This window comes from Phaenicophaeus curvirostris, chromosome 3 (genome assembly GCF_032191515.1).
Source record: "Phaenicophaeus curvirostris isolate KB17595 chromosome 3, BPBGC_Pcur_1.0, whole genome shotgun sequence".
Lineage (NCBI taxonomy): Eukaryota > Metazoa > Chordata > Aves > Cuculiformes > Cuculidae > Phaenicophaeus > Phaenicophaeus curvirostris.
Window position 1 is genome coordinate 53,311,681 of NC_091394.1, and position 72,089 is coordinate 53,383,769.

The 72,089-nt window shown below is 38.3% G+C and overlaps 1 protein-coding gene across 2 annotated transcripts; it reads right to left on the minus strand.

Moving 5' to 3' along the window:
• Positions 1-7,540: 7,540 nt before the first annotated feature.
• DSC1 (desmocollin 1) lies at positions 7,541-31,758 on the minus strand. Of its 2 annotated transcripts, XM_069854020.1 has the most exons (17): positions 31,717-31,758; positions 29,267-29,351; positions 26,503-26,705; positions 25,878-26,003; positions 24,453-24,608; positions 23,392-23,536; positions 22,186-22,352; positions 20,828-20,962; positions 19,462-19,647; positions 18,070-18,329; positions 17,730-17,872; positions 15,786-16,001; positions 13,934-14,170; positions 11,895-12,016; positions 10,388-10,621; positions 9,668-9,713; positions 9,445-9,582 (listed from the first exon to the last, which is right to left on the minus strand). In XM_069854020.1, exons 1-16 carry the CDS (start codon positions 31,753-31,755, stop codon positions 9,678-9,680), a joined length of 2,490 nt encoding a protein of 829 aa, XP_069710121.1. In that variant the 5' UTR covers positions 31,756-31,758; the 3' UTR covers positions 9,445-9,582; positions 9,668-9,677. The 2 variants fall into 2 exon arrangements, with proteins under 2 accessions (XP_069710120.1, XP_069710121.1); XM_069854019.1 differs by lacking the exon at positions 9,668-9,713 and having other exon boundaries at positions 7,541-9,582.
• Between the last annotated feature and the right edge of the window lie 40,331 nt (positions 31,759-72,089).

The window sequence follows — 72,089 nt, forward strand, 5'->3', positions numbered from 1 at the left end:
GGAGATGGTAGAATCAAACGGTATTCAGGAATAAGTCCCAGTTTTTCTGTAACTGTATCACATTTCTGAAAATTTATACAGCTGAATTTCTGGCAGGCATGTATTGAATCACCAGCAGGACTCTGCTCTTCCCTGCAAAGCAATTTCCAGAAACACAATGCAAAGCAGAGCAGGCCTAGCACACTTTCCTGGGCTTGGCACCTCCTGCAATTCTGTCCCGTGGCTAAGCAACAAGGGCTGCCTCATCAGGGCACAGAGCTGAAAACAGTGTAGAGATATACACCCTTGCAACAGGAAAGGATGCAAGAAATGAGGCAGATATTGCTGCCAGGAATTCATCCCCGCCAACAGCTCATATGTTGGTAAGAGTTTCAGTTGTCCTGTCCTCTCATATGCTTCTTAATTGAATGGGTGAATACTATAAAAGGACTGCTGAGAGTAAGTGGGGTTCTTAGAAAGAAATGTGTATTATTCCAAAAGCAGTATCTCAGAGAGATCTCATATCATGCATTATACCTTATTCTGATACATCAAAATGCAGTACCATAAAAGGGTTTCAAAGCAAACATCTAACAGAAATCAAAATAGATTTTGATAAAATGAAATAATCCTAATAAGAATTATTAGGGAGATATGCTTTCGTCAGTCAGTTTTCACACTTGACTTCATTCAAAGTTCAGCGAGCCTTACAGTGAACAAAGAGGACACACTATTTCTAACAATTTGATGTCATCATTTTTCTAGTAAGAGTGAGCTAGACTTTCTTTTTTCCTGATAATCACATTACAGACCAGTGTGATCCATGCCATGCTGTCACCAGTACACAAACAAATGACACAGCTTTCCTAGGAAACAATCTCATTATCTAAAACATGGTTAGTTAGAGAAAAATTTTGGGGTTTATTGTCCTGAATCTATAATGCACACTAGACTTAATATTCTGTTGAACATTTTTTTTCTCACATACAATTTCTGTGAGACAGATGAAGGCTAATAAAGCTAACACCACAGAGGTTATGGTTGCCTGTAGTCCTACCTCACATAATGGTGTGATATTTTGATTTTCATTTTGATATTTTTATTTCCCTCAAAATTTTTAAGTGTAAACAATGATATGTTTCAGAAATGCTGTTTAATCTCTTGCCTTTAGTGTTGTTACTTATGTAGCGACTGCTCGAGCTGTGCACAAAACAAACTCCAAGTTATAAGTTGATCTTAAAGCCGTGTGTTGTAGTTGCAAGGAAAAAGTGCCAGCTGCTTTTGTGTTTTTTAGAGCACATGGGGAGCATGAAACCTCATCATCTGCTCTTTGATCTGTTCAAATTACAGCCTCCTTAAAGTGGGAGGAAGGAGATGGGTCTTTATAGGCTGATTTGATCTGTTTAAACATTTATGTGATAAGCCTGTGGTGGTTTGGTTGTAGTTATGAGATGGCTTAATTATAGGTTGATCCAGCAAAGCTACCTGTATTTAAAGAGTTGCATAATGCTTCCTTGTTTGCCTAAGACTACTTTTAGTCACTCATGATGATTTCAACAGATTAAGAGAGTTTGCGTTGAAAATCTAAGTTGCTGAAGATCAGGTGGAGCCTGATTTTTTTCTCAATAGTGTACTTCTCTTTAGCTCAAAAATATAACGCTTTCTTAGAAGGTGAAAAAAAATAGAATAAAACCCACACACCCCTACAGACAACCTATCTGTGCAAAAGTTTGGATGTCTCTAGCTTTCTAGCTTTTTATAATAAATAAATGCTTGACTCTTTCCCAGATATTACTCTACTGTCAGATATATGTGTATCGGTATTCTTGGGAAAAACACAGTTATGCTTGTCACACTTGATTGAATCACGTGTCTGATTTGCACTTTGTAGATAACTCAGTGTCTGTTGGCTCATACGTAAAGGATGACCTTCATGAATCATGTTTCTTGTAAGAATCTACAAGGCTGACCAAGGCTTTCCTTTCAGTTGTCACTGTAACCATGGGCCTTGCAGCTGAAATTAGATACACAGGTGAGATTCATTTGACCAAATAGAGGCCTTTCTCTTCATATTAAATGAACCATGATCTAAAACTCTATTGTGTAAATCTCTTCTAACTATATATTCACTGCAGGATGAACATCTCATCTGAATATGTCTGCTTTTTTAGATGCTTATGCTAAATTATTTGCTTTCTCCTCGCACACCCTGTACTGACTTTTTGGAAGGTAGGAGATGATACCAGTATTTATGCAAAGACATGCCCTGGAGCCAGGGTTGAGAACAAAGAAAGCAAAGGGGAACAAAGAACTAGGGTAAGAAAGGGATCTGGAGGCTGGAGCTAAAGAGGTCAAGTCCCAAAGTAGTATGCGGAGGCTGGGCTCAGAGAACCAAACAAATTGCTTTGGGAGTTGCTAGAGCATAAACAATGCCGGTTCTCCAGACTCCTCCTACAAACCAGATGAAACTAGTATTTTGGGGCTGCAGATTTCTCCAGGGGTCTTGCTCATGGAAAGCAATGCATACAGAGTTTTCAATGTGCTCCAGCCAAAACAAGACTCTAGAGGTTTGAAATCTGTGCAAAACCATATATCACTTCTGTAGACCTCCTTGCTAAGGTTTGCTGATCATCAGTATTATCTGGGCAACTTATAGTCTAGTAAACCTCAAACATAACTTTTTTTTTAACATCATAGACTTATCTGAAAACATTAGATGTTTGAATGAATATTCATATTGTTCCACTTGAAGTGGATATTTACCGAAGGGTAATATTCAATGAATGTTTGGGTGGAAGTCAAGAACACCTCAAGGGAAAACCCACATTGTCCTCTAAGAAAGGTAGATCTACTAATGTCATAAGGCCAAAACATAAACCATAAGAAACAATGACAGATTTCACAGTAGTCTGTTCACAGTATAAGTAACTCTACTAGACATGTTGGTGCCCTTCTCTCTTAAGGTATGTTTCTGTTCCACTAGCACAGTCCTTTTAATCTAAAAAGCTTGCCTTAGGTGCATTCAGAAGGCACTGAGTGTGATTAAAAGAGTAAGAATAGTGCCTTGTTAATAGCCTTCTGATAGCAGAATTATTTGCCCCCTTGCCCTCCCCCCGTGAAAATGTTTAAAACCAGGAAAAAAGCAAGATCAATGGGAGACTTCAAATACCATTTTCATCTTGGTGCTCAAGTATAGCTTCAACTTGACAATGAGGTGACTCAACTCATTTACAAGCCTTTTTTTCTCTCCCCTCCCACCAGTTTCTTCCCAGCTCAGTTGCCCCAGCACTCAGCACCGTGGATTTAACAACCCTCCGCCTCATGGATATGGCCAGCACACAAATGCTGAGCTCAGCCTTCTGACACATGCTGCTCAGTGATGCAGCACAGAGAGCCAGGGTACACAGACCACATTCTGAGCTAAGGTGGAACCGGGTGTGTTGTCAAGGGTAGCATCTGGGTTGGTTTATCCTCGGCCATACAGAAACACCAAGAAGAAGCAGTGAGTGACAGCACTGGGTGGCACACCCATCTACAAACTTGACCTGGTGTTTAGAGAAATTTGCTGGATAAGGATTAAAGAACAGACTGATATGAGTGACAAGGTAGTCAGTGAGTGTTATGGGCCTCCTGAGCAGGAAAAATAAGTGGATGAGGCCTTGTATGGACAGCTGGAAGCAGCCTCCCATTCACACAGCCTGGTCTTCATGGGGCACTTTGACCACCCTGAGTATCTCCTGGAGGGCCAACAGAGAAGAGCATAAGAAATTCAGGAGGTTCCTGGAGAGCATCAGTGACAACTTTCTGACACAAGTGATAGAGAAGCAAGGAAGGTGCTCTGCTAGACCTCATACTCACCAATGAGGAGAGACTTATCAGGGATGTGAACAACAAAGGCAGCCTTGGCTGTAGTGGCCATGAGATGCTAATGTTCAGGATCGTGACAGGACGGAGCAGGGTAAAAAGCAAAGTTGCAATGCTGGACTTCAGGAGAGTAGACTTACACCTCTTCAAATATCTGCTTTGTGGAGTCCTGTGGAATGAGGACCTGAAGGGAAGTGGGTCCCAGAAAAGTGGCTAATATTCAAAGATCACCTCCTTTTAAGCTCAAGAGATCTCCATCCCTAAGAATATGAAGTCAGGCAAAAATGCCAGGAGGCCTATATGGATGAAAAAAGAGCTCCTGGAAAAAAAAAAAAAACAAATACAGAAACAATACAAGAGGTAGAAGTAAGGATAGGTAACATGGAAGGAATACAGAAACACTATCCAAGCATCCAGGGATGCAGTTAAGAAAGGTAAAGCTGAAACAGAAACTAATTTGGCCAGGGATGTTAAAGACAAGAAGCGTTTCTGTAAGTACATAGGTAAGAAAAAGACAACTAGGGAAAATGTGGGCCCATTGCTCAGCGAGACAGGTACCTAGTTATACAGGACATGGAAAAGGCTGCAGTACTGAATGCTACCTTTGCCTTTTTTCTTTACTAGCAAGAGCAGCTTTCAGGAATCCCAGTTCCCAGAGACCAGGGGAAAGGCTGGAGTAAGGAAAATATAACCCCTGTGGAAAATAATCAGGGAATACTTCAGTAAACAAGACATATTTAAGTCCATGGGACCTGATGGGATGCACCACAAGTGCTGAGGGAGCTGGCAGATGTCATTGCAAGGCCACTCTCAACAATCTTCAGTCAATCATGGCAACTGGGAGAAATGTCCAAGGACTAGAGAAAAACAAATGTCACTCCTATGTTTAAGAAGGGCAAGCACAAAGACCCAGGGAACTACAAGCCAGTCAGCCTCATCTTGATCCCTGGGAAGATGATGGATCATCTGATCCTGGAAACCATTTTTCAGGTACATGAACAACAAGAAAATCATCAAGAGTAGTCAGTATGACTTCACCAAAGGAAAGTCACGCTTGACGAGCTTAATCAACTTCTACAAATAAATAACTAGTAGGTGAGGAGAGAGCAGTTGTCTACCTGGGCTTCAGTAAAGCCTTTGACACTATATCCCCTAAAAGCCTTATGGACAAACTGTCAACGTACAAGTTGGATGAGCAAACACTAAAGTGGATTGAAAACTGACTGAAAGGCCGGGCCCAGAGGGTGCTAATCAGCAGCACAAAATGTGGTTGGAAGCCAGCAATAGTAGCATATGCCAGGGATCAATATTGGTTACAGTCCTGTTTAATATCTTCATTAATGATCTGGATGATGGGGCAAAGTTTACCCTCAGAAAGTTTGCTGATGACAGAAATGGGTTAAGTAGCCAATATGCCAGAATGCTGTACTGCCATCCAGAGGGTCCGCAACAAGCTGGAGAATGGACCAAAAGGAACCTCACAAAGTTCAACAAAGGGAAATAAACTCCTGCACCTGGGGAAGAACAGCCCCATTCAACAATAGGGTCAGTGGGCCACCCACTTGGAAAGCAACTTGGCAGACAAGGACCTGGGGGTTCTAGTGAACACCAGGCTGAACATGAGCAATCAGTGTGCCCTTGCTGCAAAGAGGGGAGCGGTATCCTGGGCTGCGTTAGGAGTGCTGCCAGCAGGTTGATGAAGACAATCCATTCCTTCTTCTCAGCACTGGTGAGGCCACACCTGGATTATTGTGTCCAGTTCTGGGTTCCTCAGTATGAGACACATGGATGTAGTAGAAAGTCCAATAAAGGGCCACAAGAATTATGAAGAGACAGGAGCATGTTTTCTGTGAGGAAACACTGAGGCACTTGGGACTGTTTCGCCTGAAGAAGACTCAGGGGGTATCTTGTTAATGTATACAAATATCTGAAGGGAGGATGACAAGAGGACAGAGCCAGGCTCTTTTCAGTGATGCCCAGTGGTGGGACAAAAGGCAATGGGTGCAAACTGAAACCCAGGAGGCACCATTGGGAACATGTTTTTACTGTGAAGATGACTGAGCACTGGAACATGTTGTACCATCTCCCTTCTTAAGAGATACTCAAAAGCCATCTGGTCCTGGACAACCAGCTGTAGATAGCCCGGATTGAGCAGGGAGGTTGGACAGGATGACCTCCAGAGGTCCCTTCCAACCTCACCCATATCCTGTGAATCTATCTCTTCCCTTGAAGTCAGACAACAGATGTGGTATTACACTGGTCCCTTAATCATAGTATCACAAGGGTTGTATGACTGAATACTAATATCCTGCAGCTTTATGACTGCCAAACATGAAAGCTTGGTTTATCTGCTGCCATTGGTTTTCCTGAGGTTTTGAAAATAGTTGCTGTGTATTTTTTGCAATTTACCAGAGAGAGGGTAGAGCAGCGCTTTGTACTTTTAAGACCTTCAATTCATCAAATACTCCGTGATCATTGTAGAAGCATTAAGGAAGCCCCACAGACAAAATGCCAGCTTGTGCCATAAAACTTCAGCTAGAACTCACCAATGTTCATGCTCCAAGGGCAAATGCTATTAGTCTAACAGCAGTATAACATCACAAAAACATTTCTATTAAAATTTAAAAATCCAAACCCCATAAGCGATAGGCCTGCTCATCCTCACAAACTAGTTAATGTACAAGAAATGAATTGGTTTTGTAGAAGTTCCTTTTATTTTGAAAAAAAATTTATTACTCACTGTTGTACAAAATATGCCTAAAATGTGATGTCTTTGCAAATTATCTACTTGAAGATTTTTAAGCTGATTCAACAGTAACAACAAGTGAATTATACATTTTGAAGTATTTCCTTTGTAAGCTTTACAGAGATGTTACTTGGTACTTAGTATTTGTAAACCTTAGTATTTTACACAAAGTTTTCATTCACATGATTAGAAGACAATTAAAATAATGTTTTACAGTTCATGTTTTAAAGCATCTCAATTACTTTTCTACCCTTGGTTTTACAGAAATAGCTGGTTTAGTTAAGAAATTTGATTTTTAAGAGACAAGAGTAGAAGTGATTACAAATCTGTCCTTCTAAAAATAGACAAAAATACAAGTAACTAATCATCAATGTTTATTGAAATGTACAAGAAAAAAATAAAACATTAAGGTAAATTGGACTAGAAAACATTATTTTGATTTCAATAAGTTTTTAACTCCAGAGTGGAAAGTTGGCAGCCATCCACCTAAAACAGCCAAATCCAATTCAATTAAAGTTCTAAAAGAATAGATCAAATTTGTATGAAGAATACTACTATTATAGTTTATGAGGAAAGAGACCATATTTCCAGAGGTCTCTCTGCACTACCCCCAAATAATTTTCAAAAAGAGTGCATTCTCTTGTTTATTCTCGATCCCTCTGAATGATAGGATTTTTACATAATTTACAAAACTAAACATTTAAGGGCAGGGGGTAGGGGACATTAACATTACCCTAAGAAGTGTAGGGCCAAGAGCTGAGGATAAAAATAGAAGACACAAAGAAGTAAGGAAATCACTAGGGGACAGATCTTCACCGTGCTTAGTCAGCAAAGCTCCACTTGCATCATCAGAGCTATCCTGACTTATATCAGCCACATCTGCCTACCCATGAAAAGCAAAAGCCATTTATGCTAGTGATAAAGAAGAATAAAGAAGAATAGCAATCAGAATAGTAGGGTCAGCATGCATTTTTTAAATAAAGTAAGGTAGTAACACCTTATTGTCATCTAGTATCTTGCTGCTGGTCACCGTTGCTCTTACCACTGGCAGTATATCTAGTTCAGGATTAACCTGTCATCGCTTTCCAATGATAGACCAATGTTAAATGTATTTTAGTCTATGAAGTTACTAACCATAACTAGTTCTTACCAGAAATACTCTGAAGCCCATTTACAGTGGGGAAAATGGAAGGTCTTAGAAGTACCGTTTTATACCTTGGTAAGATTTTATACTATTATGAGTTTTCACTGACCATAATCTGTGTGGAATGAACTGCAACCACTGGAAGTGAGCAGCAGATGTGCGCTGAAACTTAGAGCAGTGTTACTGTTTGTTTTAATTCCTTTTCCAGGTCTTTATCTACAGTAAATTTAAAAAAAATACTTCTGTATGGCTTATGTCTACAGAGCAAATCCTAAAAGCAGAACTACAGCAACAGAAACAAGTAATTGCACAAGTTTCTCAGAGGCAGGAAGATATTCTTCTAAGGCATGAGAGAAATCTTGGAGTGCAGAGGACAGATTACTTAACCAGGAGTGCAAATATTAAAAATATACAAAACCTGTGAAGCAAAGGCTGAATTCAAGAAATACCTTAGAGCAGCATTCAGGTTTCACTACTGTCATCTGCCAAAGGTATTTTAGACTTTTGTAAATATATATAGTGTATATGTATGCTTAATCCAGTAAAATAACAAATGAGATTCAGAGGATTCCTGCCAGAGATCTGTGTAAAAGCTTACCTCTATAACCACATAATACACTCAAACCAGACAGATTGTCACAGTGTAATTCTACATCTCAAATAGAACTGTCTTTAAAGCACATTGTTAATGCAGTGTATCCTCAATTGATTTGAGCTGTATTTTCTGCCAAGTTCTACTTACAGAAAGAAAAAGTTTAACAAGGTCTGTAACAATGCAAGTAAAGGTAGTGGTAGCTACATTGGACAAAACTCTTGGCAATGTTCATTACTTCTGCAATGATACTATGTTAGAACTCACAAGAAACTGAGGTACAAATTTAGGTCAAGTAAACATGAGATTTGTCTTGCATTCACTTGAAGTACAATAGTTACCTCTATTTCCCGATTATTTTTTTTAATCTTTTATTTCCTTAAAAGAAAAATATATACTCGCATACAATGCTGATATTCTATGGGGTGATGTAATAAATCCCTCAGGATAGCAAGTTTGATGGGTGGTAACCCATTAGGAGAAAAATATATTTTTAATATTATTTTACATATATACAATATATATATTTAATTTTCAATCAAAATATAAAGTTTTCTCATGTATTCATCAGTATTTTTAATGTGAAAAGCGTTTTGTATCTCAGTTTGCATAACTTAAAAATTAACAAGGTATTTGATATCTACCAGTAATATTCTTGGTTTATCTCTACAGAATTAAAAGAAATTAAAGAAACAGTGAGTTAAAGAGCTTTCCTTCTCCAAAGCCAAATACAATAAAATTTTGAAGCTGAATAATTAATTAAAAAGACAACACCAAGTTTTGCATTTTAAGTAATCACAAAGAATAAGAAATATAATCTAAGTAGAAACTAGCATTACTATATTAAAATAAAGAAAAAATATTTTTAATCTCTTATTTGTGATGTATTTTGTCTAGTAGAGAAAAAAAAATTGTGAATTTAAAGTAAGAGTTCCTTACACTCTCACCCGTCTACAATAATTTTCATAAACCTCTCCCCAACTCATTTCCAAAATACCTAATGTCACAGAAGTATGACAGCCACTTATTTACAGTTTTTCGGCACAGTGAAAGGCACATTTATCTTTTTATGCATGTTTCTGCTAATGTCCTAAACTTGGGTTCCAGCTGATCTAAGAAGTCAAGTGCTTCTTCCTCATGCTGATCACTGCAGCAGCCTACAGAGCCAGCCAAGGATCCTCTTCCTTCATAATTATATGAAAGGAGATAATCTTCAGAATGCTTCTGTTCTTCATCCTGTCTGCATAGGTGCACCTTCTGCATAGGAAGAAAAACACACCTTATTATTTTCTTAAATTGTTATCCTAAACATATTGCATAAAAATAATTTCTTTTGATTTACCTTTCATTGATTAATTTTTAATCAGAGTGTGTCCTCTAATGGATTCCTACATACAAAAAATGCACATGATTGGTCTATATCATTAAGACTACAAAATAAAAGTATTAAATAAAGAAATCATTTCTACTAATCATGTATGTAACAATAAAAGAGGAAGAACCTGTTTAAAAAACCTGTCAAGCAACTAAAATCCACTTGAAATTAAATGACTGATTTACACACAACTAGTTAGGCAAGTAGTGAGTTTTTGATCTCCAAAGCGCAGAATAACTACATTTCTAAAGCTTTGCCTTCATTCCTGCACCACTGCTAAGATAAGTATCAGGTTTAAATTAGTACAAAGCAAGCAGTTAGAATAAAAGCAAACAGACGTTATCAGAAAAAAAAAAATCACAAAAGCTTGAGTTATGTGATTATCCTAAATGAGAAAATATTCCAAATTAAAAATAGCATACTGCCTATAGCTTAAGCTAAAAAAAGAAAGCAATTTACACTTATGACTAAAATATGTAAAGGTTGACTTTTTGACAGGGCAATATTCCAAAGAGGAGCCAGGGATGAGAGGAAAAATGCAACAAAACAAAAAACAGGAAGCCACCTTTCTAGCACAAATATCTATCTTCCTTGAAGTCTGCATATATTGATCATAACCTTCACTCCAAAAAAAAAAAAAGAAAAAAAAAACTAAACCAAAAAACAAATCAGTTTCAGAATACTTACTTCACCTAAACGAGGGTGTGTGAAATTATGCCATTCTGAGTAGGAGTATCTACATGTATCCATCATAGTCTGTCCTCCTTCTTTGACTGATCCCAGAGACTGATGTCCGCCTCCCTTGACTGATTCCAAGGTATGCCCCCTTCCTTTTACCATTTCAAATGTTTGATGGTCTCCTGTTTTTATTCCATATCCTCCTTGATCATTTGTATTTTGTAGAGGAATTATATTGTGATCCTAAAAAAGATGCAGCAGTGGGGATGCCTTTACTTTTTTTTTTTTTTTCATTTTAATTCAAAGATGAAACAGCAATCAGGAACTGTCATTACTGAAAACTAAGAAGTCTCCAGCTTTGCACTGTGAAATTTTGAACAAAAAAGCTATCCTTATTACTTAGTGTCCCAAGATCAATAAGTGATCTTTGGAAATGGTGCTATGACTAGGTGACTGGGGAGGGGAAACCTGCCTGTAAATATGATATGAAATCCAGAAGTTGAATCTTTATACTAATTAAAGCTGTACTATACTCCATATGCTGGTTTCTTAAATTATCATGTGAAAAAACAAAATCAAGTTTTCAAATTCAACAACCTGTAGTCCATTAAACGCATCATGCAGTCACATGTGTAAATTTAATTCTGTTGATTCACACATTAAGTCTGTCTGTCTAAGGAAAAACTACTATGGGGTCACAAATTAAAAACTACATTATCGGTTTATAACACCACTACATCATGCTTCATAGGCAATGAGAAATTTGATATTTTTCACCATTAGAATTGCTTGGTTTTCAAGGTGAAGTAAACTTAATGTTTTTTAAAGTCATCTCCTTTACTTGAGAAGGGAAAAGTCTAGGGGCTGGGGACAGAGGAGAAGGGAAAGAGTCTGAAAAACTAAGTCCTTATGTATGAACACAGTCCTGGACTGGACTACATTCATGGTAGACTGAATCTTTAAAAAAATTAGCTGCCAAGACTAAGAATCTATTTCATGAACGCAGACAGATCAATTATATATTTTTCCACAAGTTTAAAAATAAACTGTATTTGGGGTCATTTTTGAGGGCAAGGGTAGAAATTGCACCTGTGACAATGACTCATCTGCTGAATTTAAAAAAACTTCTCCAAGAAAAAGCAATAAATGTTTTCCATAAACACATCTTCAACCCAGGAAAAATATTAACTTTCCATCTAGTCTCATTGCTGAAAATGACTGAAGTGATTATAACATTTACCTGAAATACCCAACCAAACAGGTGAAGTCTGGAAGAATTATAAGCAGTCAGGCTAACAAACTCAGGGTATGTTTAAATATGTATGGTACTACCAACTCTGCCCCAAGTAAGAATTTTCAAATTATTGTTAAAGAGCAAAGTACATCTAATGATCCCTGCATTTACTGCTTATTTCCTTTACAATATCACTTACCTGCAGGTGGTCCTGTTACCCACAGAATTTTAGTTTGACATCTTAATTCCATGTTTCTACATTGAAGTGAATAGAAAACTTACCATCACTTCTTCTCCTGGAGCTTCTGTATTTGAAATAATTAAGTTGTGATTGGCACAATCATCAGTCACTTGTCTGTGCATTACTCCAGAGCCACAGCAGCCACAAATTGTGATCAGTATTACTATGGAAAGGAAATAAGTGAGGAAGATTCTATTAACTTTACTTCATACTGGTATCTACTTCTATATGACAGTGAGTTTGTTGTACTAGCCTTTTTAAACACCTTAACATCAAGTATGGTTTTAAAAAAAAACATAAAATCAAAAATGCTTGTACTCAAAACTGTACATATTTTTTTTGTTCTTTTCCCAAACAGAACTGTCACTACACTGTTGAATTATTTGTTTTCTAAATGCATCTTGGTTTCTCAGAAAGAAATGCAAGCATCCCTTATTAAAATGCCGTGATGGCAAAACTTCACCATAATAAAAAATTTAAGACCAAATCCAGGTGAAAATCTCTTCTTATACCTGCAAGATCGTACACAAGTTATTTTTCATGCATGAACACGTAGATGTCAAATTATGTCATAAGGAACTAACATGCAAGCTAAAGGTCCCAATACCAGAAACTTCTGCTTCACAGAAAAAGTCACCAGAACCCTGGAGGACTTAAAGTATTATGTGACAGAACAATCTTCCTTAACTCTTTGTATTCAGCCTATTCCTCCTATAATAATACTTTGAGTTATCATGGCGACTCAGCCAGCAACTTTATATAAAAGGATCATGAGCAACTAATATCTCTTCTAAACATTTAATTCAGAGAACCACTCTTTCCTTCTCAAGTTCATAGCTTTAAAACAAAGCCCATGAGAAATGGAGCAGTTCTGCCCACTACCCACTGAGCAAACTGATTTCTGAACACAAACTTCTGTGAAAATTGGCCAAGAGCCACTATCAAGCTCATCTAGCTTCTGCAGCTATCAGCTGTATCTGTATCACTGGTTCCAGCTGGTCACCTCCTGATGCTGACAGATGGGAAGAAGACATCCATGACAGTATTCAGTAGAGGATGCACAAGGAAAAACCTAGCCACTATAAAATAATGGGTCTAACTGGGAGAGATGTAGTCAAGAGGTAGTGACAAAGAGCTAGCTGATTTTTCACACAGTCCCCCTACTGAGCATACCCATATCTGGAAGTTCCATCTCCAGGCTATGTCATAAATGTGGGTACCTGTTCTGTTTAGATAAAACGTGGATCTATCTAACCTTCAAAACATGTGTAGGTCTCAGTGTTCTATCCACCTGAGTAAGAACAGGCAGCTGAGACTGAACAGGGGCATGATAAGTTGATCATCGCCACAAAAAAATGGGGTGGGTGGGTGAGTGGGTATGCGTGTGTGTGAGAAGAAAGAAAGAAAAAAACCAGACTCTGAAGTACTTGTTACTGTAGCACGTCTGGTGATATTTAAAGATGTCATCAGTCAGAGCTAAGAACGTGTTAGTTTTGGGGGAACTCCAGTAACATGATGCGTTCAAGGGTTTGGTCTGTTGTGGAATTATTCAAGCTGTTCTTCAACATAATGCTGGCTCTTGTAAAATTCCTTGTGAAATCGACATCCACTGTCTCTGATACTCCACATTTTAATCCATGACACAAGAAAGGCCATAAAAAAAAACTCTAGAAAATAGATTTCAGCACAAAAACGTGCATTCCAAGAACAGCACTGAACTCAAAACCAAACTTTGCTATACTTGCCACAAGACAAGATCTGATAAGCACTACAAATCCCATCACCTTTCAGCTCAGCACTGAATGCAGTTTTTTTGGCCTTGAACACACATAACATCTTACATAAAAAGTACTTAAAAGAATAAGCAAAAATCCATACACAGGAACTACAGGACAAGATGAGAGCAAGAAGCCCATAATACTGATACAAATAGAGCACCTGCATTAAGTTAGTGATGAGGGCTATACAACTGCCTAAATAAAAAATGAAATGTTTGAATCAAGTTCGAATCAGATTCTCTCTATTAATTTTAAAATTAAGTGTTTTGCACTTAATGTTAAAGAAAAACAAGTGTACTTACGCAGCAATAATAATGATCCTAAGATCATTGCAAGGATGGCCCATACACCAAGAGTAACATTTGCCCCAGCATATTCACGGGTCCTGCCATCGCATTCAGTTGGAGTAACGCAATCACAGTAGTTAACTGTTACGTACTGCTCTCCTACCTTTCCCCCATTATCAGTAACACTTACAGGAATAGTGTATATTCCAAATGGAATATCATCACCCTTGGGTGAAAGATACACAGAATTATCTGAAAAAAAAAAAAAGAGACAAAATCAGATCTAGTGTTAACTCTATATGAAATTCTGTTCTCGCAAATGCAACCATAATCACAATCTTTCCTTCTGTTACAGCTACATTGCTACCAGATCTGCATCAGCTAGTTTAAAGCCAGTTTAAATGTGTTAACACAAAGTTACATCTCGGAAGGATTTATACTTTCAATACAGTTTTAATTTTAGAAATGAAAAAGCAAACCTTATACATACTTCTAAGAATATGATTTAAAACTCTGAAGTTGTTACCATTTATATAGTGCCATTTACCATTTGGGCTTACTAGTAAAGACCAACTGAGATGGTACTTATTAAAAGGACTTACTGTAGTGTGATTGGAATAACTAATCATAAACTTAATTCATATCTTTCATTCTTCAGCTCTATTGTTATATTCAGTGGGAACAGCTTTATCCAATGGGAAGTAAAATCCATTTAGGCTGCTACCCTGCTAGTGGCAATGATTATTGGCCAAGAGTTTTAGGAGACAAAAGAAATATATGCAGGACAGACACTGACGTACATAATGTTTGCTTTATGATTAAGTATATGAAGATACATGTACCTTCTTAAACATTTTTTCAATTTGCCTAATATAAACCTTAAAACTCTCAGACATTTTTGCTCTCGAACTTTGCCATCTTTTGCCTTACATCAGCGTATATTTGAAAGGACACTTCAAAATCAGTTTCTTTTCATGACAACAGTAGCAAATGCATGCGCTACTATTCTTGCCATCATCTACCACCCACCAGCAAACCACAATCAGCTATAACTTTTTGTATTAACAAATCTCATGAAACAGTCATTCCTTTTGTAATAAATTGTTTATCTGCTTCTATCAAAACTGTAAAAATTAACATAACTATATTAAGAGATATAATACTGTTTTCTTTCATCCAGCTCAGATTTAACAAATATGTGCTGGCTGACAGTGATACTACAAAAAAAAAACCAAAAAAAACCCCCAAAACTCAAAAAAAACCCCAAACAAAACCAAAAAAAAACCAGTCTCTAATCAACTTTATCTAAAGTTTCAGTTTTCCAGTCCTCCACCATAACAGCAGCCTAAGAAAGGTTGTATTTTATTCTGGAGCATTAGCCATTTCATTCTTAAATTCCTTATGAATTAGGTATGTATATTTCCTTTTCCAAAGGTGTTGATGCAATGTATTACATTAGTTTTTGTACTCCCACCTAATCTTTTTACATCATAACTTCAGATATCACCAAGGGTGCTGGGGACATAATCTGGCTTATGCTTTAAGAGGCAGAACGTAATATCCTTTTCCTTGCCTTTGTGATGCTAGTTTCTTGACTTCTGCTAACTGCTTCAAACTCAGGACAGTGAAGATAACGTGTACTTTAGCTATTCCTCTTTATTCCTGGCAGACTCTTGATCTCATGTACAGCAAACGAAACTAGGGAACCACTACAGATCATCAAGGCTACCTTATTAGCCCTACTATTACTCCAATTCTCAACTTACAATCATCCAATCTATCCTTACAGTCTACACAAGACAGAGATAGTAAAGCTTCCTCTAGCAACCTACAGCTAAGTGAGGAGGAGAAGGAAGTTGTAACATACCATTGTGTTGAGTTATCTTCCATGAGGAAGCCAAACGACGGTCAGTTATGCGATATACAAAGGGTGTGCTGTAAGGAGATTCATCATCATCCTGTGCAGTAAGGCAGATTGGTTTTCTGTCTCTGCACATTATATAATCGGTTGTAGTGATTCGTGGGTAATTCTTGTTCCCAGGTCGGATAACAACTTGAATTGTTCCAGTGCCTGTTTTGCCATCTATGAGATAAAAAAACCAAACAAACAAACCCCCCCTAGTTTAAACATTTACTTCTAACATTCATTTATTTCTAGCCCAAACTTTCACAATGAAATATCACCAACTATAATTCCCAAGTTTAGAAGTAAGGTGTAAAGCAAATGCTGATTTAGCCAAAAAGAGAGAGGTAGTTTTTAAAGTTCTTTTTGGCTGCTTCTCATTGCTTGGTGGGTTGTAGAACAGATCAACAGCTCCCCAAGCTCCATATTCTGCATGTATAGACAATATATTTTGCTGATCATGTGTATCTGTGTGGAACAGATACTGCTCTAACAGGGGGATGAGAGGAGAAAGAGTCCATAAATCAGGGGTAAAGAACACTAAGCCAAACAGCATCAAAAGCAGAAAGGGAATGTCTTCAAACTTTACTTCTGCAAGGAGAAAATAAATTACACTTTTCCTACCCTCACTTCACCTGAGAACAAAACCACTTTCAGAAACAGTGGGCTTCCTTCTGTATCCTTCCCTTTGAGTGACCATGCAGTAGCAGGATTCAACAGTGACACACATTATGTCAAAATCTGCATGCAAGACGTGAACAAGCTTTCCCTTCCAATTACATTTTTTCCAATACAGGAAAGTCAATGCTTGTACATGCATTCCAGTAAAATTACATTGTTTGCTTTTTAAAACTTTCTCTAGAGATAACTGATTGTAGATGCATGTATCACGTTTACTTTAAATGCAACAGAAATTCTAAGCAATGTAAATTCATGTTATTTACATTTAATTTTAATATGTAAACTTCAGTCAGAGTTAGAATTTTTAGCTGTAAAGCAGCTTCCAAAGGTCTGCTCTTTACTCCCACTGATGTTTAAAAATATAAGGGCTCAAAATAAATCCTGCAATTCGATTTATAAAGGTAGTCCATTTTTCCTTTTTAATTTAAGACACATTGTAGAATTAAAAATGTGACTTACAAGCCAAAATACTTTTCTTTGATATTCCATTTCCTACATTTAGCATTTGGGAAGCAAAAGGTGTATTTTAACCTCCTTGGCTATGTGATGTTGAGGCAAAACTGTCTTTTTCTATAATAAATGCACATACCCAAATTAATCAGAAAGAACAGATGGTCACTGACATTAAATAAGAAACAAAAATTTGTTTTAGAATGAAAATCTGTGAGTATAAGACCCTTCCTCTACAATAAGAGTAATTTGTAAGAGCTTGTCTCTCAAGCAATACATAGTGTAAACAGTGTTACAGAACCTAAATGACTAAGATTTTGGCAATATATATCAGTGAAAACAGCTACTCTTAGACGTCCCTCTAAATTAATAATTTTCTAAAATGTCAACAGAGGAGAAAACGGTAAGAGTTGCAAGGTCAACTTCTTCCAAGAAGTTCTCAATCTCTGCTTTCCCTGTTGTCAACTACATCGCTGCTGGGTGCTACCACTTAAAAAAAATAGTAGGAAAAAAAAAGAACAAAATCCACAGGAAAATCTCTCAATCTAAAATTAACAAAAGATTTTGAATGGGAGCAGACAACTTTTGAAAACACTGAGAATTTGCTCCAAATTCTTAAATGCTTTCCTCACTACATAGTATTCCTTAAGCATTTGATAGAGCTATCGCAAAGACAAGATAATGAACTAGGTGGGTCTCTGCTCTAAGCCACTATGGTTGTTGCCACAGTAAATTTGCCACAGTAAATAAAGAATATTAACAACATTTAGTACTCACTTCTGTCTATTGCAAGGACTGTGATATTGCATTGACCTCGTCTCATTTCTCCTATATCTCGGTCCAAGACTTTAACAGTTCTGACTTCACCTGATTTTTCATCTATGCTGATCCAATTGCATTGGCCAGGTGGTATTCGGTAGCTGTCAAGAAGAAAATTTGTTTAGTTAAAGACTTCAAATATGCATACACATGTATATACACACAGATATATGTATTCATATGCACGCACTTGTGTGCACATGCACATATATAGAGAGTATCAAGAACCATTTTCCCCTTCCTATACACTGCCCATGCTGTACTCCAAATAAACCAGTAGACAACATTTTTTTCATACCATATGCCTTCACTATTTCCAGTTTCTGGATCTTCTGCTAGGTATCTCCCAATACTCGTCCCAATATCCTCACATTCTTTAACTTCTAGGAGTAAGTGACAGGGTTTAAACACCGGTCCCTCATCCATATCCAGGACATTTACTGTAACAGAGCTGGTGCTCTGGGAAACTTGTTGTGAATGTGGTGCCAGCATGTAGGGTGCATCATTGTTGACTGCAATCACGAGGATCCTTTGCTTGGCGCTTTCATAGTCCAATCCCTGTAACAAAGGTAGGGTGGTGTTGGTTTTGGTTTTGGTTTTTTTTTTTCACTTAATCCAATACAAAACTCGCTATTGTTTTCACTGCCCAATTATTAAACAGATAAAACTGTACCACATTTATTTACAAAGAAGCCAGCTATCCTTCTGGAACATCCAGATTGAGACACAGTAAAGGGCCATGGTTTTAAGAAAAAAAAATGTTAAGTTCTAACTTGGTCAAAGAATATAACCTAACAAACTACCCCTAATAAGGTAAGCAGCACCACTGTAACATTATAGATGAATACTATTAATAGCTAGTTATCAACAGAACTGAGATAAGAATTAAATGTAGTGGGGGATTTTCTGCTCTCATATCTAGCTGACCATTAGTTTAGGTCACATACACTTCCTTTCCAGCAAAAGTCAATCATGCTTCTTGCTAGCCTAATAAGACTTTGCCAATTTCAAACACGTCTGAACTTGTGGGGTTGATCAGTAAGTATATATCATTTATTCTTCAGACACCCTCTCCAAGGTCAATTGTATGCCTTTAATAGAGCTGTTCATATCCTAAAGTTATAATACTCTCTGTTCTACTACAACATTACATTAAGTGTAAGAAATTTCTACTAAGGCTGTATACTAGGGACACAGCTTTAGAAAAAGCTCTAATATTCTGCAAAATAAAATCTGGAGAGCTTTATGCTGAGTTATTACGTTTCATCAACTCCCAAAGAAAACAAGACTGGAAGAGGGGCTCATCCCTCTTCTCCATTGCCACACTGGCATTTCTGTTAAAAAAACCCAGCAGTTACACCCCTAACTCTAAACTCCTCCAACTGTGGAACCAGGCAAAAACACGAAGCATTTCCTGAAGGACAAAACAAAGAGAATTCTTTGAATTCTGTGCACACAAAAGTGAGGAGTAGTCTGGAAGCTGAGTCTTGTAGGCCACATACCATACACAAGCATCATTTGAAGTGCTTTATGCAATATGCTCTAGAAGAGAGTACAGATTAGGAAGAAAGCATGATTTTCCTGATAGTTACACATATTATTTGAATAAAAATGAGTTCTATATTATTGGCTTCAAAAGCAACACCCGAAGACATACAAACTTTCCTCTTGCAGTTCCATTTTTACTTACCTTAACAACACATAGTATTCCTTCATTTGTGTTTTTGTCTGTCGTAATTTCAAAGGACCGATCATCATTTCCTTTTATAATTTCATACACTGCTACTGAGCCAGGTGAACCAGGTTCATCAAGATCCAAAACAGAGAGTCTCAGTATTTCTACATTCACTCTGTTTTCCTCCACTTGTGTTTCATACTTTGAGTATCCAAAAAAAAAAAAAAATCAATTTAAACCTGAGAATATTGTTCCATGATTCTGACTTAAGAACAGTTTAAGATTACTTAAAGCCAAGGGGTCAATTTACTAAGCTGCTGTAATGTTTTATTATACTAGTATATTTCTCCCTTACACCCTGAATGAAACAGCAAACCCTTCCTGACAGCACAGTTGAAATCTCAGCTCCTTTGTACACTCAAACTATCACTGACATACTTAAGTCTGGACTTCTCCTGGAAGGACAGGTAAATTAGCAGTTCCTCTCAGTTACATTAGCTATAGATGCAAATTCGCATATAACATGATAAACCAGAGGATCAGAAAAGACATTGGGGTAGGTAAAAGAAATACACATAAACAAACCACAAGAACTTGATGAAAAGCCAAGAAGGGTGAAATACATCTCTATTTGGACGGTAAAGGATTTTTTTTTTTTTTTATCTTTTTAAAGAGCTGGGTTATTCTGTACAAGCTCAAGAAGCATAGGTAGGAGTGATTCTTAATTAACGTTACTGATGATATTCGACAGTAGCAAATGGAAAGAATAAGGTATGTGTATTCCTCGTAGATAATGAATTATTTTTCATAGACTTCATATCACAAAATCTCCTGTGGCATTTAAGCTGTATGCATGGTTATTGAGACATACACTCTGTCATGAATAATTCAGATGGCTGCAATAAGCAAGGACTTCAGGCTGAGTGAACAAGAAGTGGTTTAAATAATCCTTCTATAGAAGAAAAAAAAAAAAAGAAGGAAAAGCATAGAAAAATCTCAGTGAAACCCTTGCATCTACTTCACTGATGCTAACGTTTACAGATGGTTAAATGGTAACAAAGTCATGACAATGCTTATGAGTTATTCCATCCTCTCCCTGAAAATGGTTAAACTATGGGATTTCTAAGACCATGCATTGCAGCAGAAATCAATGAGTTATGTCAGCTTTTTCCAAAGGGACATAAGGCAAATGACTCAAAACAACTGATGTACCAATAAGCCTAGTTAACAAAGAGCACAACAACCAACAGGGCATTCCCAACTGTCTACATTGGCATTAGACTTCATATTTGAGGGATTGCTCATGAGGAAATTAGAAAGGGGGTAAAACCAGTCTGTTTTTCTTTACCTTTTTGCAGATATTTCATTTATGAAGACTTACATGTTTCTGTTTAAAGGACGGCGCATTGTCATTTGTATCTTCTAATCGAATCATAACTGTTCCTGTTGTGCACAAACCATAAGGCTGACCATCCATATCTCTCACTTCAACTAGCAAAGTGTAACTGGGAGACATCTGAAGAGATGAATAAAGCATACTGATGTTTGACATACTCATTATTTTAATCACAGTTACACATAAGAGTAGAACTTTGTATCTTACTCCCACTCCTCAAATCTGCTCTAAAGTCAGTGCTTCCCTGCCAAATGAGGCAATCAGCTTTAGGGCTTTTTCCCTATAATTCCAAAAGGAAAACAAGTAAAATATTTTTTAGTGGCTCAGCAGCACTGAGTTGAGCATCTGTTAGTAGTGTATATGCTGAACACAAAACGAAGAAGTTTGAAAATCAAGACAGTAACTCCAGTTCTGAATGCCTGGAAGTACCATTAGGTCTCTCAGGTGGTCCACTTCATTATTTTTTTCTTTAAAAAAGAGGCAGTGGACTCATTTTTCAAGCTTTCCTTCCCTCTGTAGTCAGCTGTGATTGTTTCCTTAGTAGTCATGGTGATGTTCACAGATGTTGCATTTCTCTCTGGCTAAAATGTTGAGCAGTGTACCTTCAAGCGCATAACTGTGAATGTTAAGGTTGATTTTCAGCCAGGCAGCATCATATGTATGCCAGAATATGACTCTTTTTATGCCAAAAAAGATGTGCCCATAGCAGTGTTTTTTTCTAAAATGACTGCCTTATGCTAGAAATAGTATTTTGAAACACACACACCTGTCAGTTTTTCTAGCATAAACAATCTCTCTCATTTCACATTTTATCCAAAATGTCCCTCTGAATAAAATAAAACTTCCTGTATCTTATTAACTGGAAAGCTGACTGATAAGAATGTTTGTGCTTTAATTTTAGGAAATGTTATGTTACTGATTAAGCCCCAGATATGGGAAACATTTCTGTTGTGTAGAGGATGACTGACTACTTCCAGAAATGCTGCTTCATCTTCTCTGTACAGAAGCAAGAAGCACCCCAAATGGAACATGATTAGAAGGAAATAAGGTTCACGGGACTCATCAACAGAGAAAAAGTAAAAAATCATAGGATTTTCAATCCACAGGTTGAATAAGAAAGTAGCAGGAGATCCCCTGCCAAGATCAGCTAGAACATGTCAGATCTACACAGAAACTTTTTCGGCCAATTGCAATTCCCTGGAAAGCTACAGAGAGCATCTTAGAGGGAAAGAAAAACAAATGTTAAGAAATTAGTTATCAGGCAATCCTGGCCCAGCAATTCACAGTTAAGAAGCTATCTGTATGCTCTAAATGACAGTTAAAGATGTTTCAGAAAAGATCACCTCTCTATCCAGCTGTGGTGATAATACAGAAATGTCACCTAAGTAAGGATGTATAGAAAATGATCGGACTGATTCTGGAATTTGTGACACAATGCTGTATTTCAATGCAGTATGCAGAGTATAAGGCTCATCTCTGTCTTCTGCAGTCACTTTTCCAACAAATAGACCTGTGAACACAAACCAGTAATTTTTAGTTTCAGAAAAACCTGTAAATAATCAAAATTTATTTGAACAGCTATTCTGTTTTAGATACATGACAACAGCTGTTAGGTCATTCAGCTCTAAATTAATACAATATTGAAAACAAAGTAAATGGTAGTGTACAATAACGTGTGAAATTGTCCGGTTTAATCCTCTAGCTATATTTCCCCCTTCCTTGACAAAGTTGTAATTACTGCATCTGTCACAAAGAGTAATAAAAGAAATACTATAACTTGAGACTTCAATTAGTCATTTTGACATTGACTTCTAATTGAGTACCCCAAACACATCTGAAAAGGATCTGTCAGGGAATATGGGGAGGAGGTTTGGTGCCTTCCAACACAGTTCAGACCGCAGCACTAATATCCTTAGCCTAGGAGACAAGTGAGGAACAGCAAACCATGGCTTTTGCATTCCTTATTCTCTGGGGTCCACCTTTCTCCCTGCTCTTGTCCTCTGTTACACAGACACATGAAGTGAATAATGGGGAAGTCCCTGCCTTTAACAGGTATGTGCAGAAACAAGACTTTTCCACCCACCATTCCCAGGAAAACCCCAATCTCAATTTAACAGCTCAGACAAACACTGTAAGCTTAATCAAAGGCATTTCACACCTTAGAACAAAACTGATGCAGTTGTTTAGGAAACTAATATGTTAAAAATTGCTGTTCTGTCAATCAAAACATTTTCATGAAACGAGTGATTTCAGATAAAATTAAAAGAATAACGTTCTGAAGTTCTTACAACTTTTTAGGAACACCGAATCATCTGAGTTTTTAAAAACTTATTTTTTACATAATACTCATCACTACAATTGAGCTGGTGTTTCAAAATTTCTAATGATTAAAAAATCTTGAGCCGCTCTTTGCAAATTCAGCCTGTGCTGTAAAAAAAGCATTCCTTAGGAAATCCCACTGAAATTAACAAAAAGGCAAGATTATACCTAGCCATACTGGTATGTAACTGAGCTGAGTAGTGGTAACAGTATTTTAAAACAACTCTTACCAGGTTTAGAATTTTCAGGGACAGAAAACTGAAAAACCTCCTGTGTAAAATATGGGGCGTTATCATTATCATCCTCTATCCTGATTGTATGTACAAGTGGTACCTCTGGAGAATAACCATCTGGAGTGGTTGCAAAGCAAATGATCTGTAAGACATAAACTCAGTAATTTCCTTCATGCTTAAGCAACACGAAGTATTACTACAGTTTTAGTTCAATGGAGGAGTCAATAAAATTAAGCAAAGCATAACCTTCCCAAAATCAGGCTCTTCAGCCACATGGAAGGGGAAGTGATTAGTATCTTATGATGACAGCAACACAAAACCTTTAAATGCTTTCCAACTTTTCCCCTCTCGATTGCCCACACTACGAGTGTTTGAATCACTTTTTTTTCCCCAAAAACTCTGTCAAACACTTTTTCCAATACTTGTGAATGTATTTTTTCCAAGTGTCTATGAGGCCTTACCAAACATTTAGATGTAAATATTGCTATAAAACAAAATCAGGAACAACAGCAAAACCATTTGCCCGTTACAACATAATCTAAAGAAATGCAGTAATAGCTACTGCAAATTACCAAACTATTTAGAAGCTGTTTGTTGCTACTAACTGCTTTCTTGCACTTCTTAGCCAGTAGAGAGAGCAGTGTACCTTGTTAACAAAATACCAAAGCTGAACAGCTTGAAGAAGAGGCACCAAAAATATGAGTTTCTCATGATTTTCTTTTTAAGCAGACCTTTTCAACCTTCCCTGAAAAAACTGCGATAAATTCAAATTCTTGTTAGTGATGCTAATCCAATAGCTCACTATATTTATGCTGTAATTAGAGCCTAAGCAGTGAAAAGCAAAACTGCTCTCAAGATCTAGATGATCAGCTATTTCGTTGTCATTGATTTCACCTCTACAACACCAAAAATATTACTCAAAATACATGGGAAATTCCAGATCTTGTTTGCTCCCAGTTTTCCCTTGGATCCAGCTTTCAAACACATACATCACAAGAAAAAACTAAAAAAAAAAAAAAATAATAATTATATTACGTTTACACAATTTGGGCCTGTACCTGAAAGCTTGGATATTGTTCACGGTCTACTGCACGAGTAGCAAATATGTTTCCAGTTTCTCTTTCTATGTAAAACAAACCCTTTGGATCTTGATCAATTCCCGGTCCACTTGCAGAATAATAAATGGTGTAGTTCTGGGCTGTGTCTGACTGGACCTATAAGGAAGATGTTTTTAAGCCCAAGTAAAAACAGAAGCATCATTCTAACGTATGTCCTTCCTTTCCAGAGTCATATTTAGCACAAGTAGAAACTCTTAAAAAAACCCAAACCCAAACTTTATTTACTTCTACTGCTTTAGCAGCTTAGACTTCACAGAATACATGATCAGGTTGTCACGTAACTGCCTTCCTTTATAATGTGCATTCATGAGAAGGGGTAGTTAATTCAAACTCGGAAACGCTTAGGACTATCATACAGTTAAAGAAATAACTGTGTATAAAAAAAATTATGAAATCTTATCTCTCTAGAATACTGAACATGGAAGGCACACTCAGTTACAGATGGCTTATTATTTCTGTCCATTTTCAAGGGACTTGGGGTTTAGTGAACTCACTGAGAATGTTGTTTTTGAAACTAGAGAAGAAAAAGCAAAGTAGAAGAGGGGGGATTCAAGAACAAAGGCAAAAAAAAAAAGACAGAAAGTATAGAGAGAAGGGCGACCACCTAGAGTGTAGTCCATAGATAGGCCAATTGAAATAGCCTCTTTTCATCTCATTGCAAGCACCAAGGAAGAAACATCAGCAGTTACCTATTTATAAACAACCTCCTCCCCAAATACCTTCCTTACCTACAGAATGCCAGAAATCACGAAGACAAGACTAGTAGAAGAATGATTGCTCTGCACAGACTCTGTTATTATACTTGTCTCTACACATCTGCTACCTGCCACTCTGTAATCTAATAAAGACTAGATGGATCTATGATAACTTTAGTTCTTGCTTTTCTTTTTCACACCCACTTATTTTCTTACAGTAAGTGTTTTTCTTAATAATATAGGCCATACTAAAGTCTCCAATGTTACAGGTATACACCTTAAGCTCCAGAAAGGATGTAGACATGCAGGTGAGATTTCCTCCACTCTGTATCTACAAAACCTTCTTCTAGGTAATGTTCTGTGGGGCGTTGTTAGTTGTTGGGTTTGTTTTTTTTCAATTACACACTTCACTGATTTCCAGGCCAAAGAGCTCTCTGATAGTATACTTCTTTTTAAGAACTTGTGAACAATTCCAGTTCACTTCAACTATGATTAGAAGTTATTTCAGCTGCAAGATCACAAGATACACAATGAACAGGACAAAACAAGACAAAAGAATAATAGCAGGAATGGCATCAGTAGGGGACAAAAAAGATCTCACTCATCCTTTCACCATAAGTCACATACAAAACCAGCTTTTGTCATAAAATTAGGACTTTATAAAATATACCTGCTGAATTTGTAGTGGAAAAGGTCCCAGTGAGTTCTCTATCATAACAGACGGAATAGGGCCCCATCTTCTTTTGGTTCGCTTTAGAACCGTATCTCTAGCATGCCTGGACTTCTGTGTCTGGGTCTAGAAGATAAAAAGACAAGCAAGAATAGATCCATATATTCTTAACTCTGTATATTTTTGCTTAACTGCTGTTCTACATTTCCGTATTTTTTCTCTCTGCTCCAGTTTTTCCACTGACCGTTTGTTTTTCCAAGGTCTTCATTTCTGATGATATGTGTGATATGATAGTATTCCACGAGGTTTTTCATTTATTAGGATTTTCATTATTAGGATTGTTATCCTTCCCACAAATAAAATCTGCTTTGATTCCTCAAACATGGCTTTTAACACTCTTGACATTCTTGTTTAAGCTCCCTGCTAGCATCTCCAATTTCAGAAAGGAGGTCTGCTGACTCAACCTACACATTAAGCAACCACTGCTAAATAAAATACATTTTACACCACAGTGCTTGGCCTGATTATTTGAATTCCAAAAGTCAACCACAGTTATGCAGCATGAGGCTGTACTCCATAAAACAGTATTTCATATAAATATAGTATCTTGAAATTAGAAACCCACCTTTTTTCCTTCTTCTACTAAACTGACTTGTATTTTCTTTTCTACGTGTTCTTTAATGTCTTTAAGTAATATTGTAAAAGTCTTTTTCTCAGCAGACAAAGAAACAGCAGATGTTGTGTATACTGAGCCATCCTCTAGAACGTTGAAGTTCCCATCGCTGGAACTGATGAACTCAGCAGATGGGAGGCACTCTTTCAAATCAACTGTAAGAAAAAACATTCAGACAATAACTCAAAACACAAAGAGAAAAAACAAAACAAAACAACACAACATTCCCCAAGTAAAAACTATCTTTACTGACTCATGGTGTCTTCTGAAATCTGGCCATAGAGTATTTAAACAGCACACACACAGATTCTAGAACCCATTTCTGCACTCAGATTTGACCAAATTTACATGAATTTCCACTTTTGCATTCATGTTTCCTAAAGTACATGGGTGCTTCATGGATATCTTTCAACAAGACTCTATTGCAGTGGTAAAATTATTGAAGCATCAGAGATGAACTATCTTTAAATGCAAAGAACACAGCAGACATACTTATTACTGGACCAGCAGCTATTACATTTGCGTCAACCTCCATGACCCACAAAATCAGTGAAGGCGATTAATTAATGCAAATGCTCAATGGAGATGTTATGTCTTAGAAGATTTGCCCTCAGGAGCAAAGTACTGACTAGTACTATGTGATTTAATAGTCTTGGGAGGCCAAAGGCCTTCAAATTAGGAGGCAGACAGATGGGAGACACAAAGACTAACTCCAGAACAAATGACTGGCAATTTTTTAGTATGTATACAATAAAATCTCATGCAGTTTCTTGGAAGTATCAGCACACTTCTCAGGTATTTTCTACTGCATTTGCTATCGCTAAAATAAATTTTAATGCACTTCAGATTTGGTTCATCAGTAATTAATTCAGCACTACAAGTGGAAAAAAAAGTAATATCAGGATAATCATAATGAACTGCAGTAGGACCACAGCACTACATACGAATGATCCTGCACCCTGAAAAAGATGAAAGCCAGAGATCTAAACTGTAGACAAGTACCAGAGGAGTCAGCGTCATGTGCTCAAAATCAAAACTTTCCAGTGATCTTTCAATGATATTGTAGTGGATGGGGCCTTGCTCTATGAAAGCTGACTGTAAAATTTCCAGAGCAGAGTAAATTCAGAATATCATGTACGCAGGTGATACGTTCAATAAATAAAATTTCATTTCAATTTCAAAAATGGAAGCACATTTTAAATATGACATGCTTTCTTTCTTTCTTTAAGTCCTCCTTTTAACTATTCAATGTAACATTTCCTAGATTATACATAGCACTGCAGCAGTGAGTCCTCTCCTCTATTAATCTGTACAATGAAAATTTAGCATTGAAGAGAACATCACTGCCTAACTAGAAGGTGTCTCACGCTGCCGTATATAATTGCACTGTATTCCTGAATGTATCCGATTGGAGATTTTGTTTCTGATGGTTATGGTAGTCAACATCACACTCAGTTTGCCATAGGTTTTTGGAATCCTTTTTTTTTAACAGCTTCTCATATACATTGCCTAAGTCAGAAATATAAAAATTACAAAAAAAACCATGAAAACCCTGACTCACTATATTGTCAAGGTATGGTCCTTGTATCAATGGAAAATATATTATGCTTTCTCAATAAATCTTGAATCAAGGGCATTCAAGCTACAATTTTTTTTCCCAAAAACATTTAGCAAAACCACTAATTTCAATGTTATGCTATTTCTTTCACAGCACTAAAATATCATGAAGTTTTGGTTTTATATAAATCAAATTTATTTACACATAAAAATGCTGAAGTCTCTGAGAGCGTGTTAAACACTCAAACAGCAACCTTTGATTTTAAAATTTAACAGCAATAACTTTAATCTTATAAAGCTAAATTTTGTGAGCACTCGTACTGTGATGAGGCACCAATTCACTTTATTTGTTCCTTCTGTAGGAATATGGATGAGGACTGCAGATTTGGAGCATACTCTTCTGTTGTCCTACGACTCATATAGGGCACCTCAAAACCAGGTAGAGGCAGCAGAGAATCCTGTAGCAGCTCCTACGCAACACTTCTTTTAAAAGCTGCCTTTCAAAGATTGGCCTTAAAAAAGAGAAGCAGGGTGTATTCTGGCTTCCCTCATTCCTCTCAGTCACCTGTACACTGCCTTTAACCAAGGCAGACCATCCAATCAGACAGGAGAGCCCTTCCAACCAAATGTGCATGCAGGACACCTGTGCAACACATTCCCTTGCACACCCTGGATGCCCCAGCACTGCTGAGAAGTCTCAGCCACATTTCACAGAGCAGCAGCTTCTGCGTGCCTGATTGTGTGGGGTTTGCCTTCTTTTTTGTCTTTTCCATTATCCAAATGACCTAGTGACTTCTTCATACAATCCTGTGGGTTATGGGTGCACTTCAGAATATTAATATTTAAACACTAAGCCCTAGAATCCAAATTTTGAAAACACGGAACTCTGCCTTTCTCATTTTAAAATAAACACTGAAAGCTGACAATAGTTGTTTACGCAAAAGTCAAATGGACGCACGGAGCCAGCATTCAAATCCATAACAAACACAGGGCGTATCCTTCATAAAAAATGCTGATCCAGTTGTTTAACTCGCTGTCCAGTCATCCATTCATTCCATTAAAAGAAATAAAATTTTAAAAAGTCTCCTTCACTGTTAATAGCATCTCCAGCAAAGGTGCAAAGTTGTATCATGAAGTTAGGCATCTCACAGTTTCTCACCTCTGCCAACTAAGGTCTCAGCCTCTAGCTCAGAAGGAACATGAAAAATAACTTTCTTGCAAGCTTCACAGCACAAACTCAGTACCTAGAAAACAAATGAAGAAATCAGAAAACAAAACAAAAACCAACAACTATATGGTATTTTGAATAATAACTACAGTAAACGAAGCTGCCTTTGGTTTGTTTGTTTTTTAAGACAAGCCAAAAAAATGGCACAGAAAACACTACTTGGCTAAAGAGACGGGAAAAATCCAGCATAGCACACAGAGTTTCAAACTGGAAACAAGATCTAACCACTGCTCCTGGATCTGTCCATATGGCTTGTGAGTTTTTTTCCTAAAATCATGACAGCACTTATTTCAACACCAAGATTTCAACTACACTTTTACTTTAATAGTGGAAAGATAAAACATAGCTTCATCGTGCGCTCCCTCCAATAGCATTCTTGGCCAATTTAGATCCAAGGTCTCTATGCATTTAATATGGTTCAACTTGTCAAAACTCCATTTAATAGAACTGTAGCGATGCACAAACACTAAAGGGACAAGTGTCATATTAAAACCACATGACGACATTTGCACTTAAATATCACTTTGCATCTTCTAAGTACATTCTCAACAAACTAATTAAATCTAGCTTCAGCAATTAGCTATGACATAAATAAAACGTGTATCGCAGCAGTCCACTCCCATGTAACCAGTTACAAAATAGGGTCCTCCTCAAAATTCAAATGATTAGAAGATAGCCAGAACTTTTTCATAAAACAAATCACATGGAGGTACAATGATTTTCCTTGGCAGAGCAATGCAGTCCTAACCTTAGATTATATACATATATTTGTGCCTGATATGTATTGTGTTTATATATCTTGTGCAGTTTTATATCCTGATGTTTTAATTGTAAACCAAAAATCACACAGCCAATTAAACAGAGAAGTAGAGAAATGTAAATAAATGTATTCACCCTTTTAAGTACATTTATTCTTTCAGGATGAAAGTTTAGTGAAAAGGAAAGTCATCTCTATTTTGCACATACCTTTAGCATTAAAAGTATAAAGAGGTAAAACAACTAATGGAAATTCTGAAAATTACTTTTGATTCTTATTAAGCGAACATTTAAATGAACGCATTTTAAAAACTTTAAGACATTAGGAACCTTTAGAAAAAATATGATCTGCCACAAAGAAAAGTTGAAATGTGGAATCCAATCATTGCACTAAAGCAATTTAAATGCTGTGTCTGCATGATAAAAGCTCTTCATACTCTTCCTTATATACGTACACGTAGATATAAATACACGTGTATCTAAAACAAGGTAACATCTCTGTTTACCAATCAGTAGGCATTTTACTTATTAACAGACAGTTATTAGTATTAAATTTTAAGTTACAAAAATCACACAATCTGGCTACGTCGTTTCAAGATATTTTAAGAATCAATGACATCTAATTTGCAAATAGGAACAGCGAGCTAGCCTGCTCTCAGCACAAAGAGCTACTGTAAAATTAAACAAATGAAAATGGTAGTTGTTTGTGGATAAAAGTAAAAATAAGTTGTGATGTCCTTTCACTTAATACAAAGAAGACATTTCAGCATTTTTTCGGGTTTGGGTGTTGGCTTTTTTGCACTTGACAGGGAAATTTCTTTTACTGTTTTAAATTAGATTAATAAGATGTATGAGTAAACTTGTTTCGGTTTCTTTGGGTTTTGTCATGAACATCCTGGCAAAGGCAGGGGCACACTGTGTCTGGAATAGTAACATTTTCATTAAAATGTACATATCTAATGAATCTAAAATTAATAAATTCAGTGCTTCACCACTATCAAGTTTTTTTTCTTTCAGGCTCATATGGTCATCCGCCCTCCTTTCATGAATACAAATAATACTAGGGAAGAAAGGGGGTAAGAAATAAAAGACAAACCACTTTCACCTATCCACCAAAAGAAAAAAAAAAAGGAAAAAAATGAGAGAATTCCCCTGCTGCCCCAGACAATCGCCTTTCGAAACACCTACAAATACAGCAAAGTGAAGGCAAAGGAAACCACCGAAATCGTTCCACGCACAAATAACTCCTGCAGAGGATCCCAGCCCGCTCCGCACCGCAGGCACAAACCTTCCCACGGAAAAGGGACGCGCGTCGCGGGGCGAGTTAAACGAAACGAACCCGGCGGGGCTCCTCGCCCCAGCGGGGAACCCCCCACCGGCCCCGGAGCCCCGAGCCGTCACCTCTTCCCCTTCACTCCCCGAGACGCGCGTCCCTCGCCAGGACCCCGCGCCGACGGGGAAGCTTATTGGGAATAAGACGCCAATAAATCCTTCCAAAGTCGTTTCGTGGGGTTTTTTGCTGTTTGTTTTTTTTTTTTTCCTTTCTCCCAGCTGCGCGACCCCCTGGGCGCGGGCAGGTGAGGGCGCAGGCTGCGCCGCCGCCCCCCGCGCCGCCGAGGACTCACCAGGACGCCGAGGAGCAGGCGGGGGGCGGCGGGGGCCATGGTGCGCGGCGCTGCGAGGGGACAACGAAGCCGCCGCCGCCGCGCCGAGCGAGGAAGAGGAGGAGGAGGAGAAGGAGGAGGAGGAAGAGGCGCGACTCCGCGGCGGGACGTCTCGCTCTGTCCCCTCCCGTCTGACAGAGCCGCCGGCCGGTGGGGAGGGTGGGACCGCGCGCAGCGGCGGCGACTTTAATTATCTCTTTCTTTTTTTTTTTTTTCCCCTTTTTTATTCCCTCCCTCCCTTCCCCCCACGCCTTTTGGGTGATGCCCATCCCGGGCGCGGCGCTGGGACAGCCCCGCCCGCCACCTTCGCCCGCCCCGCCCCGCCGGCTGCGGAGAGAGGAGGCGCGGCCGGGCGCGGGGATCCCGGGCGCGGGTTGAGGACCCACCGCGGATCGGGCTCCTACCTTGGCTCGGCTCCCCCCTCCCAGCCCCGACCTGGGAGCCCGCCTGCCGTCCTGTCGTCTTTTCGCAGTTCGGGGGGGGTGGTTCTATCCTGCTTCGGGGCTTTCTACAAAGGCATATGGCGATAGGGCTAAAGGGGAATGGCAGCGCACTGGGGAAAGAAGAGTTAGGCCGGGCGTAAGGGGGAGATTCTTCACCGTGAGGGTGGTGAGGCGCTGGCACAGGTTGCCCAGGGAAGCTATGGATGCCCCATCCCTGGAGGTGTTCAAGGCCAGGCTGGATGGGGCTTGCGGTAACCTGATCCACTGGGAGGTGTCTCTGCCCATGGCAAGGGGGGTGGAATTGGATGATCTTTAAGGTCCCATCCAACTCAAACCATTCCATGATTCTATTCTATGAGAACTTACAGCAACTTTCCAGTACCTGAAAGGGGGTACAAGAAAGCTGAGGAGGGACTGTTCACAAAGGCTTGTAGTGATAACACGAAGGGGAATGGGTAAAAACTGGAGAGGGGCAGATTTGATCAGATATTGGGAAGAATTTCTTCACCATGAGAGTGATGAGGCACTGGCACAGGTTGCCCAGGGAAGTTGTGGATGCTCCATCCCTGGAGGTGTTCAAGGCCAGGTTGAGTGGGGCCTTGGGCAGCCTGATCTAGATCCATGGCAGGGGCATTGGAACTAGATGATCTTTAAAGTCCCTTCCAACCCAAACTATTCTATGATTCTATGATTCAGGTTCATGTGCTCACCTTGTGTCACCTCAGCCTTCCAGGATTCAGAATGCCCTCAGATAAATAAAAGCAGAATAATAAACCCAGAAATGTTGGTTGCATTGGCAGGAGGTGGGCAGGAAACACCCTGCAGTTGAAGACCTTTACCACCTGAGCAGGGTGTAGATGAGGAGATTGTTTTCACTCTGTCTCACGAACAATTTCTGTCAATGTATAACTTTTTTTTATCTGCAGATCGTAAAGCAAAAAATAGGAGGTCGAGTGGATCAGTAGATGTGTTTCAAGATTTGTTTACATTCAAATGCACCATATGGCTTAGTAGTGGACAGGTACGATGGGAATTGATTATTTCAGAAGTCTTTTATAACCAAACGATTCTGTGAATCTAAGAAGGAAAAATTCTAAGAAGTTCTTATGCAACCTTCACACCTTATGGTATCTCACTATTTTGAGCTAATAAGGGGCTCAAAGACCTGGTTGCATCTGGCAACGTAAGACATTCATTTACTCCTTGAGGTCACCAGTATTGTGGGTGGCAAGAAGAGGGGGTGTAACTATTAAACGTTTGCAGTGGAATGCTTGCACGTTTTCATGGGCATGAGAAATGGCGTGGCTGAAGCCACAGACATGTCCCGTTCTAGATGTATGAGCAGTCCATAGGGCACACATTTAGGCAGTGTGTGCCCTATGGATTGCCGACAAGTGCATCCTGGATGCGGTGTGCTGGGAAGATGAGGTGAACTGCAAGAGTTCCTTGGGCAAAGGGCACTGGAATAGCCTATGATAAGTTACACAGCAGTGTACAGCAATACCCCATGGAATGCTGGTGTTGCAGCCTGGCTCTGATGATGGTCGCACTGCAAACATACAACTTTACACAAGGCTCCATCATACAGTCAGTGGGAGCAGAGGAAAAATGGCTGCAATGTTCATGTTTTTCTGTCAAATAGTAAGGCCCAATTTGTTGTAAGAAGCAAGCTTATATCCCTGGCCTTCAGTTAACTTCACCTGGTGTGTCCCATGTAGGTGCAGGGTGAGAGCCCACAGCCCCCCACAGTCCCCTGCAGCTGTACCTAGCTCATCACCTTTCCACAGGTTTTACAGATGAATGAAAAAGCATGGGGCCTCACTTCTAAACATTTTAATTCATTACAATCTGCTCAAGTAATTGTGCACATAGAAAGGGAATCAATTTGTCTGGACCTGCAACCATTTTCGAATATAATAACCAGAGATACTAACCTTATGGTCAGAACTTCATTTTTTCAGCTTTTTAATTCTTTGTTTAATGTCAGTGTGGGAGAAACCCACACCTGTCAGTATAGGTGCCAGGAATCGTTTTACCCAGCCTGTCTATTCCAAAGCCCTAATTAGCAATCTTTAAACTCTGGCCTAGCTTCGTACCACTCGTGTTTTCCTCCTCCTCTGTGCTATTCAGTACTTGCAATAACACACTGGACCCCACCACTGAATGGGAAGCTGCGTCTGTGATTGCGAGAAGACTGCAGGACTTCAGGGCAAGACTGAGCAAATGCTGTCGGGAGAGATATAGGTGGCAATAGCAACTGGATGGGCTCATGGTACCTTCAGCCGAAGACTGTTGGAAGTGTCAAAGCTGGCAGCCTTGTTCTTACATTTTCTGGGTATCAGCTTATGGCCACAGCTGGAGAAAGCACACTGAACTGGATAGATCGTTGGGTCTGACACAACATGGTTGGCCGTTCAATGTGGTTCTGTGCTTCCATGAGCTTCTCCCAGAAAATGTGGAGCCTTCCTTAGTATCAGTAACATCAAAGTTGCTCTGCTGTTCAAAAAGCCAGTTGGAAATTCCACTTGAGTGAGTAAATGCCTTTTTGTCACAGCACTTTTTAGAGTCATTCATGACTTCCTCATCACCAGGAAGCATTTGTGAGGCAGAGAGGTATTTTAAAATGGGCTGGCCTGCCCATCAGAAGAGTTATATTGTGTAACTGCAGTAAATCCCTGCCCTATTTGCTATGTATCTGAATTTATGGACTTACTTCAAGGCTGTTGTTCGAATGTGAGGAATCTCTCATAGCTGGAGCTCTGAACTAACCTTCTTCCTTTGCATCATGGGTGTGCACAGATATGCTTATGTTTAAAGTTCCCGTGTGTGCATTCTTGGGACTAGAGTCAAGAAACAAGAATGTGAGGGGAAAAGTAATCATTCGTTTCATGCATCTTTGGCCACAGAGACCTTACAAGTGTCCACAACAGTGTCATGTTATTGCAGAATGAGTCCTCCAACAGTGTTAAGTCAAACTTCAGTAGCGTTATGCATCACAGACTTGGAAAAAAAAATTTAAGAAAGTTACTTGTAATTTGGTTAGCTTGGAGCCCACATAGTGTATGGGATTATTAAAGTGTAGGCTCAGTGAGCACATGCACACGTATGAAATACTGGAGAAGAATTATTGTGACTTTTGTAGAGGGGAAACTATATAGAATCACAGAATCATAGAATGGTTTGGGTTGGAAGGGACCTTAAAGATCATCTAGTTCCAACACGCCCTGCTACGGGCAGTGACACTTTCCAGTAGACCAGGCTGCTCAAGTCCGTGTCCAAGCTGGCCTTGAACACTTCCAGGGAAGGGCCAACCTGTTCCAGTGCCTCACCACCCTCATCATGAAGAATTTCTTCCTAATGTCTAGTATAAATCTTCCCCCTTCCAATTTAAAGCCATTCCATCTCATCAGTACATGCCCTTGTAAAAAGTAACCCCCCATTTTTCTTATAGACTCCCTTCAGGTACTGAAAGACTGCTATGAGGTCTCCCTGGAGCCTTCTCCTCTCCAGGCTGAACCACCTCAATTCTCTCAGCCTGTCCTCATAGCAGAGATGCTCCAGCCCTCTGATCATCTTTGGAGCCCTCCTCTGAACTTGTTCCAACAGTTCCGAATCCATCTTATGTTGGGGATTCCAGAACTGGACACACTATTCCATGTGGGGTCTCATGAGACCCCAGTAGAGGGGCAGAATCACCTCCCTTAACCTGTTGGCCACGCTTGTTTTGATGCAACCTAGGATACATTTGATCTTCTGGGCTGCAAGTGCACACTGTTGACTCATGTTGAGCTTCTCATCAATCAGCACCCCTGAGTCCTTCTCCGCAGGGCTGCTCTTAATCACATTGCCCCCCATCTTGTATTGAAACCATAGATTGCCCTGACCTATGTGTAGGACTTTGCACTTGGCATTGTTGAACCTAATTAGTTTCATACAGGCCCACTTCTCCAGCTTGTCCATACCCCTCTGGATGACATCTTGTCCATCTGGTGTGATGAGTGCACCACTCAGCTTGGTGTCATCTACAAACTTGCTGAGAGTGCACTTGATCTTTCTGTCTATATCATCAATGAAAATATTAAACAGCAGTAGTCCCAGCACGGACCCCTGCGGGACACCTCTTGTCATGGATCTCCATCTGGACATTGAACTGTTGACCACTACTCTCTGAATGCGACCATCCAACCAATTCCATATCCACTGAACAGTCCACCCATCAAATGCATATGTCTCCAATTTAGAGAGCAGAATGTTGTGGGTGACCGTGTCAAGGGCTTTACAGAAGTCCAGATAGATAACATCCGTTGCTTTTCCCATGCCCACTGATGGGGTCACCCCATCGCAGGAAGCCCCTAGGTTGTTCAGGCAGGACTTGCCCTTGGGGAAGCCATGCTGGCTATCTTGAATTGCCTCTCTGTCCTCCATGTGCTTTAGCACAGCTTCTAGGAGGATCTCTTCCATGATCTTCTCCAGCACAGAGGTGAGGGTCTCACAATTCAACTGTGATGTAATGCTGGAATCAATAAGCGTGTTGCTATGTTTCACCAAATCAGTACAGGAGCATTCAAAAAGTTTGATAAAGCCCAACACCAAAAGAGTCTGTAGTGAAAATTATAATAGGAGGAGAGGTTTTATGTTGATCATAGGTGATATAAAATGAACAAAAGAATAATTACAGAAGTTCTAGTGAAGGGGAGGTTGACAGCTGGAACCTGTCCATATAGTCATAAAAGATATAGAAAAGGACATTAGTAATAGTACAGTAACAGTGGGCAATTAGTCATATTCAGTACAGCCAAATCTAAGGCTGACTACCCAAAGTTACACAAGCATATTACCATACTGAGAGAAAAGGTGATAAGTTGATAACTGAAACATTAAATTAATATGATAATAGATTAACTAAAGTGGTAAGAACAGAATGTTAGGCTCTAGCCTTGCTGTTACCTTGCTGAGAATAGATTTGGGATAGTTCTCTCGAAAATCATGAGCTCAGTGACCAATGTCAAAGAAGGGGAAATAGAACAGCAGTAATTATTTGGTGAGGAACAACATAAACCCCTTCGTGTTTCGATATTTCATTTTGCTCTTTCAAATAAATGCTAAATACTTTATTTGCCATTTAAATAGACGTATCTCCAGATCTTTATATAAAAATGTTTTTTTAATAAATTGATATATGTTATTAAATAGATTTTGCTTCAATAAAATCAGTTTAAATATAGATAATGAATGTTTAAATTGAAATGAAATAAATTGTTTAATATTGCATGGACATATTTAACACCTGGATAAAAAATTCTCTTCAGGTGAAAGGCCTTGAAAATAGTGGCTGCCATGTCATTTTATTTGGTCAGTTTATGTGGAAGTGAGGAACAAGAATATTCCACCTCTAAGTGACAGTGAAGGAAATGTTAAAGGTTTTTTTTGCCATGTTCCCACTGAAACTGTTAGAAGTAGCTTCTTCAAAATTAGAATAAAAGCTTGGTCCAAAACAAAAAAAACAATTAGAAGGAGGAGATTGGTGATGAGTGTCATAAACCAACCTAATGCAGAAAATTCAGCAGTAGGAGTCAAAGTATATCTTGTAAATAAGAAATTCACTGCTGGGGGTTTTTTGTGTGTGTGTTTAACAAGTTCTCCTAAATGCTACTTCATCCTTTTTTATTTTGCCTTGAGAAATTACAGAGAAAGATCAAAAGATCAGCCATAGGTGATACGATCTAGACAGTTAAGTGGTCACTATGGTAAGAACTGGTGGTATTTATAACCAACTAATCTCCATTCTTATCAAAGTATAAATATTTGTTTTCCAGAAGTATACACGTTCAGTCCTGAATTACGGGAAAAAGCGTAAAGCACTTTCAATGCAGAAACCCCTCACAGTGAAGATTACTGTTGTTTCTCAGAAAATCTTAAGTCATTATTCAGTGGAATCTTAAAAATTATTAGGCAAGGAAGAGAGGATGCAAAATACAAAATACAGTCATGCCTCTGTGTAAATCCATGGATTTACACATGGGTATGCTGGTCTGGTCACCTCAGAAAACCCCTACAGGAGGCAGAGAAACTCTCAAGAATGGAAATAAAAATAAGTGGTTTTCATATAATGAAAATGAATATAATATCAGGAGTGGAACATGGTGGAAGGTCAGATGTGTGACAAAAAGGTCTATGAGAGAGATTTGCAATGTAACAAGTGATGTATAGAGAAAGATAGGGAATGTTTAGTCACAGTTTCTTGCAGGCTGGGAATTCAGAAGGTATCAAAGGTAGTGATCAGACAATAAAGGTAAAACAACTAAAAGCAGGCACATTTATTTGTACAGTAAATAATCAAATGGAGCCACTCAGTGCTGTTATATTATGAAGGACAAAAGCATAAATATGTCATAAAATGATAAGAAAAAAAATAACATAAGGTGAGCACATCAAAGGTTGCTGAACCTAGTGGTCTTTGGAAGCCCCTAAATACAGATTGGCAGAGTTCGAGAGAACATGCCACATGTATTTTGCTTCTTACACTTTCCCCCTCCACACAGGTTTCTGTCTGCTGTTAGAGATAGGATGTGGTGTCCTATCTTTATTTATCCTGTGACTCCTGTTTACTCATCTCAGGTATCAAACCTGAAACTTCCTATATCCATATTCCTTGCAAGTAAGAGAACAATTCAGTAGAAATCACTTGAAGAAGAGGTTATTTTTAAAAGAACAAGAGTATTCCCCTAACATATCGAAGAGTTTTATAATCTGTGAAATAGATTTGGATATGGGTTAGAAAACTTTTTGAAACAATGAGAAAAGTACATAGTAGTCTGAGTTATAAAAATGCTAACAGGCTACAGTAGCAGTCAGTGATGACATGACAGCAGCTCAGGAGTTCTTGGAGATGATACAGGTCAGATTTCTTTACTAAGGTATCACTGAACTGTAAATACTGTCATTTTACATTTATTTTAAAAGACATGTATCTTTGTTTAAGAGCAGGGACTGGGCAGTGAGGAAAGTTATTTGTGAAAGTAATGTAGGAATAAATGAGCACAGATAGACTGAATACTGACACACTAGGTTCAAGTGCAGGGTAGACAAACAGATTGGTAATAATTAAAGCTTCAGATTTCAGGACACCAAATTTTGAGACTGTAATGCAGGTAAGAAGTTTCCATGGACTGAAATGCAAGAAAGACATGGAATCAAATGAAGACAAAATGTCAAGAGTCTGGGCTTGAGTTTCAAGCAGAAATACATAGACAGGGAAGAACTATGGAGTGTCCTGGACCACTAAACACCTAACATAGGACATTGTAAGTAATCATGGAATTTACTGAAATGAGAGGGTTATTGATCTATGGGCCAGAAAGAGCAAACACACAGTGAGAATGGCAAAATATCTCTGAGCTAGATCCTTCAAAGAAAGTAAAGGAAGTTACAAAAGGGTTACTAACTACAGTACTGTAGAGATAATAGGAAGGGGACAAGCAGGGCCATATCCTGAGGATCAGGTGGAGATTAAGTGATATGAAATGTCACAGAGACTTTGCCCCAATTTCAATAGAAGAAATTATGTATACAATTAAGGAAAGATTATCCAACAAGTATGAAAGTGGAAATGATTAAGTCTGTGGTGGATACAAAAGTAAGCATGTATTATGTGAAATCAGAACAGCCTGGATGATGTCTAGTAACAGTGATTTCAGAAGAATTTGCAGTTTTGGGAGTGGTACTTTATTTATTCCCGTTAAAGAACAGCAAGTGCGATATATATATCCAAAAAGAAGAAGTGAAGTATCCAAAGGAATTCTTTATTTATCCTTAGTACAATATCCTATAAGAGATTTTGAAAGGAAGAGTATCCAAGAATGTAATGTTTAAATAAGTTGAATTCAATATGATTTTGGCAGAAGTAGATTGTGTCATGTTCTTTCTTTGACACCCTTTAGATGGGATCATTGCAGTCAATATAATAATCTAGATTTATGTATAGCATTGATGCAAAGGAAATGAAATGAAATGAAATGAAATTAAACAAAAGTGGGAATTATAACAAGGACTATGGCATGATTAACAAAAGACTGGAAGAAGGGTAATGTTGTGCCTATTTTTAAAAAGGGCAGAAAGTAGAACCCTGAGAACTACCGACCTGTCAGCCTCAGCTCTGTGCCTGGGAAGATCATGGAACAGATCCTCCTAGAAGCTATGCTAATGCACACGGAGGACGTGAAGGTGATTAATGGCAGCCAGCATGGCTTCACCAGGGGAAAATCCTGTGTGACCAACTTAGTGGCTTTCTATGATGGGGTGACCGCAGCAGTGGACAGGGGTAAACCAACGGATGTGATCTATCTAGACTCCTGTAAAGCCTTTGATGCAGTCCCCCACAGCATCCTCCTCTCCAGCATAGGAATGGTTGGACTCGATGATCCGGTGGGTCTCTTCCAACCTGGTTATTCTATGATTCTATGATTCTATATGGAGAGATATGAATTTGATGGGTGGATAAGGAACTGGTTGGATGGTCATATTCAGAGAGTAATGGTCAATGGCTTGAATTCCAGATGAAGATCCATGACAAGTGGTGTCCCTCAGGGGTCAGTACTGGGACCAGTGCTGTTTAATATCTTCATCAATGATGTTGACAGTGAGATTGAGTGCACCCTCAGCAAGTCTGCAGATGGGAAAGCCTCATTTTCAATAGATGATGGGGGATGATGTGATTGAGAGCTGCCCTGCAGAGAAGGACCTGGGGGTGCTGGTCGATGAGAAGCTCAACATGAGCCGGCAGTGTGTGCTCGCAGCCCAGAAGGCCATCCGTATCCTGGGCTGCATCAAAAGAAGCATGGCCAGTAGGTGGAGGGAAGTGATTCTGCCCCTCTACTCCGCTCTCATGAGACCCCACTTGGAATACTGTGTTGAGTTCTGGAATCCTCAATGTAAGAAGGATATGGAGCTGTTGGAACGGGGTCAGAGGAGGGCTACAAAGATGATCAGAGGGCTGGAGCACCTTCCATATGAGGACAGGCTGACAGAGTTGGGGTTGTTAAGACTGGAGAAGAGAAGGCTCTGAGGAGGCCTTATAGCGACATTGCAGTACCTAAAAGGGGCCTACAAGAAAGCTGGAGAGGGATTATTCATAAAGGCTTGTGGTGATAGAATGAGGGGGAATGGGTATAAACCGGAGAGGGGCAGATTTAGAATAGACATTAGGAAGAATTTCTTCACCACGAGAGTGGTGAGACACGGGAACAGGTTGCCAAGGGAAGTTGTGGATGCCTCATCCCTGGAGGTGTTTAAGGCCAGGTTGGATGGGGCCTTTGGTAACCTTATCTAGTGGGATGTCCCTGCCTGTGGCAAGGGACTTGGAACTAGATGATCTTTAAGGTCCCTTCCAACCCAAACTATTCTATGATTCTAAAATATCTGAAGGGAAGACTACAATGAGATACATTGATAAGAGTGGTCCAGATGGATAGAGGCTAGAAATTATATTTTCCAAGAACCAGTCTTGGAAGTTCTGTTTAATATCATTATTCATGAGTCTGCTTTAAAAAAAAATAGATTAATGTTTGCAGTAATGATCCATGATATGGATAACGCAACACTTAAAAAATGCTGCCAGTGTTGATAGGAACAGGCGGGTCACACATTGTGAACTCAAATTACAGAAGTTGGATAAAACAGCATAGCAGAAAGTAGTCCACATAGTGACTAAATCTGGAATTTTTACTCCGAATCAGAGGTTTATCAACTGGAGCTGGCATTTCAAGAGAACTACACTATCTAGAAGGACAGAGAGTCGTTTTAATATCACAAAAATAATTTTGAGGAAAAACTGAAGAATTTTGGTGTAACAGTGTATGATATTAGCAAGCTGTTTGTTAAAGCATCTCTTCAAGTTTTTATCATCTATGATTATAAAATAATATAAACTTGAACATAGATAGAGAAAGGTTAATATAAAAAGGCAAAGGTATATAGGAGAAGGTATTTTAGAAAGTTTTAAAAGCCTATTTGAGCTATCAAAGCAGAAGTTGTAGAGGAGATGTTATTCTTTAAAATTTATCTGGATTATCATTAGAGCTGGAGAGATTTTTAGGCATAATAATCTTACAAAGGCATTGCATGTATAAAGTCTGTAACCATTAGAAGAGTGGAACTTTAGGTGCTTTTCAAATGAGTAAACTTTCATTGTTTGAGTATGGTGCTCATGAAGTTCATGAAGTGTTTTACAGACTCATACTTGGTTTTAAAGTGCTGGCAATATTTGTTAGAGTGTCTTTTATTGAATTTAGTTTGTCTCATGGATCATGGATTCACTTAATTTGTACATGAAACAGGAAGGAATTTTTACAAGTTTTGATGCACAGCTTAGACTCCCGGGGAATTTTTATTCCCTTACCTCAAAGTTTATAAGGTATCAAAGACTTGCAACAGTCAGGCATAAGGTATCATCAATCTTCAGAGTTAGGATCAGAAAGTGATTTTCCTTCAGACCCCAGTATCATAACCCCTTGATTTGGAATTCCTCCTTTATTCTTGCATCTTTTCCTAGAATGCCTGATATTTTATTTCTTTAAATAGGATCATTTAAGAATATTTCATGCTTTGGACCCTTCTTTTATCAGAGATTAATGCAACATTTCTTCTCTCTCCAGGCAGAGAGAATGTGCCTTGAGACACAGCTTTGTACTAAAAACCTAAACTTTTATAACAACTGTCAGGAAGTTCCTATGATGTCCTCCAGTGGATGTGCATTGAAGGGTAGATGAACTACAGTTTCTAATGGATTCTTCTGGAACTTACATTGATTACGGACTGTAATACCATTCTCCAATTCAATGCTGGAGATCCAGTAGCGTTTACAATACAAATGAGTCTCTGCAATGCTATCCCGCAAACCTCCTCATAAACAGTGGGGTTTTTTTAATGTTCTGTTAACTTTAGCAGAAGTAATTTTGGGATGACCAGACACTTGCTAAGCAATTTTTGCTGTGATGGTGTCTAATAGCACATAGTTATATTTTCATTAATAATGAAGAAAAAACCCTGGTTTCCTCTTTGCTAACTGAACAAAGGTCAAAATAAATGCACTGCAACTTTCAAACAAAGTCAAATGAGAAAGAAAACGACACATCCAGGCAGAGAAAAAACAGCAAACAACGAATGTTGACCTTGCTGTTCCCTGTTACTGAAATTTTTGAGCAGATGAGAAAGGTGAAAACAAGACAAGCCACCTTGCTATTAAAATAAAGGACATTGTTGACACTAGCTGCTTCTCTCAGTCATGAAGAAACGAGTAGTATCTGAAGGGCTACACACAGAGAACAAAGCAACTTTGAAGAATATACAGCTTTACTTCAGACACCAATTTATATTGCTTTCATATTGATTTGTTCAAGTGTGTTCTATGTTTGTCAGATAATTCTAACAATACTTTATCCATATAACATCTGATATTGATATTTTTCCACTTTAATATGTACATATCTGTTTCTATTTATTGTTGAAGTTTCACAGTCTCAGAAATGTCATCATCCACACAGAGTGGCTGATATGACAGAGGGTCATGCTGCCATGCAGCAGGGTCTTGTTAGGCTGGAGAAATGGTTCAAAAGGAACCTCATGAAGTGCAACAGGAGGAATGGCAAAGTTCCCTGTACCTTTGGAAGAACAACCTCATGCAACATATGCTGTGGGCCACCCAGCTGGAAAGCAGCTTGGCAGAAAGGACCTGGGGGTTCTGGTGGACGCCAGCAGTGTGCCCTTCCTGCAAAGAAGGTGAATGATATCCTGGGTTGCATTAGGAAGAGTGTTGCCAGCAGTTTGAGGAAGGGGATCCTTTACCCTCTACTCAGCACTAATCAGGCCAGACCTGGGGGATTGTGTCCAATTCTAGGCTTCCCAGTACAGGAGAGACATGAAAATATTGGAGAGAGTTCAATGAAGGGCCACAAGGTAATTTAGGGACTGGAGCTCCTCACATCCAAGGAAAGGCTGAGAGAGCTGAGACTCCATAGCCTGGAGAAAAGGTGGCTTGGGGAGGACTTCATCAATGTATATAAACATCTAAAGGGAAGGTGCAAAGAGGATGGAGCCAGTCTCATTTCAATGATCCCTAGTGACACAAAGTGAAGAGATGTCTAGCTAAAAGCCTCTCCACTTTGAAGTCCTGGTGTGCAGGTCTCGATGGTTAGGCCTTTGCATGGCTTCAGGATGAAAACCTGTTCCTCGTGAAGTCACTGGCAAAAATTCTAGGATCTTGCTCCTAAGCCTGTAACTGTAGCATTTTTTTGGTAAAACATAATGATATGATGGAGCAGCTAGGAGAGTTTCCTGAGCTCCCAAAGCCACAGAGAGTCAAACTCTAACAGGACAGATTTAGAGTATAACTGAAACAGGGGATTGAAGCAGTGTGAAAGTCATACTGATGCTGTGATAGACATATTGCCATAAAATGGTATTGATGATTGGCCTTAACAAATATTTTAAACAAAGTCTTACTCCTGCCTTGTGTTCTTTCTTTCCCTGTGACTCCTTCCCTTTCCCTTTTGCCTTCATATTCTTGTTGATTTGCTGGTGGTACCACATCAGACATTTTATCCTCTCAACTCATTAATAAACTATGATTTGTATTTGTCTTGCACTCATGACATTATAGGTATACTGAACTTTGCCTAAAACTCTATTGAATTCCTCGGCAGCAGCCTGGTACAGCTTCCCAGGCCTTATTTTTTACTCTGGTGAAAACTCAGGTTATTTAAAAAAAGAATCTGATGTTAGCTTTCTTTAGTTCTCTGATCTTCAAAGCTGAAGTTGAGAAAACATCTTAGAAATTAATCTATATCCACACCTGCATATGAAGATAAAAATTTTCCTTTAAGCTTAGCAAATATTGGGCAAATATGTAGACATAGAATACATAATTAACAATGTGCTGTTAAGGGTGCTTTTAGAATGTGGATTACTCTAGAATAATTTCCATTTGAAGCCTAACAGTAAATATTAGGACATCATTTTTTTACTTAGGGAATATTGATTCACTAAGAAATTTTTTTAATAATGCTTTTGCTTTGATTATACGTCATGTTGCAATATTATAACTGACACAGTTTCAATAAAAGGAAGATAATAGAATAGCAATATTGTGATGTGGACAGGGTGGAACAAAGGGTAAGAGATTTCAGTATCAAGGACCTAAATCTAAACATCTGTTTTAATGATACAGTGTTCTGATCAGAATGTATGAGACAATTATGATAAAGGCAATGAAAGAACCTTGCTGGAACACAGAAGAAGTGGCAGTCTGACATTGCCAAAACAACTATTGTTTAACTACAATTAATGCATCAAACACAATTTGTTCAGGCAGATGAGGAACTTCAGTTCAGAGTTGCATGTTATTATTTTTCTGGTAAGGCTAAGTTCCTAATACATTAATCTATTGTTCAGACTGGTTTCTGTTGAAGACAAAGCTATAATTTATGTGCATATCATTGCTGTAGACATGTTCCCATTTTATCTTTCTGACAGCATCAGATGAAAACTTTTTTCTGGAAGTTGAACCTTACTGGAAGGGGAACTCTCTAAGGGAAATTTCAGTATTTTTTTATATACATCAGTAATGTAATGAAAAACCCAGCAACTGCAATGAGAGTGAAAGCCAGAATGAAAAGTCACAAAGATTTGGAATTCTATGTGCAAAGATAGAATCTTTTTCTCTCTTTTTTTTCCTGTGTAAACTGATTATCTAGGTCATCTGATTATTTAAACAAAATCATAGAGTTAATCTAACAAATAGAAGCATGAATTTAAAAAAATGCAAGTATGTTTTCAAACCTTAATTTTCTTATAATAAAGAAGAAAAACTATTTGATCCTGTAGAGAAAATAGTCATTTGATAGTGTTTATGTACCGTGGTATGTCAGAAAAAGGAAATAATATGCCAGACACAAGGAAGAAAGTAGAATGGCTCAACAGGATTTGAAATATTACTACACCTAGTACTTGTTTTGTAGCTATATTGTTTTGTAATTCTTCTACTACAACTTGTACTGCTGCATCTAGTACTGCTACATCTAGCCTGTTTCCTTGCTTTGCTAGATAAAAATATCCTATGGGATGGTATCTATAGGTATGCTAGAGAGAGGTATGCCAGTAGCATAAAAAAAATGAAAAAAATGTTACATGGATGTGTATAATTATCAGCTAGTGAATGTCATGCATTAAACTAGTCTTGAGATTCTAAAAATAGGCATTTGCATTGGTAACCAAAAAATGCCTTTCTTTTGACAGCTGTGCATAGACATTTCCATACCTTTTTCATTCTGTTTCATTCATTGTTGACTCTTGTTTTCTCATCTATAGGTGAAGGTAGAAATGGAGATGTTGGCAGTGGATTGATTTACAGCATTTCATCTTCTGTTAGAAGAAAAGAACTAAGTCTCAAGGTTCCTGTGTCTGCTTGTGACTGTTACTTGGAAATCTATACAACTCTAAGGTACTTCTTCATTTTTCTCTCATGCAAATATTTGCATTTAAAACAGTTTCCTCAGGCATGTCTCCAGTCCTTGAATATGCCCTCCTTTTACGAACAACTTAAATCCCAAGAGCTTGCTTACTTACTTTTTTTTCCCTTAGAAAGTAGTAAAATATGCAGATACAAAGGTTTTCTGAGAAGTACATTTGGAAAAGTCTCTGTACAGGGGATTGGGAATTGTGAAAGGGCAGTAGTATTACCTGTGAGTGAGGAAGTGGGTAACTGTTGAGGTCAAGGAGAAGAATAAGAAGGGAAAAGAAATCCAAATTCCTATGTTGATCTATTGAAATCCAAAATAAAATTATAGATACAACTTTTATTTCACAAATACAGTTTTGACATGTTACAAAATGTTCCTTGCTTCCTAAACATTTTTTCTCTTAGCTGATATGAACTTCTGCAAATGTGTGTTACTTTCATTAGGCCAGTTCACTTAGTGTAAATACAAGCATAGGTGAAATGCCAATGGCCAATTTCTTTTAATCAAATGGCCATAGGAGCTCTTTAAGTACAATTAAATGACACAGTAGTACCGATGCATGTGACAGCTTGAAATACTGCCAGTACTTTGGCTGTCTTACTATTAATATTCTGTGAGCTAGTCACTTCATCAGGTTGGTCAGGCAGGAAGTCTTTTTCATAAATCCGTGCTAACTACTCCCAGTCATCTTATCCTTAATATGTTTGGAAATGGCTTCAAGGATTACCTGGTCATTCACCTTCCCTGGAACTGAGGTGAGTCTGACCAGCCTGTGGTTCCAGGATCTTCCTTGGCCTTATTGAAGACAGGAGTGCCACTTGCTTTCTTCCAGGCCTCAGGAACCTCCCACAATAGCCACAACTTTTCAAAGATTATTGAGTGGCTTTGCAATGTCATCAGCTAGCTCCCTCAATGCTTGGTCCATGGATATATGTTTATTCAGTGTGTTTAAATATTCCCTGACCTGATCCTCCTCCAATGAAAGTGGAGGAACCTTCCTGGTTCCAGACCTGGTCTCAGGGATGTGGGATTGCTGAAGGCAGGTCTTACCAGTAAAGATGATGGCAAAAAAGGTATTAAGTGCCTTGGCCTTTTTAATGCTTGGAGGAATTATACCAGAAGCAGCAAGTGAACACGAGTTTCCAATACAAGGAGTCAACAAAGCACATTTAATATGACCTTCAGTTATAGAGGGAATGGGGGGAAAAAAAAAAGATTTACATCTGGTGAGAACAATACTAGACAAAAGTGTGTGATTCTTATAGAAGAAGTTTAAAGGCAACAGATAAAATGCTGCACATGTTATTTGAAAATTGGTAGATAATCTAGACTACAAGAGATTTAAAAAATTCAGCATGTGAAAAAAAAAGGGGATAGGGGAATTGGAGGCTCATGCTCCTGAAGATCTTAAAGCAAGACCAGAAACTTTTCTAAATAATTACTTCTCAAGACCAAAAGGATACTTAAATATTAATAAAGCAAAAATTACTAGACCTACTATTAGAGGAGCTGACCTGTGATGTAAAAAAAGATCAAAAGATTCAATACTATAACAGTTCTTTCTGTTTAAGTTCTCTGAATATTGAATGGAGGTTGACTTATTTTTTGTACACCATATGACACAAAAGAAACTAACCCCAACTGGAATTTTTAATGGCAATTTAAGAAAGAAGAAACTTTTTTATCCTTAGCATAATTTTAGTGATATATAACAGCATAAATTCCATGTTGTTGAATAAAACTCCTCATGCAGTTCTGCAGGGATTGATTACACTTATGGCTGCTTTTAACTTGTGAGCTTCAGTGTCCACAGTGCTTCCTGAAGTTTTGGCCCTGCACTTGCACTGAAAAATAGGTATCAGCATATTGGCATAGAGAGGACTGTCCACGTACACAAGTTTCCTTCCAGAGGAAATCAGGACACAGAGGAAGAGAGATGGTGGAATGATTTTGATTCCTGTCAGGATGTGGTTGAGGTTTGCTCCTTGATGTTGGAGCACTCTGAAGTCTCACTATGTGTGCTAGAATATACATAGTATTGCTATACTACCCAAAGTTGTTTTCAAATTACAAAATAGGTATTTAATTATTGAGAGAGAGTAAAAGGATATTTTAAATAATCTCACATATTTCACTTTGTGCATTACTTCCAGATTGCTTACATTTGACCATATTTTTTTTCCTTTTACTTTTCAGTGCTAAAAAAAATCTGCAAATATTACTCAGTTTGAAAATAAATTAAAAATTGCAGAGCTTTTCATTTGGAATTCATTTTGAATTTTCATTTGATATTTTTACGCTGTTGAGGGCACACTTCTTGCTGAGCTCAATTTCAAGTTCCACAGAATTTTGTTATAATGCTCTGTTTTGTTGGCTACAGGAAGCACAAAAAAACCCGTCAAAAACCCCACAAAAACCCCAGCCCTTTGTGATTTCTATAATGTAAGAGTACATTTCTAGTAAAATTATAAACTCAGAAGTATCCATTTATAACATCTTCATCCTAACTGTACCCCCCATTAAATTCTTGGCATTTTCGCAGTTTAATGCCATAAAGATTTTCCCTGTAACACCTCAGCACTATGGCTTGCATTCACAAGAAATGGTAAAACTCTGACAATAACAGAGCAATTAACAGATGAAACGCTTGTTTAATTATTGCGTTGATCAGATCTTATTCTGTCATGGGAAGAGGAAGCTGACCAGGTCTACCTCATCCACCCTGCATTAGTGATACATTCATTTAATATTACCACCTTTAGTAGCTTATACACACGCATATACAATTTTCTTTCACTCACTCATGCTCTTTCATGTTATTCAGTTTTACATGCTTTACAAGGATAGGTGTGGTTGTTTCTTTATTTTTCTAATTCCCTTGCCATGTTCTGTTTAAAGTATTCCATTTGTAAGCATAGGCAAGTTGATACACGTACATTAGTTTCAGCACACGTTTAACATTTATTAGTTTAGATGGGGTTTGAGATTATAAGGGAAGATGGCTGCAAAACCAAAATACTTTCCAGTCTAATTAATTTATACCCTTTCTTGTAATCAGTTTGGTTTATGTATCTTTTCTTTTCTCTCTTTCATTTGATCTCTACTTTTGTCTGATATTCAAAAGAATTAACATCTTATTTATAAAATAAAACAGTTTTAATTTCCTTCTGCATTGTGTTGCTATGAATAGATGACATCAGGAAGCTTTTATCTTTGGTACACAGCTTTAGCTAATTATGTGTAAATTAAGCAGACCTTAGTTCATGTTATATCAGAACATCATATACTATCTATATCACCAGCATATATCTCTTATTGACATACACAGATCCAGCAGACAGAGACCTGCATTATGAGATGCATTATTACTGTATGTTCTCTCCATGACAGGATAAACTTTCCTGGTTTTTCCTCCACCTTGAAATTTTTTCTTGAATTCATGTGCAAAGGGTTCAACTGCACATTAGAACAAAGTCCTAAGTTGGTCCTTCAGGTTTCAAGCTATACTATAAATCACCATTTTTGGTGCAACTCAGAACCAGAAATATGGTCGTTACCATCCTGCTTATATGCCTGACTCAGCTTCTTGGAACTTCTTGTAGAAATTTGAATCTTTCCTAAGCAAATCCAAATTATACTTTCATCTTATTTTATGAATTTTTGCTTACTTTTTAGAAGACTAAATAAAAACACAGAGACAGTTACAGAAGAGTACAATCATGTCACAACTTTCTTTCTCATGATAAAATGAGAAAACAGCTTACAGGAAGACACATTTTTCATGATTTTCCTTTACGGAGAATTGCAATGAAAATATGCTAGTCAAAATTGAGGAAGAAAGGAAAGAAGATATTGGTGCGTAATCAATAAGATGTGATTTATTAAACCACCCAAACAACTGGTGAAAAAAAGAAAGAAAAATTACAAATACACAAGCCAGACATTATTGGCATAGATGGTGGGTTTCAAACATAGAAGCAGAGATTCCTGAAGTGACTTACCAGAATTACTAAGGTATTTTATACGGTATGTAGAAAGTATATTTCATTACTTATCCAACTGTAAAACCTAAGCCTGTATCTGCAGTAAAGAAGTTTATAATTGAGGCTTCTAAGAATAAAAAGTCCTTTTTTCAGTTAAACTTTCATGAACTATGTTTGTAATATACATGGATTTTGATTAGCTATTGTACACTCATTGAGGAATTCTGTTTGAAAGCAGCGTCAATGAAATTCTCTGAGACACCGGTACTGACAGTGAAATTGAAATCTTGTTGTCAGTACCTTTAAAAGAGTAATATTTTCTTCTAACCACTCATTTAAGTCATGAATAATTTAAAATGTCATTTAATACCTTGAAACTGGCATTCATTATAGAATTAATACCATAGAACTTATTCAGGCTCACTGGAACAAAACAATGGACTCCATCAGCTTCACCAGCTCATGGTCAATGGAGGCCAAAACATTTGTAATGTCAACTTATTCAATTGTTGATATTCATGGTGCTTGAATTCCTCACCTTTACCTATCATCATCTTTGCTCTCCAGCCCTCTACTCTTTCCACATCCTTTATGCTCCACCCAATGGCTTTGGGGAAGTCCTCTTTCATGTTTTCATTCTTCAGGGAACCACCATCCCGTGTAGGCTCTTATTATCCTAGGAAAGGAGACTGCTACTCAGTACAGCATACAGTGAGTCAGTCAAATTATGTTTATGGACTTTGCAAAGATAGCATTTTTTTTCCTGTAGGACAACAGTGTGTTCAAGTCAGTCACCTTCCTCATATTCTCTACTCCCAGTCCTCTCCCTTCTCATCCGCAGGGCTTGAAAGGCTGAGCAAGGCATAAAGGATACTGGCTGAAAATTATGAAAAAAATAACTATAGAGGAATTAGAGGGGTGATAACGAGTAAAAGAGGAATGTGGAAGACATGAGAAGAGAAAAGGAATGAATGAGTAGAGGAAATAAGGTAACATTGGACAAGAAGTAATTGAAAATAATGAAACAAACAAAAAAAGAATGCAGAAAATAGTGTGGAAATACAAAAATAATAAAGCAGCATGAAAAAGTGAACCAAACAAAAATAAAGTTACATTGAAAAACTAACTTTAAAAAAATGTTTTTAATGCTGGAGAAGAAATAAATACTACTCTGATACATGTCACAGTGTAAGTTAGGGGCAGGATTTGTAAAAAGGGAGCTATGAAAACAGAGGAAAGTACTCCTTAAAGAAAAAAAAAAAGGTAAAATCGAAGGTAGAGGAGGAGTAGCTTAGTCCTTTTTAATGTTTGTTCTTGCCTCCTTTCCTTACTAATGAGCTGTCTCTCCTTGAGCAGGGAGTGTTTGGCTAATGGAGTCTTAGCCCCGGGGTAGACAGGAGTGCCTCACCTCACTCAGCAGCCAGCACCTCTCCTCATTTCGGGAGTGGCATTCACAGGCTGAAAAGAAGCTCCTAGTGCGTGTCCAGCAAGGAGAAGGGGCGGATAAGTCCATACCAAAACTCATGACTCTTTCCTCTTCCAAACAAACAAACAAACAAACAAAAAAAGTGGTTTAGTGCTCGTGGTACAGCTCAGAATTTTAACTCCCCAGCACTTCTCTCCTGTGTGTGTTTAGTATAAGCTTTGTTGTAACTAGAATGAAAAGGCCCAGTTTTCTTCATCAGCTTCATCAACTGTGATGATTTCAGCTAGTATCAGACTACTGGCGTGAATGACAACTATCTTTTTTCCTCACTGGAAATTCCAATTGTATTGAATTCCTCTGTTGGCTAACGGGGCACCGTGGAATTAGGGCAATGCAGTGGTTGTGCATTATTCAACATTCCAACTTTAGGCTTCAGTAGTTTCCAGTCTGTAAGCAAGTAAGTAGACCCTGAGGAAAACAAAGTTCAGGTTAGACTTGTTGGCTTGTCTATAAAATGCAAATTGAAGGGTCTGTACCCTGATCTGGTATGTGCAAATCTTCTTAGGAATTTGGCTAGGTAAAAAACGAGGCAAACACATACATACACAAAACCAAACCAAAACTGGCAACAGCAACAAAAAATAAAAAACCCAGGACATGATACTAGATGGGTTTTCTTATGTTTTTGCTTGATCTTCTTGTGAACATGGTCATGCATACGACAGTGCCAAACTCTCTGCATACCTCAGGCATATGAATTCAAGTGAAATGGTCTTCTCACGCTAGAACTGGGCAAATCTATATTAGCAGTTCCCGTAAGCTTACCTTCTTTTTCAGTGTGCTGTACCACATCTGGATAGTCTGCTCTTTAAGAGCAGAACACCTTGACAAAATTTTATAAGTTTACCATTTGTTCAAATAAATTCTAAAATATGTCATTTGAATACTACAGGATATAATGTGTACAAATACATTCAACTGGTGAAAAAATGTTTTGAACCAATTAAAGAGAGTTGCAGCAAGTGGTATCGTTTCTGATGAGTTCAGCAAGGCAAGCTCAGTCATGCCAGTTTGGTGAGAAAGCTGAACCTCACCCAGCTGTGAGATTTTACATTGGAACCTCAAAGCATTGTGAGCAATTAGGTTTGAATGTGGGCAATGATTATAGCTAAAACAGAAAAATACTTGATATGGGTGAAAAATTATCTACGTAAAATTAGCTTAAGTGTTCTGCTTGCAAGATATTTTTCCCCAAAGAAATAATTTTTGTGCATGCACAACAAGCCCAGCCTCTGCAGGTGTACTGGGGGGTGGCATTGCTCTCCCACTTCAGAGCCACCCTGGCTGGCCCTGCCTGGGGAGGCAGCTGAGTGGCAGCTGAGGTTTGGGCCATGGAGACAAACACACTTGTAGTGCAAGAAATGCATTGACTGCTATGAAGAGATCACCCTTTGCATGTAAAAACAGCCTGCAACAGTAACAATTTTAAGAGCTAGCCTTCTAAAAAAGCAGTAAGAAGACATAGCTGCCAAGTTTCCCTGTGACTGAGTGGCTGAGTCATTGCCTACCATGACCAGTTAAGTTTTTCCTTCAAGAATATTTGAATGGAGTATTTATGGGAAATTCCCAAACACCTTTAATTCAACTTGGCCCTCTGCCAGAGCAATCATGTAGATACAGAAGAGGGATGTTTACAGGTCAGTATCACCAAAGTAATCAACTAATAGTAATATGAAAAGTAAGAGTGAAATGGTTATGATTTTGACTTCTATAGTTATTAAGAGTGGGCAGAATTAAAAAATAACTACCTCAATGCATACTTCATTTACAAAACTCACCTAACTTTCACTTCTTTGGGTCATCTTTCACATCTTTGACTCATTATCTTTTCTTTCTTGTTTTCTCTGTTAAAGACTAATACTCAGACATATCTATCTGAAAATAAACTCCAAACAAAAGTTTTGGGTTTGTTTCATTTTGAAAACAACTCTTTTTTTTAATCATTTCATTGTTTATTTTTATCACCAGTGCTCGAGGTGTTCAAGGCCAGGTTGTTTGAGGCCTTGAACAGCCTGATCTAGTGGGATGTCCCTGCCCATGGCAGAGGACTTGGAACTAGATGATCTTTAAGGTCCCTTCCAACCCAAACTATTCTATGATTCTATGATTATTTTAAAGTGATTTTACACAGCATTACTTGGCAGCAACATGTGTCAGTGCAAAAGCCAGATTTCCTAGTACAGATTTTTGGATTAAGTCTTCTGTGTTTGGTATGTATATATGTTCCATTAGGTATCATTATAGTATTTATCCATATTTTGACACTGAGTTAAATATAGGTCGTTTCTTTTTGTATTAATTTATAAGTTACTCTTCAGTGAAAGGAAAAAATACATATCCACCTTAGTATAAGTATAGAAAGGGAATAGTTAAAATCTGACATTGAAAAGAACATACTGATTACATATTCTCATCAGACATACCACAACCTCTTGCCTTCCAACCATCTCTTCACCAGCTTCCTTTTGGTCGACTTTTCATCACTAAATAGCTTTCCACTGCAACAAAAGTTTCGAAACAATGTCTTCTAACTGACAAAATAAATGAACTTTACTTTTCTTACAATACACAAGTATAACTAATTGTTAGAAAAATGCAGACATTTGGAAGCATTCAGTAATAAAAGAGCATACTTATACTGTAGATAGCGTAATAAAGCAGAAAAGCAGATTAAATACATTCAGTAAGTCTTTTCTCAAAAAAGAAAAGTCAATAGTATTATTCTTGCTACTGTCCATTATGATATCTACGTAATTTTCAAACTGTTTATATTGTCATTGTGGTATTAAGGACTATACCTTCACAGAAATCTCTGTGCTATAATACTTAATGATTATGACAGTGAGATACAAATTACATGAGTTTCACTATATTGTGTCAGCACATAGCATCAAGTTCTTAGTTATATTTTAATATATTAATAGGTAATTCAATATCACTTTTCTCCAGATACGTTTTGTTTATGTCTGTAAATTAAGGTACTTAACTTTAGTATTCTGAAAATGTTAGTCTTGAAAATAATTTATGAGTACTAAGTTATTACATTTGCATGCCCTTAGGAGAGCTTTCTATTTATGCAGATATTTTTTTTGGAAAAGTAATACTGCTTCTTACATCCAGTATTTTCTGAAAACAAAATTATGTGTTGTTGTTGTTGGATACTGAAGCACCAGTTCTAAACATTCACAACAAGCCATAGTTGAAGTTGCTGACTTTCAAGACATATACACCTTTTGCAGTCATACTCTAGCTTTCAAAGCTGATTTACAACTTTAATTTTTACAAGGCAATGTTTTTCAATCTTGTTTCAAAGATATTAAAAGAATTTGCCACGGACTGTTGATCTATACCATATCTAAAGACAAAGAACTTAGGAAATAACAATCTTTGTCCCTAACAAGTCTGAATTTGGTAGATGAACACTGAGCTGTTGTCTTCCATAGATGCCCAAGCCCACTGTGCCAAGCTGTACTTGAGAGCAGACGCATTAACTGCTTCATGGAAGACCTAGGCACAGTGCCTGCTGCAGAAGATGAAGGGAGGCAGGCACGTGTTTAAATGTAATAGTAATAGGGGATGCTATATTAATACCTTGCCCAGCCTTAGCAGAATCAAGGCCATATTGTTTTATTCCCTCTACAGTTGTCCTGAATATCAGGTTAATTGGGGTGAAGTCATCTTTCCATTGAGGCTGAGCCCCACTTGGGAAGGAATGGGTCATGTAAGGAATCAAGATGCTTAGTTGTTAAAGCACTCAGAGTACCCTAGTCCTAATAGGCAGCACCTTCTGTGCTTTTAATTTACAGATTATTTGACACTAATATAATCCAACTAGTAGTTATAGACTTGATGCAGATTACAGGGCTTGACTTTTGTAAGATAATGGTCCCTTCTAATCTTAAAATCTATGATAGTTTGATGCCTTTCTATGAGACTTGTACTCCTAAAGTCCTAAAATTAATTTTTTTGAACAATATGAAAATGTAGTATAATAAATCATGTTTTAATCTCACAACGCATGTTGCTGGGACTATGCATGATTTAAATAGGTTTGAGATCAAAGACTGGTTGCTGTTTTCTTCCTGCTTACTTGGAGTTTTAAATTGCAATGTAAATAAACTGAAATTGTGAAGGAGCTTTAGAAAATTTGTCCTGCAGTCAGCAAAAGCCCCATTTCTAATATGTTCCTTTTCGTGAAAGAAATGTGTACAGCAACTGGGTTTGCACAGTGAATCTATCACTGCAAGACATTTTTTAGTTAATATTTATGTCCTTAAAAACTTCATGGAGTAATAAAATCTTATAAGAGTTTTTTTCCCTGATGAAATATAGATGTTTATTCAAGTTTTGGAGAACTGTGATTTCCTCCGTATTATGTGGTTTTATTGATGAGGGGCAGGAAGGAAGACTTTATGTAAAAGACCTCATATGAAAAAATATGCTTTTTATTGCCTAAGAAGAAGCTACATTATGTAGTTACATGTTTGCACATACAGCCTTCGTGCTTTGAAACCTTGTTCCAGTGTCAGGTGTATGGTTACAAAAATCACAGTAAGTTGATGCTGTTTTCTTGCAAGGGACCAGCCCTATGATATGGAAGTAAGTTTGTTATCAATGTTTCACATAGGCTGTAAGCTTATATATAGTCCTTTTTGTAATTTGTACTTTTTATGTATTGTATGCCATGAATAGTAGTGTAATCCAAATTCAAGCACACTCATGTCCTCTAGCTGTGAAAGCATTTCTTCACATCCTGAACTGTCACTGAGATTACTAGTAGTCGTTATACACATCATTAAATGTTGTCAGGATTAGGACAATATTTTGGTTAAGGAATTAAAAGATATCATTTTCGTATGCTTACAAATATTCCTTTATTGCAGAACATGCAGAGCTGCATAAGATATTAGCAGAACATGTTTACATAGCAGCAGAGAGATTCCATGCTCAAATAGCTACCTTTCTCATCACAACCTGAATCAAAAAAATTAGTATTGTTGACAAAGTAAATGTCTTTTTGGAACACACACAACCAGAATACCTGAAAGTCACAGAGGGACTGAGGTATTATGAAAATAATTGTAATAAATAAGTATATTTATTGTATATTCCCACTGCAACTGTTTATCTTGGTAGGTAAAAAGTATTTTAACAGTAGTCTATGCTAGTCCATTTATGTCAACATTCACATATGCACATCAGCATAGAGTCATAAAACCATATAATTGTGTAATGATTTGGGTTGGAAGGGACCTGGAAGATCATCCAGTTCCAACCCTCCTGCCTCAGACGGGGACATCTCTCACTAGACCAAGCTGCTCAAAATCACATCCAGCCTGGCCTTGAACAATTCCAGGTATGGGGAATCTATGACTTCTCTGGGCAGTTTGTTACAGTGCCTCACCACCCTCACTGTAAGGATTTTATTCCTTATATGTGATCTAAATCTTCTCTCTTTCAGTTCAAAGCCATTACTCCTTGTCCTATCACTACAAGCCCTTGGAAAAAGTCCCTCTTCAGCTTTCCTGTAAGCCCCTTTATGTAATGGAAGGCTGTTATAAGGTCTGCCCAGAGCCTTCTCCAGGCTGAACAACCCCAACTTTCTCAGCCTGTCTTTATATGAGAGGTGCTCCAGCCCTCTGATCATGTTCTTGGCTCTCCTCTGGACCCACTCCAACAGATCTATGCCCTTCCTTTGCTGAGGACTCCAGAGCTGGGTGCAGTACTCCAGATGCGTCTCACCAAAGTGGAGTAGAGGGTGAGAATCACCTTCCTCAACCTGCTGGTCACACTTCTTTTGATGCAGACCAGGATATGGTAGGCTTGCTGGGCTGCAAGTGCATGTTGTTAACTCATGTCCAGCTTTTCATGCACCAGTACCTCCCAAGTCCTTTTCAACAGGGCTGCTCTCAATCCATTCTCTACCCAGCCTGTATTGATACTGAGGATTGCCCAAACCTATGTGCAAGACTTTGCACATGGCCTTGTTGAACTCATGAGGTTAGCGCAGGCCCATCTGTCAAGCCTGTGAGGGTCCCTCTGGATGGCATCTCTCCCCTCCAATGTGTTCATTGCACCCTATGGCTTAATGTCATTGGCAAACTCACTGAGGGTGTGTTCAACCCCACTGCCCATATCACCAACAAACTTATTAACATCTGTCCCAATACTGACTTCTGAGGAACAGTAGTTGTTCACTGGTCTCCGTTTGGACATGGAATGTGCAACCATCCAGCCAATTCAAACTCCACTGAGTGATCCATCTGTCAAATCCATGTCTCTCCAATTGAGAAGGATGTTGTGCAAGACAGTGTCAGATGCTTTGAACAAGTCCAGGTAGATGACATTAGTTGTTCTTCCCTAGCCACCAGTGCTGTAAACCCCATCATGGAAGGACACCACATTTGTCAGGCATGATTTGCCATTAGTGAAGCTATGCTCACTGTCACAAATCACCTCCTTTTATCCCATGTTCCTTAGCATAGTTTCCAGGAGGATCCACTCTATGATCTTGCTGTGCACAGAGGTGAGACTCTCTGGCCTGTAGTTCCTTGAGTCTTCCTTTTTTCCTTTTTAAATATGGGGGTTATGATTTCCTTTTTAAATATGGGGGTTATGATTTCCTTTTTCCAGTCAGTGGAAATTTCATCAAACTGCCATGACTTCTCAACTATGATGGACAGTGGTCTAGTAACTTCATCTGCTGGTATTCTCAGGACCTGTGGATGCATCCCACTAGGTCTCATGGTCCTTGCACCTTCAAGTTCCTTAGGTGGTCATCTTCTCCTAAAGTAGCGGTTCTTCATTCTTCTAGTCCCTGCTTTTTTCCTACTGAGACTTGGGCAGTGTGGCTAGAGCATATGAAGACTGAGACGAAAAAGTAATTGAGTACTTCAGCCTTCTTCATACCCTGGGTAACGAGGTCTTCCATTTCCTTCCAGAGATCCTATTTTTCACTAGTCTTATCATAAACGTACCTGTAGAAGTTTTTCTTATTGCCCTTGGCATTCTGGCCAGATTTAATTCTATCAGGGCTTTAGCTTTCCTAACCTGATCCCTGTATTCCTCACAGGCTACCTGTCCATGCTTCCACCCTCTGTAGGCTTCCTTTTTGTGTCTGAGTTGGTCCAGAAACTCTGTGTTCATCCATGCAGGCCTCCTGGCATTTTTACCTGACTTCCTTTATGTTTGGATGCAATACTCCTGAGCCTAGAGGAGGTGATCCTTGAATCCCCCCTTCCCTCAAGGGTTTTATCCTGTGGTAGTCTACCAAGCAGATCACTGAATAGGCCAAAATCTGCTTTCATGAAGTCCAAGGCAGTGAGCTTACTTTGTGCACTTCTCATTGCAATAAGGATCTTGAACTCCACCATTTCATGATCACTGAAGCCAAGGCTGCCCTTGAGCTTCACATTGTGCAACATCCCCTTTTTGTTGATGAGAACAAGGTCCGCCGTAGCACTTCTCCTTGGCTCCTCTATGACTTGGAGAAGGAAGGTACCTTTAACACATTCCAGAAACATATTGGGTTGCCCTGCTGTGTTGTGCTTTCTCCAGGAGATGCTCTATAGGGATCTTTCAGAGTCAGACATGGAGCTGGTCTTCTGTTTGTTGAAGTTTATGGGCATTCTCTTTGAAGTCAGGAAGAGTTTGGCTGCCTTTGTCTGGAGGAGCATTCAAGTGCTACTCCTGCATAATAGCAGGTGTAAGTTTTCCTTTCACTGGAAAACTGAGATGCTACTTCTGCAGCAGATCTGTCCCCAGCTACCTTTCCTAGTGCAAGATCAGAGCTGTGTTCAAGCTCAGAGTTATTGTGCCACATATTTCAGTGAGACTAATTATAGCTCAAATAAGCTGTTGGGGAATGCTCTTGTGATATCTCAGAATACAGTTCTGTACCATTCTCCTAAAGGAATTTTGTACCAAAGGTCTGATCTAGTTATAACTGAGCTCATTAATTAAATCAGACCACATCAATGCTTTTCTTTTGTAAAAAAATGAAGGCAGCAGCCACACCTTCCCTTGGGTAGCAGTGCATCTCCTAAAGCCTCCATCCCAGGGAACAGGCAGTCAAGTGAAATCTTAACATGAGTCACATGCTCTTGCAATTGGATTATTCATTGTAGGTGTAGTCACTGTACAGAATCTTGCCTTGCCTCCCACTTCTGCAAGACCAGATTTTGAAATGATAATAGTAGTATGTACATGCCAGAAATATTTTATCAGATATTTCAGATTCGTGAGGAAATATCATTTGTGGCAGTATTTCCTAACTGTTTAATACTTTAAAGCTTTTGATCTTTTTATTTCATACCAAGGTTCAGAAGAAGAATTAGTAAACTCATGTGTGATTTAAAATATTAGTTCTGCAAACTTTCACATATCTCTGCTGAAAGGAACAACAGACAAAGCAAGATCAGTGACTCCTGTTATTACTTTATTTATCTTGTTAAATTCTTCACAATGAGGGTGGTGAGGCACTGGAACAGGTTTCCCAGAGAAGCTGGGGATGCTCCTTTCCTGGAAGTGTTCAAGGCCATGTTGGATGGGGCCTTGAGCAGCCTGGTCTAGTGGGAGGTGTCATCATGGCAGGGAGGTTAAAATTAGATGATCTTTAAGGTCCCTTTCAACCTAAATCATTCTATGATTCTATATTCTCTCACAGATCCAATTTTATTCACAGGTTAGTAGGATCTGCCTAGACCTACTTACATAGAACTACCAATACATGTTTTCCTGTAAATTATGACCAACAATTTTGGATCAGCTACAAACTTTTACAATATAGGCATGACACCAAGAAAGATGTAGTCTTTGAAAAACTGTCATGAAATTCCCATTTAAATAGCAGTCTTATTTCCCTGTTGCTAACTGTGAAGTCACTACTCATAAACCTTTAAATCATGCACATTGAAGTACAGTAGTTTGAATATAACAGGAATTGTCTTCTAATTCATATAGTTCCAGCCATTTTCAAGAGAAGGTGAGGGAGAATTATAAATATTAAAGTACTTATTTTTAATATGTTTGCTAGCTTCTGTCTCCAATGCTTTCAACATCAGAGCTTGCAGTCCTAATGCAGAGAGGCATGCCTTTATTCCTTTGGTTTTGTGAAGAAACTTCAGACAGAGATACAAATTAAATATAGTTCATAGGTACTCTTAAGAAGACATGGTGAGACAACTTTCCTTTAAAAGGCTTCTGTTATTGTCATAATTCTTCAGGCACGGGTTACTTTTCAGATTTTACATTCACAGACACACACCCATCCCCCCAAACCTAAATGCAGCTTTCACACATTGTTATGAAATTGCAGAGAAAAAAATGGTAGCAGAAATATAAAAGTATCTTGGTGTGACACTACCAACAGTCCACTGTCTCTCTGTCCTTCACCTTCCTCCCAGCTCACAGGAGTTCGTGTTCACCTGCTGCCTCAGGCATCTGTGCCACCTGTAGCCCTGCTCCCCTGGAAATTCTCCCTGAGATTCCCATTTTGGCTGGAATCAGACTCTCCTCTAGTGAGCCAGAAAGAAGTATGAGAAAGCGATGCCGTCTCCTGGCTTTCTCCTATAGCAATTATCCCTATTCTCTGGGTCACTGTGGTGCAAATTTTATACCTGTCTCTTCCTGCTTATTGGGTGTGTTTGAAAAAAGAGCTTGGCATTGGAAAAACAAAGAGAGCAACACAACAATATGAGAAAGCCTTGGAAATGTAGGGTCTAACTGTACTCAGCTTTTTGCTTTACCAAGGGGAGCTCAATATTGCAAGGTTTATGCAATGTAGGGCCTGTCGGGATAGACCTCAACTATGACACTTGGCTCATTTCCATTGTTAGAGAAACAACCCTGATTCCAGCCTTGGGTAACTAAGATTTTTCTCAGGATCATGTAAAGCGTATTATTTATACAAAAGTATAAAATCAGAGTTCAGTCTGAGTTAGAAAGTGACTGGGGGAAACTGGTCATCAGGCAAGTATTCTGTTTGTTGGCATGTGAACTGAGTCAGTGTACATGGCAATGCTTCCATTCATGGTTTTTATTTTTAGTAGTTGCATAAATGGGAAATAGATCCCATTTAATTCTGTTTTTAAAACAGTTTATGTGGTTAAACTAAATATAGAGAATGCTTGATTATCTGCTTTTATGGCTGCTCGGTCAACAAGACAGTGATTTATTAGTCCATTTGCTCTTGCTTTTCTACTGCAGATTTGCAGAAATGGCTTTGGTTCTTAAGGGAGAGACCCAGGATGGGTCAGAGTGCAGTAAGGATATCTACGGCTGCTTGTCAGAACTGGGGCATATGCTGCAGCTGTGCTTGCTCCTCCCTTAGTCCTGTGTTTGAAGCACCGTCTCTGCCAGGTCCATAGCTTCGTAGGATTATGCTGTGGGGCTGTCTTAGCTTGTTTCATTTTGCTCAGGGGAGTAGACTGTACTTGTCATTTGGCAGAGTGGGTTCTGCTTGTCTTCTTTTCCAGAGACATTAATTGAGTTCTGCATTATTTTCACTTCTTCGCTTCTCCTTTTTCTATTTTTTTTTTTCTGATCCAATTTGAAATACCAACACGCTGCCTTTGAAAATCTATAAAAATAAGTTAATAATTTCCATTCCATGATTCAGTTTTTACTACAGACACAATATACTCTCTTTCTTTCATTGACTGCAGTGTGAAGCAAACACATTTCATGTGTGTCTTTATGTATCCTCTGAAGTCTTAAATTATAAATTTAATTAAAATTTAAATTTATGGTCATTATAAATTATTTCTTTGTTGTTTTGTTTGTCACACGAATACCAAAATACAGCAAAGAATAAATCTCTATAATTATTAGTAAAAATATCACCTTTCCAACCATAGTCTGAGTGGCACCAGAGATGTACAACTTATAAAGCTTCTTTTTAGTTTTTACTTTTATTTCTACTTCTGTTTTCATGGATTGCTTTTTGTATCCTTTTCATCTGTGTCCTTTTGAAGACAGCCGTGTTAAAATGCATAATTTAACAGGTTCATAATTGCTATCATAATGCTAACTGTATTTCAGTTATGACAGCTTTTTGTAAGCATCAAGCTTTATATTGATGTCCAGTTAGGATTTACAGTTAAACTATATAGTTATAATGTATTTCTTTCAAAGCGTGTAAAGAAAGCAGTGAGATCCTGAGAATGAAAAACAAAGATTGCAAGTGTATCTTGTAATCTGGTGCACTATACAGCACTGCATACTCTTCACCCAATTTGTAACTCGTTAACACGATAAGTATGTGCTTCTGCATGTATTTGTTCTATTTCTCATATGTTTACAACAAATTAAATTTCAGGACATTTATTATTGTAGTTCAATATTCCTCTTAACTATGGCATTTCCTTTCTTAGTTTCTCTGTACAACTTTGAAATTAACCTAAAGACTCATTTCATCGTGCAAAGTTAGTTTTCTAATAAAAAAATAAAATGTGAAATGATATTATCAAACCAGCAAGCAATGTATTTCTTTCAGATGTTACACAACACTTTTGGCACTGATTTACCCGACATGTTCATTGCTGCTACTGCAAGTATCTTTCAGATTATGTAAAAAAGAAAAAAGATAAAATAAAATCAATTGCTAAGGCTGAGAAGCTAGGAGATTGTACCTAGAAAAAAAAATCACAGATTTTTTTTTTAATGGATTTATTATATGGAGTTATTAAAAAAAAGCTCTAAAATAGTATTCTAAAAGTAAATTCATAAATGACATGAAGTGTGGTTTCTCTGCAATTACCCTGAATTGGCCTACAGGTTGTAAATAGAAATGGTTAGATTAAAGCATATTAGAACTCTAATCCTTACTAGGTTGCAGCTTGGCAAAGGCTATAAACTCAGGAACTAATTCAACAGCACAGTTGCTAGCAAAAACAAAAGAAATTTAAGTCACAGGAAATCATTTGGTTTGCTCATATGCACATCAGTCTTCATCTCCCATATTTTGTGAAGGTCAATGAGTCTGGCCTCCCCAAACCTTGTAATCTTTCAGACTTCAAAATTCTTTCAGAATGAGTTTTTTAAGAAATCTTGCATGATAGTATTTCTTGGAACAAATTGTTCTACCTGTGAATCAAATGCACTTTAAATTAAATCCCACCTCCCCCAGATAAACTTTTGACCTTCTCTGTCTCTTTGCATCTATTCCTGTGCCTAATCCTTAAATTGTTAGTGTTGGGGTTGTTCAAAATAGGCTGCAAATATCTTAGGGCGGGAACCTTGTCTAAATTTGTATTTGTAAAGCAACATCCACACGCTCTGCACCTGGGGCTCTATATGGACAGTAAATGATCATGAATCTTCTTAGTGAATAACAGATGTGTCTGTAACTCTTTTTCAGTGTACTCATTTAAAAAAAAAAACAACCAGGTTTTAAAGTTTACAGTAAAAGTTATGATTGGAACATAAAAATTACAGACACTAAAGATATTTAAATGCTATTTCTTTTATCAGTAATATGTGGAATTCAGATTTAATAACTGCAAGTAGATGTCATTATTACTACTATTTATTTTTCAAAAGCATTTTTTTTTCTAATTGTGTTACTACTATCACAAACTAAGGAGGTACTGTCATAAAAATATCATGTTTTTAAACAGAATTTGAACTTCACAAGACAGGGAGATATTTAAGTCAAGCATTTTGTCTGGGTCTACAGAAAAAAAAAATACCCCTGCTGTTATTGGTTGTATACCCTTAGAACTCCACAAAATTTCAATGCAATTACTCTTGATTTGCACTATGCTGTAAGAAACAACTGTGTCACGTTTTTCCCCAGGAAATCATTGCTCCAAAGATTGCCGTAGGCTGTATGAGCTCGCTAGGAACATGCCACTATATACCTGCTTTATTCATATACACTTCCTTGGATCCATTATTGGCCACAAGGAGAGAGAGGAAACTATAACAGTTGTGGTTTGATGTAGTATGGTTGCTTTTACAGCCTTAGATGCCTGTGGAGGGCTTAAGCTCATCCTATAAGATGTAAAACAAGTAAAATTAAGGCAAACAACTAAGCAAGTAAAATGTTGTTTAATTCCTGATGTTTTGGCAAGAACCAACATGATTTAGAAGGCTTGCTTCTGTATACAAAAGTCTAGAGGTACTCTTTCAGTCTTATCTGACCTGCTGCAGCAAACCTCATTGGATTTTATTCTGATCTCACTTACTTTGCAAATGAGAAGCAAACTTCATAGAAATGAATGGAATGTCATAAAACTGAATGTTAAATTAGAATTGACCCAATAAGACTGTTTAGAGGATTGTAACACAATTAACTTCAAAGACCTCTCTGTGATTTAAATGTAAAGATAAGTGGACTTGTTTTGAAACTTCATTTGAAATTATAAATTGAAATAGCTCAAAATTTAGCTTTTTATTCTTACATCTGATTCAGGTTTTACTGCAACCTAATAAGTCCTATAAAGATCTGGAAAATTTGATTTAAAGTACAAATCTGGATTCAACATGCAAACACAGAGGGAAACCCAAGTTTCTCCAGTACTGCTAAATAGACCTTGTATTTCGTGGGATTTACCAGATTGTACACGGCCTGGTATAGTTTGGTGAACACCTGCTGTGAGCTGTAATATGGGGACAATGTGACTGCCAGAACTCATTTTCCAACTTGTCCTGAGGTCTTTTTTATGCTTCTATGTGCCCCACCTACAAATGTGCTTAACTATAAGGCTAGGAGTTCTGAGTGACGTTCAGTCAGCATTTTCACACGATTAGCTTGCCAATTAAAAATGGGCTTGGTACTGAGTTAGAAGTTAACTTAGATACTCCTAGCTTGGGCAGAGAGTTGCTTTCAGGCAGGGTGAGGCCAAGTCTGATTTTGTAGGAGATGTCACGCCTGCTTGGAGAGAGACGCGGTGACTCGCTGGGGAACTGGCGTGGCCTTCAGAGCACTCGCTCCATTCGGCCTTTTTCTCTGGATCACAGCCAAAGACAAATGCACTGTTGTGAGATAGGAGTGTGACTTCCATCCAGTGAGTGGCTACAACTTCGCCTAGCGCCTTTTCTTTGTTTTCTGTGGTTTCTTGCACATACTCAGTATTACTATTGTAATTTGGCATACTCTACTACATATGATGTTTTCAGAAAATAATATCTTCCATCATCAGTTTAAATTCTTTAAAATAATTACTCTGGACATAGCCTATTTACATATTTTTCCACTGTAAGAGGAAAAACAATGTGTATCTGGAATTTAATGACTGTAAAGTGCAAGAAAGATTTACGATGATTTAAGTATATTAATAATATATGTTTTATACTAAGAAAGAAGACAGAAAGTGAAGCCACAGATGCCTTTTCTCTAGGTGGCGTACAGACAGAAAAAAAACAGTGTTTGTCTTTGGAAATGTACCTGCAGGGTTCTTTTTTGAGAGGAAAAATCTTACCTAGGAGATAAAAAACATGAAAATATCTGGAAAATAATAAATTCTTAAGATTAGGTCCTGCACATGGAAAATGAACACTTCAGTCTGTAAACAAATTGGTTATTCAGTGTATCTTGTCATGCATATGTATGTGATGCTATTGTGAAAATAATTGTGATAACTGTAAATACAAACTGGATGTCTGTCATTTACACATATTGTGTCTGATATTTGGGTTATGTATTTACACATTAGCATGTGAGATATTATGATATAAGGGATTGCCTTCTTTTTCACTTCCCCATGTAATAAACATGAAAATGTTTGGATAATCAGAAAACAGAGCTTGATTATTTTAAACAATTACAGCAATTACTTTTGGTCTGAACTAATATTCTGTATTAGTCTGAATAATAATGAAGAAAATTATATTTCCCTATCACTGTCCAAATCAAATAGCAATACAAGTTCTCCCAGTGGTATTTGTGTAGATATTGCTTGTCAACACCTCCTACTCTTTGTGATCATTTCAAGTGCCTTATCTTCCGTACAAGATGGAACTTGTTTAATTTACATTTTCCCTTTTCAAAGTAAGAAGTAGTAAAAGACAGAAACTCTCCGAGACCTAGATTTTTCATGTTTCCTGTCACTGTAATTCATGCTCTCTTACTTAAGTTAGACATAAAAAGCATATTTTCAAAGGAAATAAGTAACACTCCGAATAAACTCCCTGCAGATTTGTCTCTGACCATCTCACTACCTTTGGTTTGTTTAGCAACATGCTCTAGAGCTTTTCAGTGAAGGTATTCTGGTTTTCATGGAGCTATAGCATTTTCTGCATTATTGATTCCTATGTAATATAAAAAATTAATAACATTAATAAGAGTCAAATGTCATCTATCGGAAGGTGTTTCTGAAGTGAGTGGTGCTGTGCCTGGGGTGTCACTGAGCATAAACATTTTACCAGACTTCAGCACAGCAGGATTTTAAATTAGAAGGCTGTATTAACAATCCCTTCATGCAGCACCTTTCTACTTCTGTCAGTGTTTGTGATGCTGTCTTTCTTCAGTCAATCTCATTCCACAAAATACATTCACTGACCACTATCAATCATCTGTGTTCCATTTGTATATCCAATAATGTATCAATGGTTGTGATGACTTGAATATTTTATTGGTTTGCAAGACTATGCAATGGTGTCTCAGAGACATATCCTGATTAGGTATGATACTTAAATTGCCTCATACTTCAGTGTTTTTAGTTTTAAAACTCTTACAATAAGACCCTTGATCTTGTAAACCGTCGTTTTCTTGCTACAGTCCACTGGCTCACTCCAAAGTAGCACCTTCCAAGTACTCCCTTCATGTATAAAAAGTTTCTTTTTAAGATCATACAAACTTGAATACTAACTTCTGGTTTGAAAATATATTACTGTGTCTGAAAATGAATGATAATGAGAGGAAACTGCAGGATCACAGTGTTGTATTTTCAATGATAAAATCACAGAATCACAGAATGACCTGAATTGGAAGGGGCTTACAAGCATCATCAAGTCCAACTCCTATTCCCACATAGGACAACCCCAGAATTTATACCATGTGTCTGAGTGCATTCTCCAAATGCTTCTTGAATATTGTTAGGTTTGACGTCATGACTACTTCCCTGGGGAGCCTTTTCCAGTGCTCCGCCACCCTCTGAAGAACCTTTTCCTACTATCCAACCTACACCACCCCTGGCACATCTTCCTGCCATTCCCTCAGGTCCTATCATTGGTTACCAGAGAGAAGAGATCAGCTCCTCCTCCTTCCTTGTGAGGAAGCAGTAAATTGCTATGAGGTCCTCTGCTCCAGGCTGAACAGACCAAGTTGCTTCAGCTGCTCCTCCTACAACTTCCCCTTTAGATGGGAAGTAGCTTGATGTACTTTTTATACTGTGGTACCCAAAACCATACACAGTACTTGAGGTGGGGCCTCACCAACGCGGAGTAGAGCAGGATAATCACCTAATCACCTCCCTCAACTGGCTAGCAATGCCATGCTTGATGCACCCCAGGACACGGCTGGCCCTCTTGGTTGCCAGGGCACACTGTTGTCTCATGTTCAACTTGCCATTGACCAGAACCTCCAGATCCCTTCCCACAGGGTTTGCTCTCCAGCCTCTTGTTCCTTAGTTTGTGTGTACATCCAGGGTTGTCATGTCCCAGGTGCAAAGCCCAACACTTGCTCTTGTTAAACTTCACGTGGTTGATGATTGCCCAGCTCTCCTCAGGGCCTCTTTGCCCTCAACACTGTCAACAGCCCCCCCCCAGTTTTGTGTCATCAGCAAACTTGGTTAGTAAACCTTTAAGTCCTGCATCCAGGTCATTTATGAAGATATTAAAATGTAATGGTCCTAAGATGGATCCCTGTGGAACCCCACTAGCGGCTGGTCACCAGCCCACTGTAATCCCATTCACTATGACCCTTTGGGCCCAACCAATCAGCCAACTGTTCACCCACCACATTATGTGCTTATCCAGCTATATGCTGGGCATTTTGTTTAGGAGAACACTGTGAGAGACAGTATTAAAGGCCTTTCTAAAAGGCACAACATTTGCCAGCTGCCAGTCAACTGGTACCTCTCCAGATTCCTAAAGGCATTGAAAAATCATTGAGAGAGGTCTCATTATGACATCAGCCAGCTCTTTAAGTGCTCTTGGATAAATCCCATCAGGCCTCATCAACTTATAGGGATCCAGCTGGTGCAGCAAATCATGCGCAAGTTCTGGGTTGATTGGGAGTTTATCATTTGCGGTTTTGGTCCTCTAGCCCAGGGCTCTGGGGTGATGGTAGGGAGTGGGGGGCAAGTCTGCCTTTTATTTTTAACATATTTTTAAAAGCCCTTTTTATTATCTTTCACAGTGCTGGCCAGCTTCAACTCTAATCAAGCTTTGGCCATGCAAATTTCTGCCCTACAGCAGTGAACAGCATCCCTGTAGTCATCCCATGTCACCTGTCCTTGTTTCTGCAGGCCATACATCATCTTTTTATGCCTTAGTTCAAGTAGAAGATCCCTGCTCAGCCAGGCAGGCCTTCTGCCTCACTTGACTACTTCTGCTTGACTTCCACCATTTGGTAATTGCCTGGTCCTGTGCTCTTAGGAGGTGGTACTTAAAAAGTGACCAGCGCCAACAGACCCCAGCACCTTCAGAAGCTTTTTCCCAGGGGACCTTACTAAGCAGTTCCCTGAGCAACCTGAGGTCTGCTTTCCTCATACCTAGAGTTGAGGTCTTGCTGTCAGTTTTCCTTCTGTAACCCTAAATATTAAATTTGACTGCTTCGTGGTTGTCGTGACCAAGGGAGGCAGCCTCTAATCACCACTTCACCTACGAGACCTTCTCTGTTAACTAGCAAAAAATCAAGGAAGGTACCTAATAGGTGCACATAGCTTAGTAAAACTATTGAATTCTTTTTGTAAGAAGCAAAGGGTGCTAGGGATTTAATAAGCACTTAGTATCTGCTTGACCTTCAAAAGGCTGACACATTCAAGAAAATCTTTGTCCTTATTTTCTCCAGTCTGACTAAATGGCAATAAAATGATCAGCCCAGAGATGACTTTCATAATATAAGGCTATAAAAGACTTCTACAGTGTCACTGAGTCCAGCTTCTTGTTGTTGTAAGCGAAACGTCAGAGATGTCCCTTCCCCAAAGTTATCAAGCTCCCATCTCCTAATAATTAGTATGTGTTGTTCCCTGTACTTTAATTATAACCTCAGTGACACTACAGAAAACTGATTCCTTCTTTGTTTACGTTGCTTTAAGTCATTGAAAAGTAGTACACCTTTGGGTGGAACATGCAGAGGTTCCTCTGCTTCAGTTACCATAATAAACCTTTCCTATTACTTACTATAACAAAATATAGTTAAAGTATCTTATTACAAGACCATAGGATTTCTGCTATAATTTGTTGAAATGGTGTATGCTCACCAATTAAAATATTTTTCTAATGGGATGCTGATTCATTGTAACATGGCTTTGTAAAGAAATACAAACAAGAAGAGAAAAGAATGCCTTGTAATTCTTAACATTAAATAATTTCTTCACAAATCACTGGAGCTTTACAAGCTAAAGCCAGAAAAATATCCTTGACCCCAAATGTAAAATAATCACCTTTAAAGGGAGACTGTCTTTCCAGGTGAGAGGAAGGTGTTGCTCAGAGGATCTCTGTCACACAGATAGGTATGACAGTCCTTGAAGACCTTCAGTCCTCCTGGGCTAAAATTAGGGGAAAGCAAGATTTAGGGTACAAACGCAATTTTTGTTTGTCCATTTGGTTTTCCTCTAAAAATGTGGTTTCTGACTGTGAGGTTGAATAGAGGTTTGAACCTAAGAAATTGGAAGTTCTGTGAGGAAAGAAGTGTTTCCAACTTCAGTGATTCTGGCTTGGTAAATGTGTTATATACAAACAACTCGACAGGCCTGGAGTAGCAGACTTGCAGTCTTTGACTGTGTGATGGAAATGGCATAAAGCCTGAGAACAGTGAGATACCTCAAAGTGACCAAAAGGGGACAGAAGTAAAGCTTTCCCACTTCTGGCTTCTGGATTTGGTGCTATTTCAGGGATCCTTCTAAAATAGAAATCCAGCAATCTGGCTTGTCTTTCAGTCATTATAACTTTGTTTTGAATTTCCATTTTCCTTTTCTCTTTATCTTAGCTGAATCTGAGGTGGAGGAAGGGTTTCATCCCAGTGTTAGCTTTTTATACAATCTGCCATTTATTCCTCATTTTAAACTTTCAGGCAGCTGTCATCACCGATCTTCCTACTTTCCAAAGTTGTCTTCCCAGATCTTTCTTGCTGTTTTCCTTCCTCTCAACAACATTCTACATCTCCCATTTCCATAGGATGTTAAACTCGGGCTCCTTCAGCGCTAACAGGATTTGCCCATTGGTTTGCAGGTCTGGTTCTCTTCACCTTCCATTCTGTGCACTTACTCTGCTTCACTTTAATCATCTATCCCCTAACCGGTCACTTTGTCTCTTTATGCCACCTATTACTGGAAGAATGTCTTACTTTTTTTCACCAAATCTTCCCTGCAGAGAGCAAGGCCAATCTCTGTCTTCAGTTGATTCTTTCACCTTATCTTTTCCCCCTATCCCAAGAGTCACTAATTTCTCATTAACTAGTGCTTTCACTGGCCTGACTTTTTTAGAACAGTGAAACATTCTTCTTGATTGAGAAAGAGACTTTGATGTGGAAATTTTTGGTAAGAGGTTTTTTTCATGGACAATATACTTAACACAAAATCAGAGATCACTTTGTTGCTTGGGTTTATTTTGATGAAAGAAGTTTTTTCTGCTTTACTTTTTGATGCAGTGCACTGTATTACAGGTGGTCTGTTGGATTTTTTTCCTTCTATTTTGACACGATGTAAACTACAGAAAATAGCAGGGTGACATAGAAAAAATAATTTTGTCACAAAATGTTGCCAGTTAGGGGGTTTTGTTTGTTTGTTTGTTTATTTTCACG

What these genes read in the sequence shown, in the direction of transcription:
- DSC1 (XM_069854019.1), bottom strand. Translation starts at nt 31,755, where the DNA reads ATGGCCCCCGCCGCCCCCCGCCTGCTCCTCGGCGTCCTG. An exon ending in TGAGACCTTAGTTGGCAGAG is followed by an intron (nt 26,706 to 29,266) that starts GTGAGAAACTGT and finishes TTTTTCTTACAG; the next exon opens with TTGATTTGAAAGAGTGCCTC. An exon ending in AGTCCTTGCAATAGACAGAA is followed by an intron (nt 16,002 to 17,729) that starts GTGAGTACTAAA and finishes TTTATCTCATAG; the next exon opens with ATGGCAAAACAGGCACTGGA.